The 67,472-nt window shown below is 34.8% G+C and overlaps 5 protein-coding genes across 17 annotated transcripts; 4 read left to right on the forward strand and 1 right to left on the reverse strand.

The window, feature by feature from the left end:
* Positions 1 to 6,408: 6,408 nt before the first annotated feature.
* Positions 6,409 to 8,350, reverse strand: LOC107958770 (threonine synthase 1, chloroplastic). The gene has a single exon (XM_016894624.2). The coding sequence runs from the start codon at positions 8,236 to 8,238 to the stop codon at positions 6,634 to 6,636; it is 1,605 nt and encodes a 534-aa protein (XP_016750113.1). The 5' UTR covers positions 8,239 to 8,350; the 3' UTR covers positions 6,409 to 6,633.
* A 7,590-nt stretch (positions 8,351 to 15,940) lies between these two features.
* Positions 15,941 to 29,999, forward strand: LOC107958771 (myosin-17). 4 transcript variants are annotated; one of them, XM_016894629.2, is made up of 39 exons: positions 15,941 to 16,384; positions 17,548 to 17,676; positions 18,052 to 18,195; positions 18,328 to 18,473; positions 18,579 to 18,735; positions 18,870 to 18,928; positions 19,197 to 19,356; positions 19,479 to 19,628; positions 19,717 to 19,853; positions 19,944 to 20,090; positions 20,167 to 20,268; positions 20,355 to 20,412; positions 20,496 to 20,597; positions 20,750 to 20,787; positions 21,000 to 21,126; positions 21,214 to 21,384; positions 21,928 to 22,059; positions 22,169 to 22,278; positions 22,642 to 22,702; positions 23,581 to 23,758; positions 23,957 to 24,162; positions 24,800 to 24,919; positions 25,013 to 25,111; positions 25,229 to 25,450; positions 25,907 to 26,046; positions 26,484 to 26,601; positions 26,705 to 26,755; positions 26,858 to 26,938; positions 27,099 to 27,269; positions 27,468 to 27,623; positions 27,724 to 27,930; positions 28,173 to 28,310; positions 28,399 to 28,469; positions 28,571 to 28,670; positions 28,753 to 28,809; positions 28,903 to 28,959; positions 29,052 to 29,132; positions 29,244 to 29,326; positions 29,424 to 29,999. In XM_016894629.2, exons 1-39 carry the CDS (start codon positions 16,382 to 16,384, stop codon positions 29,545 to 29,547), a joined length of 4,593 nt encoding a protein of 1,530 aa, XP_016750118.2. In that variant the 5' UTR covers positions 15,941 to 16,381; the 3' UTR covers positions 29,548 to 29,999. The 4 variants fall into 4 exon arrangements, 3 of the variants coding, with proteins under 3 accessions (XP_016750118.2, XP_016750117.2, XP_016750114.2); XM_016894628.2 differs by lacking the exon at positions 15,941 to 16,384 and adding an exon at positions 16,940 to 17,097 and having other exon boundaries at positions 26,705 to 26,746; XM_016894625.2 differs by lacking the exon at positions 15,941 to 16,384 and adding an exon at positions 16,943 to 17,097.
* A 1,341-nt stretch (positions 30,000 to 31,340) lies between these two features.
* LOC107958773 (protein PLASTID MOVEMENT IMPAIRED 1-RELATED 1) lies at positions 31,341 to 36,051 on the forward strand. 2 transcript variants are annotated; one of them, XM_016894631.2, is made up of 4 exons: positions 31,341 to 31,735; positions 31,937 to 32,022; positions 32,180 to 34,401; positions 34,495 to 36,051. In XM_016894631.2, the coding sequence occupies exons 3-4, from the start codon at positions 32,180 to 32,182 to the stop codon at positions 35,648 to 35,650; spliced, it is 3,378 nt and encodes a 1,125-aa protein (XP_016750120.2). In that variant the 5' UTR covers positions 31,341 to 31,735; positions 31,937 to 32,022; the 3' UTR covers positions 35,651 to 36,051. The 2 variants fall into 2 exon arrangements, with proteins under 2 accessions (XP_016750120.2, XP_016750121.2); XM_016894632.2 differs by lacking the exon at positions 31,937 to 32,022.
* Positions 36,052 to 36,908: 857 nt separating this feature from the next.
* LOC107958774 (protein Brevis radix-like 4) lies at positions 36,909 to 41,835 on the forward strand. 9 transcript variants are annotated; one of them, XM_016894638.2, is made up of 7 exons: positions 36,909 to 37,215; positions 37,289 to 37,427; positions 37,565 to 37,730; positions 37,849 to 38,222; positions 40,032 to 40,167; positions 40,266 to 40,663; positions 41,413 to 41,835. In XM_016894638.2, exons 3-7 carry the CDS (start codon positions 37,605 to 37,607, stop codon positions 41,489 to 41,491), a joined length of 1,113 nt encoding a protein of 370 aa, XP_016750127.2. In that variant the 5' UTR covers positions 36,909 to 37,215; positions 37,289 to 37,427; positions 37,565 to 37,604; the 3' UTR covers positions 41,492 to 41,835. The 9 variants fall into 9 exon arrangements, with proteins under 9 accessions (XP_016750127.2, XP_016750125.2, XP_016750124.2 ...); XM_016894636.2 differs by having other exon boundaries at positions 37,289 to 37,422; XM_016894635.2 differs by having other exon boundaries at positions 37,294 to 37,427.
* Positions 41,836 to 42,464: 629 nt separating this feature from the next.
* LOC107958776 (uncharacterized) lies at positions 42,465 to 43,311 on the forward strand. Its single transcript, XM_016894641.2, has one exon. It carries the CDS (start codon positions 42,845 to 42,847, stop codon positions 43,214 to 43,216), a length of 372 nt encoding a protein of 123 aa, XP_016750130.2. The 5' UTR covers positions 42,465 to 42,844; the 3' UTR covers positions 43,217 to 43,311.
* The last annotated feature ends 24,161 nt before the right edge of the window (positions 43,312 to 67,472 follow it).

The raw sequence follows: 67,472 nt of genomic DNA on the forward strand, positions 1-67,472 counted from the left end.
AGATTAAGGACTAAATCGAATAATTTGCAAAACTTACATTCTAGAAGTTTTTAGTATGAAATTGCTTTGGAATATTAATGAGGAGGTCTTAAATAGCAATTTGACCAATTTCTAAGTCTATGGACAAAAATTGGACATGGATGGAATTTTTGGAAAGTTTAGTAGTAAGGGCATTTTGGTCATTTAGTTATTAAAATGAATTAAAAACAAAATTAAAAGCCAATTTTTGTCCATCTTCTTCATTAGGCCGAAATTTCAAGGGTTCTCCATAGCTAGGGTTTGTTTCAAGCTTTCAAGCTCCATAGTAGGTGATTCCAAGCCCCGTTTTTAATGATCTTTACGTTTTTGGAGTCCCGATAACTTGATTAAGCTTATTCTAGCAATAATTCAACCTAGGATTCATATTTGGAAAAATACCCATAGGTGAAATTTGTGTATTTTGGTGTTTTATGATAGAATATGAGGTTTTAAATTATGTTAGACAACTTGTGCTACTTGGTTTTAACTGAAAACGAGTAAAATGGCTTAATTGGTAAAAATACCTAATAGTCATAAGTACATGTTAGAGTGTGAATTTGATGTTTCCATAGAAGGGAAAAATGATCAGCATGTCATAAAACATAAGAATAAGGGATGAAGTTTAATTTACGAGCCTTGGGGCAAAAGTGCAAATATGTGAAAGTTTAGGGGCAAAATTGTAATTTTGCCAAATTTTGGGTCAAGGACTGTTTTAATAAATGTGAGTATTAAATAAGCTAAAATTTTTATTATAGATCAAGAAGAACAAAATCCGGAGTTAGACCAGGGAAAGAAAAAGATAGTGGACTAAGTCGATATAGTTGATCGTATTTTGTTTCGAGGTAAGTTTGCAGTAAATATGTAATGGCGTAAATTCAATGTTATCGGAACAATGGTTTCGTAACCATAGATCCGATTTAAAGAGAAATTTATTTCAATATTTTTGCTTGAAAATTTATATGATAGGAAAATTGTATGAAAATATTGATAGGAAAATTTTATCGATTTAGTGATTAGTTAGAAAAAGAAATTATTGAAGAAATTAGGTAAAATAAGGTATCGGGACCTCTATCTCGTAAAACCGAGTCGAAAATAATTTTATAAATATTTATGAAATGTTATTAATGTGGTATTAAAATTTCGTTAGGAAATTTTAATGTTTGGGTAGTCAATTAAATGAAAAGGACTGAATTGTAATAGGTGTAAAAGTTGCTAGAGTGATTAAATAGCTTATTAGTCTAATGAGAAAGGATTTAAAAGGCAATTAGACCCAAAAGTTATTTGGGCTGGACGGCAAGGGTATGAAATCAGCAGAAAAATTGATAAATTAAGGGTAAAATTGGAATATTGCAAAATTAACTAAATAAAACTAGGACTAAATAGGAAATATCTAGATTTCTCTTCATTTCTCTTCAATTCCAGCAGCTAAAAACGCCATAGGAGGGTTCTCTAAGCTGGTATTTCATAATTTTTGCACCAAGTGAGTTAATCCTTGCCTTTTTCTTGTAATTTTTGTGTTTCTAAGACTTTTACAACTAGATCCTACTATTAAATTCATTAGTTTTTGATTTCATGGATGAAATTGAAAGTCACCATGGTTGAGTGCTGTAAGTTTATGATGAAATAGAATGAAATTAAAGCTTTAATTTGTTTATGAGATGATTTTATTAGGCAATTTCAATGGAAATTGATTTTTGGGACCTAATTGTGAAAATGTTTGGAATTAAAGTCTGTTGCTGAAATTCTGATTCCTAAAGGTTGTAAACTAGTTTAAGGTGATAGAATAAAATGTTAATTTAGAAAAATCAGCTCAATTGAGAGGCTAATTGAGTAGGGACGAAATTATCATTTATTAAAAGTTTAAGGGAAAAATGGTAATAAACAGCTTGCACTAAAACAGTTTGGACAGCAGCAGTAGACTAACTTTGAAAAATCACCAAAAATTGTAGGAATCGAATTAGAAGATGAACAAAATATGAAATTAAAGCTTATTGAGTCTAGTTTCTGAAAGAAGAAATATTGTAAGCAATGGATTTGTAAAATTTGAGATATAATGAATTTTGTGAGACAATGTCAGAATGAATTCGGGTTCCCCTGTTCTGACTTTGAAAAATTATAAAAAATTGAATAAAAATAATTAGGGACTTAAATTTATATGTCTATAATTCTGAATGAGTATATTTTTAATAGAAACAAACAAGAACATCATTTGAATTCTGTATAAAGAGATAATTTATTTTTAGTGAAGAAGGGTCAGAACTGTTAGACAACAGAACATGGGTGACTTTGAAGAATAAACTGTACTGATTGGCTAAACCAAAAATTCTGAAAATTTTATGGTAAAAATATATATGAGTCTAGTTTCAGGGAAAATTAACGGATCTTAATTTGGAGTTCCGTAGCTCAAGTTATAAATAATTTAGTGACTATGACTCAAGTAGACAGCTTTGAATAAACTATAAATAATAGTTGAATTATAGAGAATGTTGCATATGAACATGAAATGTATTAAATTGATAATTAAATTTATTTATTTAGATCCAGAAGATTCAAATACGAAGCTAGATCGAGGAAAGGAAAAAGTTCGGGATTAATAGATTTTTACTGTTTACAAACAAGTATCAAGGTAAGTTCGTGTAACTTGAATTATATTCTTAAATGCTTGAAATGCATGTTTTTATATGAATATGATTTGAATGTTCATTATATGGAAATTTATGAAACATTGATATATTTGATAAAATGGGAAGAAATCACATTTGAATGAAAGGAAAATTCGATGGATCTCTGAAAAGGAATTGACGGTAAAAAGGATCTAGCCCGGACGGGTGATCCTATCCTGATATAGCCCTCCCGAAGAATATGTGTAAAATGGATTTAGCCCGGACGGGTAATCCGAATTAGGGTCTGAATTTAGCCTGGACTGGTAATTCAGATCCAAGCTCATTAGAGTAATTGTCGTTGCAGGGGATTTAGCCTGGACTGGTAATCCCGACAATACTCTATGAGTTTATATTGCAGGGGATTTAGCCTGGACTGGTAATCCCGCTGCAAGGTTGAGGTTCGCGGGAGTGTGCTCTCTGAAATGGAAATGTGCGCACATGAATATGAATTGACAGACTCGGAATTGTACACTAAAAGTGTACCTTTGAAAATCCATCGAAAATTCCAAGAAATTCAACGGGATAAATATGGAAAAAAATAACAAGGAAATGGAAATCATGGTATTGAAGAGCTCATCAATCATGGTATATATTATTGGTACATGGAAATTATTGTACTAACTTGAATGTTGAGTTTGTGCATATTAGGGTAATAATCCATTGAATGGATATATGGATGTTTATTGTATTGTATTGAAAATATTAGGTAAGTATAATTCTTGTTACATGAGCTTACTAAGCACAAAGTGCTTACCCCGTTTCCTTTTTCCCTGTTTTGTAGTGTTAAGAGCTCGGAGGTTGGATTTGGTCGGAGACACATCACACTGTCAACCTCAGGATTTCGGTATATAAAGAAACTTTATTTTGGAAATCAATGGCATGTATAAGCTAACAAAGTAAATGTTAACGTGAAATGAATGTAAAGTTAGCCATTAGTATGGTTAACAAACCTGGTTATAGATATGTGATGACGTTATCTTATATAAATGCATGAATCTATCATGAAAATATGTTGAATTGATTTGGTTGATGTGGATTGGTCTCGATTTAATATTACAGGGAAGGTTAGATATTTATAAAAGGGCTATATTGAATAAAAAAAATTAATTCATAAACTCCGGTAATGCCTCGTACCCTATTACGGCAATGAATACGGGTAGGGGTATTACAAAATAAATGCAATATTCTATTATTTTATGTTAATTTTGTTAATTTCCAGCATGTGTATATTTATTTTATGAAATTATTCAAAGAAGACTCAAGCATGAATTGACAGAGAAGTAATTTCAGAAAGTCCCGGTTGAACCTTAGAAATGTGTAGGATACAAATGTCATGACATTAGGGTTTAAGGATACCATGTAAGACCATGCCAAGGCATGGCAACTGGTAAGGTTTCTAAGGCAAGGAAATCATGTAAGACCATGTCAAGACATGGCATTTACTATAAGGCAAAGGTCCCATGTAAGACCATGCCAAGGCATGGCATTGGTGAGTTCATAAGGCAAGGCTACCATGTAAGACAATGTCAAGATATGGCAATGGTAAGTTTCAAAAGGATACCACGTAAGACCATGACAAGTCATGGCAATGGTAAGGTACCCGCGTATCCTTAGTATTCCAAGTGGTTCAACGGGAAAATTTAAAGAGAATATCAAGGTAAGGTAAGGTAAGACGAGTTATACTAAAAAGGTAAGACAAGTTCATGCTAGAAGAGCAAAGGTAAAGTACATAATGTTCATGTATGCTTGATAAGGAAAAAGGTAAGTAAAATGTATTAATAAATTTGATTAAGTAAGTAAGTATTTAAGTAAGTGAGTAAGTGAAGAAGTTTTAAATATGTCTATGACAATTAATGAAGTTGCATTAAGTAGTATCATGCCAAGTAGTAAAAAAGTTCTTATGAATGTTGTTATTTATTTGCATGCAAACTTACTAAGCTTAATGCTTACCCCCTTTATTTTCCTTCTTTTTATAGTTTTGTCAAGCTAACTCGGGGATCGTAAAGTACGTCAGAGGTCCGGGCACACTATCACAAGGATTATTTTGGTATAGTTAGACGTTTCATTTTGAGTATGGCATGTATAGCATCGTAGCCATTTTGTGTGTATTATCTTATGATATGGCTAATAAATGGTATGTAAATGCTTGATAATGATTAGCTGTTGGAATGGCTAATTAAGGACATGTTTGGTGTTATGTATGCCTAAATGCTAGTTATTCCATGGAAATCATGAAAAATGTGAAATTAGCACAAATCAGAATCAGACAGTAGCAGTGACGTGAATTTGAAAAATCACTAAAAATAATAGAAATGGAATTAAATGATGAATAAGTTATGAAATCAAAGATTATTATGTCTATTTTCAAATGGAAGAAACAAAATAGGTAAATGAGATATATTTTATGAGATATTTAAATTTTTGTGAAACAGGGCCAGAGCGATTTCTAGATTCCCTGTTCTGACTTTGGAAATTCACCAAAAATTGTGCAAAGATAATTAGAAGTCATTATTTACATGTACAGATTCCTTATTGAGTCTAGTTTTATGAGAAATAAACTTCATAGTAATTGGAACTCTATATAGGGAGATATTTGATTCGTAATACACAGATGTCAGAGCAGTCAAACCCTGAAACAGGGGAGACTTTAACTAATAAACTGTACCAGTTGGCCCGACCAAAAATTCTAGAAAAAAATTAGTTGATAGATATATGAGTCTAGTTTCAGGGAAAATTTACGGAATTGGATTTCGAGTTTCGTAACTCAAGATATGAATTTTTAAGCCACTGTGACGCAGATTGCCAGCTTCTCTGAAAGTTTTAAAAATAAATTGTTTGAAATGTTTAAATAATGAATTAAGTCCGTTAACACCTCGTGTTCGACTCCGGCGACGGTCTCAGGTACGAGGCGTTACATTACTTATGATTAAAAAAAAAAACCTGGTTCAGCATAAAACGATGGTTTGCGAAGTATTGGTGCAAAGTCATTATGAAACCAGTGGGCTTAAAATCCATGGAAAACACCCGCGAGGAGTCTAATAAAAGCAGGCTGGTAGTTAATGGTTTCCGGTTACTTAATTCCATTGATTTTTAATTATATGAACTGTACTGTACTGCTAGGAAAAGCATGACAGTTACACGCCATCATTGTAAGCTAGAACCGGCAGCATTTCAGGTCATCGCTATTGCAACAGGCTCAATTGACACGAATGTAAGATTATGGATTTTAAGTAACAGAAGCTATAGAGACAATGAGCAATTACAGAGATCAATTGTCGACAGCATTCCGAGTAGATTATATCACTGCATCGTCATTTCAGATGTTTATGGCTTGTTCAGCTATAAGTTTTACTATCCATGGCTGTTTCTCTGCTATGGATTCCCCGCGTTGAACTGAAAAAGCTTTGCTCATTCTGAATTCTAATTCAATTTGGGAATATTCCAAATTGAAATCCAAATTGAACCAACTTCTATGGATGTTTACATCTAAGTATCTATTCATTGATATATGCATCATGGAAGCTAGGCTAACCATTATTGGAAAGATTCTTTTGATAATGAATGATCATTTTCATTTCCACAAATTGAAAAAAGAAAAAGAACAGTAAAACTACAAGCACTTACAATCCATAACTCCGCATAGATACAAACTTTGGGATGTGAACGCAGAGCGTAGATAGGCATATTCTCGAGACACAATCATCTATCTAGCTCATAATCCGACTGGTAAATGGCACATATACAAACCTTTTATTGAACAAGAAATTGATGCAACAGTAATATAAATCTCATACAAGTTTAGATTATTAACGTGGCTGACAGATGATTTCTAAACTAGGGCAATCTAGATCGAGATTCGTATACCACAAAATGAAAAAGCAAGGCAACACTAAAATTAAAACCAAAGCATAAATCTCAGAGTACAAACTGCTAAACTTACAAAATGCAGCACCTAGTGCTTTGGGGCTTTATCTCCCAAATACTTCATCAGCACATCCATAACAGAACCAAAATCCGCCTTCACTTGCATCGGTGGGTTAGCAAACTGGCAAGCCATATCCGGAATCTCCTTCGAGTGGTAGTCAACCTTGGACTGTGTAAACTTCAATCCATGAGCTGTACTAACCACAACAGTTCTGTCTCCAGCTCCGATAACCCCACTCTTCCTAAGCTTCATTAAAGCAGTTAATGCGACTCCAGTATGAGGGCAAATGAACATTCCTGTAGAATCCGCCTGTGCCATTGCATCCATTAACTCCTCCTCAGTCGCTTCCTCCACAATCCCATTTGAATTTTTCAAAGCATACACGGCTCTATCAATAGAAACAGGGTCACCAATTTGAATAGCTGAGGCAAATGTAGTATTTGCCTTGACTGCCTTGAACTCATTCCACTCAGATTTATAATACAGATAAAGTGGATTGGCATTGGCTGCTTGGGCACAAACCAATCTAGGTATCCTATCAACAAGCCCTAGTTCTTGACACATTTTAAACCCTTTGTAAAAAGCATAAATATTACCCAAATTACCACCAGGAACAATAACCCAATCTGGAACTTCCCAATCAAACTGCTGTAAAATCTCAATCGCAGCCGTTTTCTGCCCTTCGAGTCTTAAACTGTTCAATGAATTGGCAAGGTAAATTGGTAGCTCGGCGGTAACTTCCCGGATTAACTTCATGCAACCGTCGAAATCGGTGTCAATGCTCAAAACGAACGCGCCGTTCGCAATTGGTTGAACTAATTGTGCAATGGAGATCTTATTCGCAGGTAAAAAGACAATGGAAGGAATACCCGCGGCAGCGCAATAAGCGGATAAGGCAGCTGATGTGTCACCAGTGGAAGCGCAGCCGACTCCAACGACGGGTCGTTTCAGTTTTCGGAGTCGATTAACTTGACTGACCAAAACAGTCATACCCAGATCCTTGAAACTGCCAGTGTGGCTGATTCCACAGTGTTTAACCCACAAATCGTTCATCCCCAAAAACTGTTTTCCAAACCGTTCCGCCCAGAACAGATTGGAGTTCCCTTCGAAAGCCGAAACGATGTCATCGGGATCAATCTCGGGTAAAACCCATTCCTTTTTGGACCAAACTCCAGACCCATACGGCCACGTTGTTTTCCCCACCCGGGAATCGAATAACTCCCTCCAATACGCGCCGTCGAACTTCTTCAAAGCCTCCATGTCGTGTTGAACGTCAAGCAAACCACCGGAACGACTCCGGTAAACGATCTCGTCGAGGGAGTAGGACTCGGTGCAGTCGGGACCGGCGTTGAACGGAACATATTTGGCGGAGAGGGTGTTCTTGGCGGTGGAGCGGTGGCGTCGAGCCTCGTCACGGATATTCTCATCAGCAAGGCGACGGTTCTTTTGGGGTGAAGGGGTGTTGTTATTGGAGGAACTAGTGGTTGAAGAAGGATCGAATGTGGAGGAGGAGGAGCATGAGATGACGATAGGGGCGGGGCGATTGAACTTGGGGTGGTTCCGATGGTGCAGCAACGGGAAGTTGGATTTGGAGGCGAGAGAGGAGTGGAACAAAGAACAAGAGTAAACCATTATTGTTTGAGAAGGAAGGCGGCGGGTGGTGGAAATGGAAATTAGGGAGCGGAAACTGGAGAGAAATAGTTTTGTAGGGCCCTGAAGGGGATTGATTCCATGGTTTTCGCCAGACCTTTCTAGCCGTTCGATTTTTGGCTTATTAAATATTTAATCAATTATTTGTCTTCTTCTCTGAAATGTTATTACAATCATTTTGTTTTGGTTAATGTTAAGATTTGCTATTTTTTCTCCGTATTTTAATTCGGAAATAGTTCTAAATTTCTTGGACGTTACAATTTGGAATTTTTATTTTATTCTTTCTTCCATTTCGGTAGCCACAATATTTCAATTTTGAATCTTTTTTTCTCTTTTTCTCGTAAAAATATGTTTATTTGACCTTTCTCTTTCAAATTTTATTTTTTTAATTATAAATTTTATTTTTTTAATTACAAGAGGAGAGTAAAATTTTAATAGCAATGCGATTAACACAATTTGAATCTAAATAATACCTGCAACGGTGAATACCTTATTCATTAGGCCAACACATGTGGTTCTTAACGAATTTAATTTAACTCTATGCTTATTAGCAATGAAATTTTAAGAAGATCAAATGAATGTGTTGGTCTAGAAAATAGTTAGTCCGGAAAATACTTTGAACGAATTAAATCAAGAATTGATTAAATTAAATTTTTTATTTTTTAATATTTTTTAAAATAAATCTATCACACCGATGAATTAATGACCTGAACGATCAACTACCGATCCAGTTCTATTTATTGTCAATTCAAACTATTTATTTATTTTTGTTAAAATATTATTCGTATAAATTTTAATCATTGGAAAAATATTTTTAATTAACTGAAAATTAATATTTTTAATAATTTTATTTTTTTAATTATGTTTTATAACCCAAAATATAAACTAATTGATAAAATATTTCAATAAAACAATGTTGAAAATAATAAGGAAACTTAACAAATAATAAAATTAAACTTACTTTGTTATTTGCTAACAATTCATACAAGCAAGTGGTTAAAAAAATTGTATTGGACATTGAGGCTTAGACTACGAATTGGGTTGAAACTCAATTAAATTATCAAATTGATTTAATTTGATTAATCGGTCGGTTAATAATCTAGTTTAGTTAGAGTTTAATTAAAAAAATTTTAAATTGTAGTTAACGGTTAATTTAGTCCGAAATTAGGTAATTAACCGAATTAATTGAACTTAATAAATAATAATATATATTATATGTATTAGACTATTACTAGTTCAGTTAATTTGGTTAATCTGGTCAAATGAACATTAAAAATTTATTTTTTTTGATATGTTTTATTCTTTAACTCAATATATGAATTAATAATGTATTAATGATTATGAATTGTATTAATTTCGTAGTCAATGTGGTACCGAAAATCTCAGCTAAGAAAGGACAGGACAAAGTCAACGGGAGTTAGCTCGAAAATTACGGTTTGTATTTCTATAATCCGAACTTAGTTATTATTTGTTATATTTATATACATATGGCAATTGTTAGTGTTAGAATTATGATGTTTTACAATTAGAATGGATTGATTTTGGTATGCGATGAATTTATTGAATTTATATTGATTGAAATTATTTTGATTGAATTTATATTGATTGAATTATATAATATATATGACTTATGTAGAAATTTGAATATTTAATGAATGTTATATTGAAAAATATATTGATTGGAAATATAAGGAAATTGATATGAATATATGAGATTGTGACATTTGAATATTTGGTATTGAAAAGTAAATTGAATTGTATTGAATTATGAATTAATGTGCATAATTGAAATATATTTGTTGAATTGAATGAAATTGTATGAATTGTGAAAATGGGTAAATATGTGTAATTATCGGAATGAGATATTGATGAAAGAATTATTAAATTGAGAAAGTGAATGAAATACCCTATTAACTAGTCGGGCTGAGTCGGATATAATTGGCATGCCATAAGATCTGGAAGTGTACGGGATTTGCCGGCTTTATCGATCAAGCACTTTATGTGTCGTATTTCAGGCACCTCGTGTGTCGTATCAGGCACCTCGTGTGTTGTTTTAGGCACTTTATGTGTCGTATACTGATCAGATACTATGTACCGTTTTAGGCACAATGTGCCGTACTGGAGTGTTTTGGTTGGAATCCGTGTATCTGTCAAAGTTCGGGTTTGTTAATAGGGGTAAATAAGTGAAAGATAAATTGAATAAATTTGATTGATCAAGCTATTGAAATGAAACGAGAAATTGAATTGAGAATTGAAAATTTAGATATGAAATTGAAAATATGAACCAAAGGTTCATGAAATGATTGGAGTTCGAATTGATGATATATGATGCCACTTGATGAATTGAAATGTGATTTGAGATATATGAATCGTATGTATATACTGAAAGTTATCAGGGATAGTAAGTTGATATGATATAAATGAAATTGACTGTTATTGAAATGAATTAAAATGGAATATGATTGATAAGTGTATAGTTGAATATAGTTTAATGATATTGAATTGTGAGTAAATTAAGGAAAGCTATACCGAGTAGTAAGTGAAAGAACGGAGTAAATAATAATGGATTTAGTTAAGAATTGAACAATTATGTTATTGTGTTTATTATATGATTTGTATAAAATTTATATGGTAAGTAGTTGAAATTTATCTATGAATAAATAATTGAATAATTGTAATTGTTATTATGATCTTAAGTATTTGTTATATTATTAATTGTTCGGATTATAGAAATACCACTGAGTATACCATACTCAGCGTACGGTTTGTTTCCGTGCGCAGGTTAAGTAAAGATAGTACGTTGAATCAGCATCCCAAGACGATCCCGAATTCATTAAGGTAAAGTATGTTGAGTATTGATAATGACATGTACCCAGAATGTTTAATGAGAGTCATTTAGGTTGTAAAAGTATTGATGAAATGAGTAAATTATGGTTGGTAACGGTATGTAGTATGAATTTTGAAATTTACTAAAAATTCGTAGTGATTCTAAATTAGTCCCGAATTGAATTTACTGTTCATATTGGACCGCGAGGGCCTATTAAAGGGACGACATCTTAAAACTAGGATGTGTGTGAATATTTATTTTAATTAATGACCGAAATTGGACTGTACTGACTGGTAATGTCTCGTAACCCTGTTTCGGTGACGGTATAGGGTTAGGGGACGTTACATTGTTATATAAATGAGTATTTAATGTTGATATATATTTTATATAAAAATTAGATTGAAATAATTTTCATTTTAAACTTTAGTCAATAAAGACACGTAACAAATAATTAGCGTGTCAAATGACAATTTATTAACCAGGTCACATTGGAATGCTTTTCTTAATTGCAACTTTAAATTGCTATATATATATATATATATAAAGGTTGTGATTAGTCTTATTCAAGAATCGAGTTGCTTATTTAAGTTTAAAGGCCTGCTCGAAATATGAGAAGGGTCATTCAAAAATATATGTTTAGATAATAAAATTTTGTTTAAAATATGGGTCGAAATTGGACTCTACCATTCAATGCATGTTCAAACCTATTCTATACTATTGTATTATGTATTTTTATTTTATTTCTAAATTTATATCACATAAAAATTAATATTAAACATTAATCTAAGTTATTTGTGTCTATAATATTAATTGAAAATAACATGTAAAATTATTAAATATTAGATTCAAATGATATAAATTTTTTAAAAGTAAAAATAAATATGGATCAACTTAAAACTCACTCGAGTTTATATAAGGAAAAAAATTAAGGAAAAGCAAGAACACGAAAAAAGATTATATTCAAAAGGAAAGTTATATGATTTAAATTAAAATTGTGAAGAGTCGAAATGGGTGTGGATTTAAGTTCATTGATGCACAATAAATAAATATTTTTTAGACGAGAGAATATTATTTTTATGAAAAAATTCAAAATTTCATTTTAAAATACTATAAAAAGTAAATTTAAGAAACAAACTCCAATTTAGGACGTTGTTAGTACCACAAGCCTGATATTATTTTGGACCTTTCCTAATATGTAAATCGGTAAATATGTATGTAAGGGTGATTTCGTCATTTAAACAAGGGCAAACAACGCATGTAGTCACACTACTATAAGTGTTTTTCATTTTGGACACTCAAAATAAAAAAATTATAACTTGAGCACTCACGTTACATGTTTCAATCATTTTGGTCATTCTCGTTAAAATTATAAATAGCAAGATGACATGACAGTTAAAAAAATTGACACAGTAACAAATTTAGCCCACAAATTTTACATATTATATCAATTTAATCATAATTTTTAAAAATTAATCCTTAAATTTTACAAATAATTTTAATTTAATCATAATTCTAAAAACTATTAATATTAATATTAGTATTAAATAAAATAAAAATGCCCCCTCAATGAAGATGATGACACATTTCTTTAATAGCTTTAAAAGTAGGCAGAGACAATCCCAAGGACTTAAAATAACTCAATGTTCATTATCTCACTTCTTCATTTTCTCCTATCTCTTCCTTATTTCCTTTTGTTGTTCTTTTTCTTCATCGTTTCTCCCTTTCTCTTGTTTGTCATCATCTTCATTGACCGGGGGAGATTTTTATTTTATTTAATATTAATATTAATATTAATATTAAATTTATTATTATATATTTTTGAAAATATTTATGCATTTTTTATATATTTTTAAAATTTTTTAGAATTAGGATCAAATTGTAACCATTTAAACGTTTAGAGAGTTAATTTTTTTAAATTATGACTAAATTGATATAATATGTAAAATTGAGTGCTAAATTTATATTATACTAAATTTTTAATTGCCATGCCATCTTGCCGTTTATAATTTTAATAGAAATGGCCAAAATAATTGTATTATAAAACGTAAGTGATTAAATTATAAATATTTTATTTTTGAGTGCTTAAAATAAATTATTTTATAATTAAATGACTATTTGTATAATTTATTTTTTTAAGCAAAAATGATTTTGTTGTATTCAACGTACAAAGTGCCAGCCAAATTCTCTGTCGCATATGGATTCTTTTTGAGCTATTCCCATCCAAGCCATCCAATTCTCACTTAAGTCCACATCGCCCCTTCATTAAGTATTAGTATTCTTTTTATGATTAAGAGTGTAAAAAATTCTCAAACTTAAAAAAAAAAGGTAAGTCTTTATTTTTTTATTCAATTGGGTATTTGAATTATTAAAATGCATAAAAAGACCTTTAATTTAAAAATAATAATAATAAAGTTTTTTTTCACTAAATTAAGTACTTAAACTATTAAAATACATCAAAAGGTCATTTAACTATTAAAGTTAATTACTCCTAATTTTTTTCAGTTAAAGCCACCCGTGTGACGTGACATGTGGTAAAAAAATTATAAAAAATAAAAATTAGAAAAAATATTTAAATTTTACTAAAAATTAGGGAAAAAATATAAAAGAAATATAAAAAATTGTAAAAAATATATAAAAAGACATCAAAAAGACCTTTTAACTGTTGATCATTAAAGTTAACAACTCTCAATTTTTTTTCAGTTAAAATCATAACATGTCGCAACAAAACGTGGCATATAAAGAAAAATGATAATAAATAAAAATAAATAAAAGTTATAAAAATTTTATAAAATGATTCTTTTGGTACAATAATTAATATATATTTTTTACAAATTTTATATTTCTTTATATTTTTATAATTCTCTTACGACTTTATAAAATATTACAATTTTACATTTTATGATCCTTATAAAATTTCGTATTTTTTTCTAATTTTTTAAATAATATTATACTTTTATTAGAATTTAATAATTTTTACAACTTTTTATTATTTTTTATTTTTTATATTTTTTACCACATGTCACGATATGTTTGTGACACGGGGTGACTTTAATTGAAAAAATTAATGACACTTTACTTTAATAGTCCCTAGGAATAGCAAATAAAATTAGCAGTTTCCTTTAAAGGAAAATTAATGGCAACAAAGTATTGGGTGGTGGAAGAAATGATAAGGCGGCTGGAAGCAAAGAGCAAAGGAGCCAGAAGAGAAATGATGGAAACAAGGGTGGGAAGGAGGGGAAAGACGGGTTAAAGATCAAGATGATGAACACTAGTGGGTAATAAAGGTAGTAAAAAAAAATGATGATGTCAATTGTCATTAGAAATTTAATATTTTAGTGACTAAAATAAAAATATTCTATAATAAAGATAATAAAATTACAATAAATGTTTTTACTAAAATGTGAACATCCTAAAATTTAAGTGACCAATTAAATAATTTATTTAAAAACTTATACAATTTACATATTATAAATACACAATGCTCAGTTACCAAATTTTATATTCCAATGACATGAAAATTATGAAAAATTATAAGTTGCGAGTATATCAAAATAAATAATAAATTAAATCTATAAGACACTTAAAAAGAGAAAATTTATTGCTTTTAACCATATATAAAATGCAAAATGACAAATCTACTTGATATTTTCCTTTTTCTTTATGATAAAAAATTGTCTCTTAAATTTGCTTCACGTGACTTTTATATCACAATACTCAATACATTCATTGATATAGATCTAAACATCCATTTTAATGTAGTCCTAACAACTGAGTTGCCATGTGAAAAAAAAAACCTGATTTAGATAGGGATTGTATTATATAAATTTACAGTTCAGATTGATTAACTTTGGAATTTCTGCCAATTATTTTTTTAATTTAATTATAATAATATAAAATATTTTTAATAAATCAATAAATTATTATTTTGAAAGACATTTTAAAGTTTTAAATGGATATAGTAAGGTTTTTGAAATTAATTTCCTTTAATATAAGATGTGTTTGATAAATGATTGGAAATGAGAATTTTTAAATATTTAATATTTTAAAAATATTTAATAATTATTTTAAATTTGTACTTAATAAAAATTTCAATAAAAAATATTAAATAAAATAAGTAGATAAGTAACCACTTATCATTTAATGTAGAAAATATTAAATTCATGTTATTTTATTAAAAAATTAAAGTAAATTATGCTTTTAAAAAATATATTCAAATTACACGTCTAAAACTATTTAAAAATTATAAAATATTATATTAATAATATTAAAAATAAAATAAAAATAATATTTTAAAAATAAATATTTATTTTTATCAAACAATATAAATATATTTAATACTTCTATTTAATTATTGTTTGGATAAAATATCGATACTTTTCTAATCTATCAAATACACATAATTAGCATAAAGTCATTGAAGAGTTTAGTCTAATCTTATTTAAGGTGGGAAGTATCTTATAATCTTGCGGCACTGTATAAAATTATAGCCACACTCTTTAAAGTATTCTATTTAGTTTTGTTTACATTTTGTTTAAATAAATCTTTAAAGTATTTTTTAGTTAAATAAGCTCTATTTAACTACAATATAATAAAACTTTTTATTTAAACGAGGTATAATTTTTTTAATATATTAATTAATACAAAAAGGAAAAAAAAATCAAAATATTAGAATTAAATGCGACGATGATTTTCAGTTAACCCCAACCTTTCTTTTATATTTGAAAATGACTAGCCACCTTCGCTTAGTTGGGACTTAATTTATGGCAAAATACCGTAAATAATAACAAGTATAAGACTTAAAACATTAACCAAAATCGAATAAAAAAACACTTTGTTTAGTGTAAAAACTTTCACAAATGTCGGTTTTAGAGCCGAATACCCACTATTTTTGCCATGGTGGCGATCGCGAATGTCCAACTTGACCTTCTTCGCCACCTACTGTCTTTGGACCCCCGATGACCAGTAAAAAAAAAAAAAACTTTATGCTTTTTTGCCTTTGTATATAAAACCACATCGACATTTTTATTTGCTTCCATTTTTTTTAATAAAAATTGGTCTGTGAAAAAAGTGGGAAAAGAGAGCAGAAATCTTGAAAAAAATTGTTTTCTTCTTGTTATCGTCTTCTTGTGAATTCAACTGCCATCTTTCTGTTATTCTTCTTTTTAATTATATTTTTGCTATTAAAACTCTTCAGCTACCAGTCGGTTTTGCGGTCCGATCTGACTCGCCGAGTCTGGTTATCATCGACTCGGTTTTTTCTCGAATGAGTTGATAGGAGGAAGATCGCTGCATATCGTCATGGTACTCGATTGCTTTGACTGTTTTACTTTCTTTTTGGCTGAGTTGAATCGGTTGAACGTGGCATCTTGCTAATTGTTTCCTACTTTACTCTTTTTTTGAGTTATTCTATTTAGTTTCACTTATATTTAATATATCTTATAGTTTTGCAATCTTATAAATATTGGTAGGAAATTCTTTGATGTATTCCTTGCTATTTCTTCTTCGTTTTTTCATGTTATATTGGAAAATGATGAATGGCTCTTGAATTATATATTACCAATATTCAAATGTATCAGTTTCTAAGATTAGAAAATTTGAATGTTTAAGCTGACTTAAAAATCGAAATGCAGTCAAGATGCAAAGCTAGGTTTGATTGGTGTTATTGTGTTTTATTTTTGCAAGTGAGTTTTATTTAAATGAAGTTTATGGTTAGGATTATTTTATTGGATCAGTCTATGAGGATATAAGTGTAATTTAGTTTCTATATGTTTAGGATCATAAGATTTGAAATCCTTTTTGTTACCAATTATTATTAATTTCTCAATCGATGTCTAACTATTAATAAAATACTGGAGATATTAAGTTGGCAGTATCAAATGAATAACTTTTAGTCTTGGGTTTTGGATGGTGAAAATTGGTGGTAGTTATTTGAATCATAATTAGACTTAAGTCGGCAGTTGAAATGGAGGTTGAGGTTGCCATGCTGAGGTGATGCCACTATGCCAGTTAGTTTGGTGAGTGGCATTGACTGTCAATTTATGATTCCTTTGGATTTTGAATATTCATGTTATGCTGCAAATTTGGTTCTCGATGAGGATTTATGTTCTTACGAACAAAGTTTAAGCGGTAGTGCTTGATAGAGTGTCATGCCATTGTTATGAAATTCACACAGAATCTAAGAAATATTTCTTTGTTATAAGCTTTTCTTTACTTCATTTACAAAAAAAATAGCACTATTTTACTCCTTGTCAAACACTTAGGTTTCATTCTTGCTCATCTTAAACTGATTATGATATGTAATGTTCACTACTTTGACATACTGCTTATTTCAGGAAACCAAAAATAATTCATTCTTCATCTTTGTCATGACCTATTCTTTTTTGCATAATTGTTTCAGACAGTCAGTACTGTTTGTGTTTCTATTTTTTTTTTTTTGCGTGGCTAATACTTTCATATACTCGCAGGCTGCTCCAGTTAACATTATTGTAGGTTCTCATGTATGGGTTGAAGATCCTGCACTTGCATGGGTTGATGGAGAAGTTTTTAAAATCAGTGGTGAAGAAGTTCATGTCCACACAACAAATGGAAAAACTGTGAGTTTATCTTATTGTTGTTATGTATATCTGTAGTGTGCCACATAATTATTTGAAAAAAAATAAAAATTGTATTAGATGTCAATATGTTTGTGATTATTAACTCTACTATTTCAATCCTACTACATAACATACAAGTTCTAAAGGCAGACACGGCCGTATCAAGCAACTTCTATCTTAGCCATTGGTCTGCAGAATCTGTTTGTATTTAGTTTGAGACGTGCATCCAGAGTTCATTTAGTTATTTCAGAGTGAACTTTGATATTTAAAGCTACTAGATTCTCTGCTATTTTTTCTTATATTTTCTAGTCTGTTTTTAGATGGATTCTACTTTTAGTCTCTTACTATTCTTACTGACCAAAGAACTGATGGCAGGCTGTGGCAAATATCTCAAAGGTATTTCCAAAAGATACTGAGGCACCTCCCGGAGGTGTCGATGACATGACGAAGCTTTCATATTTGCATGAACCTGGAGTGCTGCATAACTTGGCCATGAGATATGAACTTAATGAAATCTATGTAAGATATTTTTTGTTCTCTCTTTTCTATTGGCATGCTGAAGTAGATTTTGAGCAAAGATAATTGTCAATTTGATTTCAAAGCCATCATAGTCTTGCATGCTGAACTGCAGTTCTTTTCTACTTTCCTCAGACATACACTGGAAATATCCTGATTGCTATAAATCCATTCCAAAGGTTGCCGCACCTCTATGATACTCACATGATGGAACAATATAAAGGCGCTGGATTTGGCGAGCTGAGTCCTCATGTTTTTGCTGTTGCAGATGTTGCATATAAGTAAATTCCCTCTTTTCTACATCAGATGTTTCCAAGTAATAAATACCCTCTGTTCTACAACAGATGTTTCTGAGTAATTCTCTCACTGATTTATGGTTTAAATAGGGCAATGATGAATGAGGGAAAAAGCAACTCAATTCTCGTTAGTGGAGAAAGTGGTGCTGGTAAGACTGAGACTACAAAGATGCTCATGCGATACCTTGCATACCTTGGTGGTCGATCTGGAGTTGAAGGGCGGACTGTTGAACAACAAGTTCTAGAAGTAAGAAAATCTTAAACCTAACAACCTTCTTGGCTTCCTTGTTATTTGCTTAAATTCGTCATTCTTGTGTAGTTTCTGCTGTGGTTACCAAACATCCACCTGACTTGTTACATATGGATGTTTAACATTTGCAGTCTAATCCTGTTCTTGAAGCTTTTGGAAATGCAAAAACTGTTAGAAACAACAACTCAAGGTGAGTGTCTGTAGGATTTGAAAATTACAACCTTCTTCATACATGATAGTCTATTCCACTCCCCATTTATAATATCAAATATAGGGTCTACGGAGTTTTTCAAAGATGGATTAAAGGTCAGTTCATGTTTTAGCCATTGCAGCTGGTTGGTCTATTTTAATACAACATGATGGCTTTTCCAATCAATTGTTTGATTTATCATTTATATGAATTAGTTTTTTGTGTTTATCTGAGTTTTCTTTCCTGTTGGTCTGTTGGTTCTATGTAGTCGCTTTGGTAAATTTGTTGAGATTCAATTTGATAAGAATGGGAGGATTTCTGGGGCCGCTGTTCGTACATATTTGCTGGAACGGTCTCGAGTTTGTCAAATTTCAAATCCTGAAAGAAATTATCACTGCTTTTACCTTCTTTGTGCAGCACCTCCTGAGGTACTGATCTTTGAACTTATAATGAATATATCTGTTTTTGGCATCAACCTTAATGTGCATTTAGACTTGTCTATGATGCTAATGATTAGCAATTATTGGTTATGTTTTCTGACAATTTTCAGGTTAGAGAAAAGTTTAAATTGGGAGACCCTAAATCTTTCCATTACCTCAATCAATCGAGTTGCTATGCATTGGATGGGGTAGATGATGCTCAGGAGTACCTCACAACTATAAGGGCCATGGATATAGTTGGAATCAGTGAAGAAGAGCAGGTCAGTCTTCTTTTCCATTAGTTTGAATTTGAAAATATAGTGAAGTTGCAGTTGCATTCATAATTTTCACCATGAATGATTCTTTCAGGAGGCAATTTTTTGTGTTGTGGCTGCCATTTTACATCTTGGAAATATTGAATTTGCAAAGGGAGCTGATGTTGACTCTTCAGTTATCAAGGATGAGAAATCTAGGTTCCATCTTAATATGACAGCTGAACTGCTCAAGTATATGATCTATTCCTCATCTTGTTGAATGTATTTCTTTATTGTATTATTTCTTTAATCAGTATGTCTCATAAACAATGTATATAACAGGTGTGATATCAAGAGCTTGGAAAATGCATTAATAAAGCGTGTGATGGTTACCCCAGAAGAAATTATTACAAGAACTCTGGATCCAGTTGCTGCAGTTGGTAGCAGGGATGCATTATCTAAAACAATCTATTCTCGCTTGTTTGATTGGTAAAGGAACTTCATTTCTGCTTTATATTCGACCATGTGCATGAATTTCTAAAACATTTTTCTTCGTTTCCATCAGGCTTGTGGATAAGATCAACTTTTCAATTGGACAAGATCCAAACTCTAAGCAATTGATTGGAGTACTTGATATTTATGGGTTTGAGAGCTTTAAGCTTAATAGGTAAAACATTTTCCTTTTAAGTACAATAAAATAAAGCGCTTGCTATTGTAGCTAACAAGGTTTCCTTTATTTTCTTTTATCCACAGTTTTGAACAGTTTTGCATCAATTTTACTAATGAAAAACTGCAGCAGCATTTCAATCAGGTTTGTGACTTTTATATAGTTATTTTCCCCTTCTTCGGATGCTAACTTGAGCATGCTTATTCTGAAAAATTTTGTTTTTGCAGCATGTTTTTAAAATGGAACAGGAGGAATACACAAAAGAAGAAATTAATTGGAGCTACATAGAATTTGTTGATAACCAGGATGTTTTGGATTTGATAGAGAAGGTCTGAAATTGTTGCTTGCTTATCTCTTCTTCATTCATATGGGCTAATCTTTTGAAGGATATGATATGTTTTGTTTCTTCATAAGTATCCTTCTCCGTCTTGTCATGTGTCATGTTGCATAATTACAATCACTTGGTTCTATCTTTCTGCAGAAACCTGGAGGAATAATTGCGCTACTTGATGAAGCTTGGTATGCTTCTATTATTTTTCTTTATTTGATATTTATTTTTTTTGTATTAAGGGACCCAAGTAGCTATAGTTGCTGTGTAGCTTATAGTGCTTCTGTGCACGTGCATATGATGCTTATTTAGCGAAGAAGAGATTACTTTCTGTATCAGTCACCATCCTGTACACTGTTGTTACTTTCGGTTAATTTCATGTTTACTTGACTGCTTCATGCAGTATGTTTCCTAAATCCACACATGAAACATTTGCTCAGAAGTTGTTCCAGACATTCAAAAACAACAAGCGCTTTATCAAACCGAAACTATCTCGTACTAGTTTTACAATTTCTCACTATGCTGGAGAGGTAACTTGTTTCGCCTTACAAGTTATATATCTCCAAGTTTCTGTGACTGACATTAACTTAACTGAATGTTTGTTGTCCTCTCCATAGGTAACTTATCTGGCTGATTTGTTCCTTGACAAGAACAAAGATTATGTAGTGGCTGAACATCAAGATCTCTTGACAGCCTCAAAATGCTCCTTTGTGGCTAGTTTGTTTCCTCCTCCTGCTGAGGAGTCCTCAAAATCATCCAAATTTTCATCCATTGGATCACGCTTTAAGGTATTATTGGTCCATTTATCAATTCTATTTTGAGTTGCACCTCGTGAAAAGTGAAGCTTTCAAAATGTTTCAAACCTACTTAAATAAAGGGATTAGAAATGCTCAGGCATTTAATTTAGAATATGGTCTCTATAACCCAGGTTTTGGGTGTCAGCATAGAGTACCTGTTCCTAGTCAGAAAACTAATAATAGGACCACGAGAAATAGAATTCTAAGTTCATCAGTATGGTTTATATAGACGTCAGACTTTTGACCTAGTGTTTCTTTTTGTTTCTTGGATGAAGTTCTTTTTTTTTTTTTGTGTGTGTCTGTGTGTGTATGCACGTTTTTTTTTGGAAAGGGGGGGGGGTAATCCACTCATTCTAATAATACAATTATTATGCACCTATTTTGGTGGGTTGATGGTATTAACATGAATGATTTCTAGATACAGATGACATGGTTGATAGATTCTTCTTCATTTGCAGTTGCAACTACTAACTTATTAACTTGGAATTTTATATAATTTCCTCTGCAAAGTAAATATATATTTTTAAATTGCAGCTACAACTTCAATCTTTGATGGAGACGTTGAATTCAACAGAGCCTCACTATATTAGATGTGTGAAGCCAAACAATGTCCTCAAGCCTGCTATTTTTGAGAATGCCAATATAATTCAGCAATTAAGATGTGGTGTGAGTATAATTTAGCAGTTTAATAATTCTATTTGTTTTGCTCCAAATTATCAAATCTGGTCCTTTTGGTGGTTGTTACGAAGTTATTTGTGTCTTTTCTTTCTTGTAGGGTGTTCTTGAGGCAATTAGGATCAGCTGCGCAGGATATCCAACAAGAAGAACATTTTATGAGTTTCTTCATCGTTTTGGTGTTCTTGCTCCAGAAATTTTGGCAGGGAAGTAAGTTGTATAGCACAGAGATGGACATTTTCATCCAATGGATGCTATCCTTGATAATGTATAAGATGAAAAGAATGCATCACAGTTTTGCTAATGTAACATTACATGATAGACCAACTAAGATCTTTCTATTTAATATTTCTCATGAAGTGGGTGGTATAGAACTTCAAGTTGTGCTTTTGAACTTTTTGAGCCAAAGACTTGTACAATTGTACTGTAATTTCCCCCCCTCCCTTTATGTTATATTGATTGATGTTGAAATTAATGTAATGCATCTTTTGTCTACTTTAATTTTTCCCTACTATTGCATATGGTTTTACTTGATGATTTTACCATTTATTTTTTCTTTCTTTGCATGTGCAGTCATGATGACAAGGTTGCATGTCAAATGATCCTTGACAAGATGGGATTGAAAGGTTATCAGGTAACTGAAACACAACCTTACAGTTTTTATTATGGTCATAACATTTAGGAAGTAAAATGGGATGAGAGGATTAAGGGGAGGTCCTGTCCATCATAGAAATATAATTTCACTTTGTCCTAGCTCCATTGACAAGGGCTAGATGTTCTCACTTCCCAGTCTTTGCTTCAACAGGTTGTTGTTAGATCTGTGAGAAATGGAGAATAGCTAGAGGATTATTGATTTTCAAGTACCGTAATCTCTTGAGCATGCCTCTAACTGATAATTAATACATGTGATGTATTTCTCATGCGACACCTTTTTTCTGGTTAGCACAGGCTCTTAGCACCACTGAGTTCATGGCAGTAGGAATCAAGAGATGATTTATAATGAAAATATCTGCTTGTATCTTTGAATCTTACTCGTAAACTGGGTCAGTAATGGCTGATTTGTCCTTAACATGTTCCATGCAAAATAGGGCTGGAATATGTGAAATCCTTGATTAATTGCAGTTTACTCTAAGTAGTATGACCACAGAAAAAAAGGCTCCATGTTCGGCCTTGATTTGGCTTTAAAGACTACCTCACCCAGTTGTTATAGCCTTCCATCTCTATATCTAAAGTACCTAATTTGGTTGGATTGATCACTGTTTCTTTCCATTTTCATCATGAATGCTGCTGATTTGAGTGTTTTGATGAGTGAATGTACCTTTGGTGAATTATTGTCAACTGCTATCTAGCACTTTTAGCTCTGTCAGAGGTGTAGCCATCTCTCTCTAATGTCCACTGTGATTAAAGACCTTGAGGGATCATCCATGCAAAACATACACAAAAATTAGTGTGCATTCACCGGTGGGTTTGTAATTTTGCGCATTACTCTGTTTAACATGATTGGCATGGCAGATAGGTAAGACCAAAGTTTTCCTTAGAGCTGGTCAGATGGCTGAGTTAGATGCCAGAAGGGCAGAAGTGCTTGGAAATGCAGCCAGAACCATTCAAAGACAGATTCGGACATATATTGCATGGAAGGAATTCATTGCACTACGGAAAGCTGCAATTATGTTGCAGTCACATTGGCGAGGTATCTTTTTAGTGTCATTTGAAGTTCAAAAAGCACTGTGTGAAGCTGATGATATTCACTCTTCAGAAGTAGAAAGTGTAGAAGTATTTTTTGAAATGCAATCGTGGTTCAGATTCTCTTAGTTTTGACATTTCAGCATGCTGAAATGCATATCTGGTTTATGTCATGACCTGTTTGTTTTTATTTTTCGCTGTATAGGTATACTAGCCTGCAAGCTATATGAGCAGTTGAGAAGGGGAGCAGCTGCTTTGAAGATTCAAAAGAACTTTAGGCGGCACATTGCCAGGGAATCCTATTTAACAGTAAGGCAGTCCGCAACCACATTGCAGACTGGCTTAAGGGCAATGACTGCTCGGAATGAATTCAGATTCAGAAAGCAAACTAAGGCTGCAATTATCATTCAGGTTCCGCTATAACTACTTAATCATGTTATCTTAGGCCTTGTTTGATGGACTATTGAAAAAATTAAATCTATTGAAAATTAATATTTTCAATGATTTAATTTTTTATACATGTTTGATAATCCAAAATAAAAACAACCTGATAGAATTTTTTCTCTGAAAAAGTGTGGAAAATAATAAATAGATAAGACCTACTTATCACTTAATGGAGAATCTTTTCAATTAATTCAATTTTATTTTATTTATTTTAATATTATATTATCCTATAAAAACTTTATGTTTAAAATTTGGTTTTTGTTTAGAGTAAAGTGAAATGTTTAAAAATTAAGGATAAAATGTAGAATATAATTTTTTTTGTAATTTAAAATCTATATTTATAAAACAACCTAATTGTATTTCGTAATTAATTTTAAGTAATAAACAATTTTATAACTTAAATTCAGTACTTAAATTTTCCATATTTAATTTCTCAACACTTATTTTTTCAGCACTTAATTTTTCAGTTTATCAAACAACACCTTAATCTTTATAAAATTAATGTGATTTTTGGATGAAAGTTGCATCTTTTTGTGAAGCAATGAAGTTGTGGAACTCAAACTGGAGAACTAAATATTTACTTAATACTTTTCTTAACATTCAGGCTGCTTTCCGTTGCCATGTTGCATACTCTTATTATAAGAGTCTCCAGAAAGCTGCATTAACTACTCAATGTGGTTGGAGGAGAAGGGTTGCTAGGAGAGAGCTCAGAAAGCTCAAGATGGTTTGATCACTTTTTTTCTGTGCAACTTTGCTCAAAAAAGCTTTAATGCACTTTGCATTTAAACACACTAATCAGTGCTTTAAATTTATTTAGGCTGCCCGAGAAACAGGGGCACTCAAAGAAGCAAAAGACAAGCTGGAAAAACGTGTAGAAGAACTTACATGGCGTTTGCAGCTTGAGAAACGTTTGAGGGTAATTTATGCCATTTTTATGTTCTATCATACATTATTGTTTTTTTACAATTTTCTGTAAAACGTCATCATTATCTGTTTTAACCAGTAAAACCTTTACTTTTTGATTTAATGACAGACTGATTTAGAAGAGGAGAAGGCACAAGAAATTGCCAAGTTGCGTGATGCTTTGCATGCAGTGGAAATTCAAGTGGAAGAAGCAAATGCTAGAGTCATAACAGAGCAAGAGGCTGCTCGGAAAGCTATTGAGGAAGCTCCTCCAGTTATTAAGGAGACTCCTGTTATTGTTGAGGACACAGAAAAGGTTAATTCCTTGGCTGCTGAAGTAGAGAATTTAAAGGTAAGAATTCTAACCTTCGCAATTGTGGTCGGTGTATGTCTATTTCCCTCCTATGAGATTCTTTACAAATATATATATATATCTATCTAGAATATATGCTCTCAATGAATCTCAACTGTAGCAACATATGCTGACATGTTTAGTTGCTGCCAGCGGCTACAACTTCATTTTGTTAGGGTGTAAAATTGAAAACCAGATGAAATTGCCAATCAAGACTGAGAATAGATGAATCAATTTATGTCAATGAATCTATGAAGTTACAGGATAAATGTCAGTTAACGATTACAATAAATCAGAAATTATTTACAGTTTTTTTCCCCCTTGTGTTTAATGTGAATCGACTTCTGCCTGCAAAAGATATTGGCAAACAACTAGCTTAAACATTGTTGGCTATGCTGGAGTCTTTAGAAACTTTAACTATGACAGCAAGGATGAAATGTTCATTTGTCATTGTAGGCTTCGTTGCTATCTGAAACAAAGGCAGCAGAAGAGGCTCGTAATGCTTGTACAGATGCTGAAACCAGAAATGCAGAGCTGGTGAAGAAACTTGAAGAGTCTGAGCGAAAAGTGGACCAACTTCAGGAATCAGTGCAGAGGTCTGTGTAAAAAAGAAAGTTGTTTGAATACGAACTAGCTTTACTTTGTATCTGTTGAGCATCCAACCTAGAACCAGCTGGCAATTACAAGGCAGGCCCAACTTTAATATAAGACCATAGGGAACTAGTACTTAACAGATGTGGGATAACACCACTTAACAGTATCAAAATGTGAAAAGAAAAACAAAGGAGGTAGAAATGGGACCCAATCGCAATAATCTCAGAGCCGATAAATTGCAAAAGTAGTTCTCCTTTTTCTATCCTGTCTGGTTTTCGGTTATCATAATACACTAATGTATCTGCCACACATATATTACTTCACTTAATGGTTCAGTTTGCAAACACCCTTCCTTGCCTTTTTCCCCCTTCTATGTCTAATTGAAACTTCTTGATTCAATATTGTTCAACCTATTAAAGTTGATTTGTTCTATGCTCAGGCTGGAAGAGAAGCTTGCCAATTCGGAATCTGAGATTCAAGTACTTCGCCAGCAGTCACTGGCAATGTCTCCAACCGGGAAATCTTTGACTGCAAGACAAAGAGCAATGATTCTTCCTGTACAAATTAGATATTATTAGTTCATTACGCATTCTCATTTTGTAAACTTTAATGTACAATCTTAGAGAAATATATTCTGACTATTTGTTAACTAATTTGCAGAGGACACCGGAGAATGGAAATGTTCTAAACGGAGAAACAAAGGTCCCATCGGTAGTGAACTTCATTATTTGTGATAATGGGAACTTAAAATTTGTAAGATAGATGATCTTCTAGATTTTATATTATATTGCTTACTGCTCAATTTCTTCTCAGGATACAACTCTTGCCTTATCAAATGTACGTGAGCCTGAATCTGAGGAAAAGCCTCAGAAATACCTCAATGAAAAGCAGCAGGTTAGTGGCCGTTGAAATTCATGAAACTTTTGATGAACTCATTCTAATATCTTATCTGAAACTTAATTTTGAATATGATATTAATTTTGAATATGATATTCCTATTCATATGGATGTAGCGGTTTTGATTATTGCTTCTAATCTGCCTTTTGTGTTTCAGGAGAATCAGGACCTACTGATCAAGTGTATATCACAAAATCTGGGATTTTCCGGGAGCAAGCCGATTGCTGCTTGTGTTGTATACAAATGTCTTCTTCACTGGAGGTCATTTGAAGTTGAAAGAACAACTGTTTTTGACCGCATCATTCAAACAATAGCTTCTGCAATAGAGGTAAGCTATAATTTGGCTTTTAAAGTTTTGTGCATTATTAGCCAATAAATTTTCATCAGCTCTGAAAAGTGCATTCTCAAGGCTGATAGGATTAGATTGGAACCAACTGCAAGTCACCACTAACTTGTCTTTATATCATTTCTGGATGAAAAGATGAAAAGAATATCATTAATGTAAGCTATGTCTGCCTTACTGAAGGTCCAGGACAATAATGATGTCTTAGCCTATTGGTTATCTAATTCATCGACATTGTTACTGCTGCTCCAACACACACTTAAAGCAAGTGGAGCTGCCAGTTTGACACCACAAAGACGAAGAGCAACATCAGCTTCACTCTTTGGGAGGATGTCTCAAGTAAGCAACTATTATCTTGCTGAAATAATTATCCTAGCCTTTCCATATATTAAATTAATTATCTTTTCCTGTTTTTCTTTTCTTTTAATATGAATACTAGGGTCTACGGGCATCTCCCCAAAGTGCTGGACTTTCATTTCTCAGTGGTCGTGGGCTTGGTAGATTAGATGACTTACGGCAAGTTGAGGCCAAGTATCCTGCATTACTGTTTAAGCAGCAGCTTACTGCCTTCCTTGAGAAGATATATGGAATGATAAGAGACAATCTGAAGAAAGAGATCTCTCCATTGCTTGGCTTGTGTATTCAGGTTATTGCTAAGTTATCTCTTTTTCAGTCTAACGCTTTTTGTTCCCTTTTCACTTTTGAAAATGAAAATGAGAATGACAATTTTCTTTTTGGGAGAAGAGGGGGAGATGTGTGGTTGTGGGGGTTATGCAACATGGGGTCTCACTGCTATGTTGTTTATGGTTATCTCGTGACTAAGGATGCAAATAAGTATGAATAAATACACTGCAGCACCTTTAATTGCATATTTTCAATACATTGCAGGTTCCTAGGACATCACGGGCAAGTTTGGTGAAGGGGCGTTCTCAATCAAATGCTGTTGCTCAGCAAGCTTTAATTGCTCATTGGCAAAGCATTGTGAAAAGCTTGGATCACTATTTGAAGATAATGAAATCTAACCACGTGAGATCTCAATCTTTGCTTGCAATTAAAAAATATATATAATCTTTCCTCTCAGGATTTTACAAGTCTCACTTTTCTGGTCATACAGGTACCTCCCTTCCTCGTCCGTAAAGTATTCACTCAAATTTTCTCATTCATCAACGTTCAGCTATTCAATAGGTGTGAATATATATGCACATTTGTTTTACTTGATTATATGACAAAGTAAAGATTGTGTTCACTTCCCATGATTAGCATTTGTCTTACACATACATATGCAGTCTTCTTTTGAGACGTGAGTGCTGCTCATTCAGTAATGGGGAGTATGTGAAAGCTGGTCTGGCTGAATTAGAGCAGTGGTGCAGTGAGGCAACTGAGGAAGTAAGCTATATATATGGAACCATTTGTGATTGTTATAACCTGCCATTTTTTCTTGTTACTTGACTTGAATTCTTGTAAACAGTATGCAGGTTCGGCATGGGATGAACTGAAACACATAAGACAGGCTGTTGGATTCCTGGTTAGATTCTTCTTATAGCATTTCTTGTCCAGTAACTGCTCCGAATCATTAATCTCAAATGACTAACTGATGGACCATTTCTTTGCAACTCAGGTTATTCATCAAAAACCCAAAAAGTCCTTGAATGAAATAACTAAAGAACTTTGCCCGGTAAATGACACTCTCATTCAAGATTCCTCACCTCTTAAACATTTTCCTCCTTTAAACCTTCCATCATTTTTTTTTTGTTGCTGCTGTTTCAGGTACTTAGCATTCAACAGTTATACAGAATCAGCACAATGTATTGGGATGACAAATATGGCACACATAGCGTGTCATCGGATGTGAGTTCAAGATACTACATAAGAAACGTGTTTATTTTGCCCCTTTTTGGAGCTTTGGAAATTTCTACTTTCTAGACTTCTAATTTTATAGATAAACTTGCAATTGTGCAGGTCATTGCAAAAATGAGAGTTATGATGACCGAGGACTCGAACAATGCTGTTAGTAGTTCTTTCCTATTAGACGATGACTCAAGGTAGTTTTTCCCTTTTCGTTTAGAAGAGTACTTAAAGCCCATTTTGTCTTCACCAAATATATTATGTTTTCTATATTTAAAACTCATGTCAATGCAGCATCCCATTTACGGTGGATGACATCTCCAAGTCCTTACAACAAGTGGACATAACTGATATTGATCCCCCGTCACTAATTCGAGAAAACTCTGGTTTTGGGTTCTTACTTCCACGTTCGGAGTGATAAATACAGTGCACTCTATCCTGTAGGTATCAATTCTCTGAAACCACTGTGCTAGTCTTGTGCATATAACTACATTATCTCTTATCTCCATGTGTATACTATCTTCTTCTTCTTTTTTTATCCTCCCAGGCTGGTGGTTTTAAATGTTTGGGTCACATGATTTTTTCCATGTTAAGAAAAAGAACATAGGGTATTTATTAAGAATAGGGTTGGTCTTCTGCCCACAACGGGCGTTTTGCTTTCCCTTTTTCATTTTTTTACCGTCTTTTTGGGGCAAGGGGCTCCTTTTGCAATTTTTTTATTTTTTTGGGTTGAGCTTGTGGTTTTTTCCTTTTTTGCTTCGAGTGTAATTAACTGCCAACAGTTTCATTCTATAGGTCATGATTTGGTGTATGAGTTAGTGTTGTAAATTCGATTTTCATTTAGTAGTGAATGAATCTATCTAACTTTTACTTCCGTCTTTGTACTGCTGTATTTCAAATTGTTTTAAGCTGCCAAACCAGAAGAGCAAAAGGTAAAAACATCATTAGTTCAGATACTGTCAGCACTATGTAGGTATCTCTGGAAGAAACTGTTTCTTTTTTAACTAATTAGTTTATGCATGAAGAATGGGCTAACCATAATCAATTAGTGGTACTCCAATAGATAATTATCCATTTCTATACTGAGCCTATATGCATTAAAAGTATAATCAAACTTAACGTAGAAGTTGCATCATGTTGTAATTAATGCCATTGAAAATTAAAGCTTTTTAAATCTTGCATTGAAAATTAAAAATCAAGGCTTAAAGGCATCTAGATTTGGTTGGTTGGTTGGTACTGATTCCATAATTTTTCTGTTGGTCCCCTATTCTCAACTACTACATCACATCTGATAGTTGCAGTTTACAGCTGCATAAACATGGCATGTGAATAGAATTATTTGTTTGTTTTGAATCGTCATTTTACTTGAACATGAATAAATTAAAGATATTTAAAATCTGCTTTTACGCGTGACGTGGAGGTTTTCAAAAAATTAAAAAATTCTGAAGGTTCAGTCACGTGATTTTCGGAGGGAAAGGGCATATACCAAAGAATTTTTAGAATTTTCGAGTAATGCGGGGAAGGTAAGTATAGAGGGGAATTCAAATTTTCTATATTCTCAATTTTCAAATTATCTTCACCAGAATATCATGCAATTAATTCCTACATATTCTAAGCAAGGGCACTATGGACTACAGATAATTTTAATATTTTTAGTCAATAGTGCACTATTCAAATATAATTGAATTTTTTTTAAAGAATTTATGACAACATAAAATTATGATTATTTAATATTTTATTTCATGGGTATTCGAGTATTGGGTTTAACGTAAGAAAGGCTAATAAAGGAAAGTCCTTGAGTTGCTTAATCATGTTAAGTAAGGAATTTATGCCGTGGCGAAATTGCATATTGTCAATGGGACAGCTAAGCCTAAGCTTTAAGCCAGCCAGCCGGCGACTACAAAATTCAAAATTCCAACAATGAAAGGAACTTTTTTATATTGGTATGACCAAACCATGTATTTTTCATTAATTACGTTTCTGCCTACACTTTTTTTTCTCCTTACCTCAATCCAAACTCCACCCTCTTACATTTTTTTTTCTCTTTACTCGATCAATTGGTACAGAAAATATCACTGAATGAATTTCCTTGTGTTCTAAAATTATGATTGATTGTTTTATTAGATTATTAGCTTAGTAACTTCATGCAAGTCCGTAACCAAGTGAAACCTTTTCAATGACATCTACTTAAAACAGTAACTGAAATGCATAAACTTTATAATAATTAGTATAATTATTGATACCAAATCTTCCCAGAGCTTCATATTTATTGCGATTTAAGGTTTTCATTTTCCTGTGATCTTATTTTAACATCATGGTTGAGCGGTGAACAACGACAAAGAGGGGGTAAAATGCAAAAAATGGAAAATAAACAGCCGTGGAAGCAAATTTCAGACAAAGATGAGACCCGCAGACGGTAAATACATGCAAAATAACTATGAATAAAATATAATCTGTAATATGAAATATGTAGCCTTTTCGTAGTTTGATTTGAAATTTTGGACTAAGAAAAAGGCAGCGACAATTCAAAGACGAAAGGGGCCAGCCAGTAAGTGGTCCGTCGAGACAAACGCGGCTGAACAGTCTCAGGCACTTGAACTCTTCGTGTAAGATTTCTTTCTTGTTTGCTTGTCTATTTGTTTGTTTTTAATTGATTACAGAATTCTTAACTCGGTTCTTGTAAGATTTCGAATTCTCCGCCCGGTTCTATTTCAGCTTCTATGTTTTTGTGGTTTCCTTTTCTTTTTCAAAATTTTCCGCTGAATTTTTTTTGTTGAATGGAGAGAACTTTTTTAAATTTTGGATAGGCAAAGGCCAAAGAGAATCTATGTATAGAACTGGCTAAAACAAGGCTTCTGATCGGGAACTTTTGGTCGCTGGAAAGATCAATTTGGTAATTTGATTTAATTTAATTTCGGAGTTTTTACTTGATTCATTTGGTTATTCTATGTTTTCTTAGATTTGGTTTGCGTAATGATTCTTTTCTTTTTTTTACAAAGGGAGTCTCTTTTTATTGCTTAATCTAATTATTTTATTTTGATGTAAAATAGATGATGTTGTCCAAAGTTGAAGCTAAGAAGAATGGTGAAGATTCTGGTAATAGGAAGTTGTTGAATGAAATTGAAGCTATTAGCAAGGCTTTGTATTTGGACAAGAACCCTCCAAGGACTTCGTTTTCTGCTTTGAATACATGGTCAAAACCAGCTGGGAAAACATACTATCCCGAACCAAAATCAAAGCTTAAGAATAGTAATGAGGACCCATCTCGTAAAGACAGGAAATCCATTTGGAATTGGAAGCCTTTGAAGGCATTCTCAAATGTTAGAAACCGTAGGTTCGCTTGTTGTTTCTCACTTCAAGTACACTCCATTGAAGGTTTGCCGTCTAGTTTTAATGATTTTAGTCTATGTGTGCACTGGAAGAGGCGGGATGGGGGGCTAATGACTCGTCCTGCTAAGGTTCTTGATGGAACTGCTGAATTTGAAGAGAAGCTGACACATACATGTTCAGTACAAGGTAGTCGAAGTGGACCTCATCATTCAGCCAAGTATGAGGCCAAGCATTTCTTGCTCTATGCTTCTGTGTTTGGAACACCAGACCTTGATTTGGGGAAGCATCGACTTGACCTTACACGGCTGCTTCCACTTACATTGGAGGAATTGGAGGAAGAGAAGAGCTCAGGGAAGTGGACAACAAGTTTTAAGTTATCAGGGAAAGCCAAGGGTGCTACAATGAATGTTAGTCTTGGGTATATGATCATTGCGGATGATCGTGTGCCACTAGGAAATAGTCAATACAGCTCCAATTTGTCACATATGAAGAGTACGGGAAAATCATTTACTAAGTTTGCTAATGGAGATCAGAAGGGCACAATGAGGCGTGTTGAGAGTCTTCCCAGTTTTGTTAATTTTGGGTCCTTTGGCTCATCTCTTCTTGCTGAGGAGGTAAAAGATCTTCATGAAGTTTTGCCAGTGTCAAAGTCAGAGCTCGATGATACAAAAAGGGTAGATCAGAAATTTGATGACGACAAGGCAGATGCTTCATCTGCTTCTAAGCCAGGACCTGATGTGTTAGCTGAACAGCTTGAGCCCATCAAACCTCCATCTTACTTTGGACCTGAATCAAGTAAGGAGAATATTGAAAAGGAAACTGAAGATAATGACTTCTCTATTGTGGAAAAGGGGATAGAGTTATCTTCAGAAAAGCAGGCTCTATTGACAATGGAAAGCCCTGAAGATGTTGAAAGTAATCCCGGTATGGGAGTAAATCACGAAAAATGCTCTCATCTTCATTCCTCGAATGAGGCAAGTAGTAGTAATCAAAGTGACGGGCGTGTGGTGCAAGACTGCAATTCCAAAGAGGATGACCAGTGCTCAAAAGAAACATTGATGAGAGAATTGGAGTTAGCTTTAGATGGCATTACAAACTTGGAGGCGGCATTAGATTCTCCTGATCCTGAAGACTACTTGGAGAATAAAGCTAATTATAAAACAAATAGGAAGGCAAAGTCACTTAGCTTGGATGAAGTTACGGAGTCCGTGGCAAATGACTTCTTGAATATGCTGGGTATTGATCATAGTCCATTTGGCTCGAGTTCTGACATTGAGCCGGAGTCTCCAAGGGAGCGTTTACTTAGGGAGTTTGAGAAAGATGCTCTAGCCAGTGGTTTTTTGTTATTTGATTTTGACATGGCCGAGGAAGAGGACTTCGACACTTCAACTACATCTGGTTGGGGGAACTTGACTGATGATCTGTCATCTCTTATTTTAGATGGTGAGCAAGAGCGGCAGGTGGCAACTAATCAGAGCAGCAAAACGAGGGCTAAAGTGTTGGAAGACCTGGAGACAGAAGCTTTAATGCATGAGTGGGGATTGAATGAGGAAGCTTTTCATCATTCTCCGCCTGGCACTTCTGGTGGATTTGGGAGTCCAGTTCATTTTCCTCCTGAAGAGCCACTTGAATTGCCTCCTCTTGGAGAAGGTTTAGGTCCATTTCTTCAGACAAAGAATGGAGGTTTTTTGCGGTCTATGGATCCCTCACTTTTCAGCAACGCTAAAAATGGTGGGAACCTTATCATGCAGGTTTCTAGTCCTGTTGTGGTACCTGCTGAAATGGGTTCTGGTATAATGGATATACTTCAGAGACTGGCCTCGGTTGGTATTGAAAAGCTCTCTATGCAGGCAAGTAAGTTGATGCCTTTGGTGGACATAACTGGCAAGAATATGGAACAAGTAGCATGGGAAAATGCCCTTACTTTGGAGGGACCAGAGAGGTTTGTGGCTCCATATTTCTTTCTTAAACTTTTTTTTTTTTTGCTAAATCATCCCATGTACTGATATTGTATGTTATTGCTTCTTCTATCCAGGCAGTGTTTGTTGCAGAATGGGTTTGAGGTTGGGCAAGATCTGTCTAGTGGGCAAAAGGAAGTTAAAAGAAGATCACCTCTACTCAGCTCTAACAAATGTAGTTCGACCTCCGTCAACGAGATGGGCTCAGATTATGTATCCCTTGAAGATCTTGCTCCATTGGCAATGAATAAGATTGAAGCACTCTCCATGGAAGGCTTGAGAATTCAATCTGGCATGTCAGATGAGGATGCACCTGCAAACATCAGTGCGCAGTCAATTGGGGAAATTTCGGCCCTTCAAGGCAAGGGGTTTGGTGTTAGTGGGTCTCTTGGTCTGGATGGAACCGGTGGGTTGCAATTGTTGGATATAAAAAACAATGGTGATGATGTTGATGGATTAATGGGTTTGTCTCTAACTCTTGATGAATGGATGAGACTTGATTCCGGTGAACTCAATGATGATGAAGATCAAATAAGTGAGCGGACTTCTAGAATCCTTGCTGCTCATCATGCTATATCATTGGACTTGATTCGCAGAGGGTCAAAAGGAGAGAAAAGGCGGGTTAAAAAGTGTGGTTTGTTAGGAAATAACTTTACGGTGGCATTGATGGTGCAACTTCGTGATCCTTTAAGAAACTATGAGCCAGTCGGTACACCCATGCTTGCACTTATTCAGGTGGAGAGAGTATTTGTGCCACCAAAGCCAAAGATATATACTACAGTGTCAGCTTCTAGGAATGACAATCAAGAGGATGATGACTCAGACTCTGCGGTGAACGAGGTGAATGAGGAGGAGATAAAAGAAGAAAAAGCTCCACAAGAGGAAGAGATTCCTCAATTCAGAATCACAGAAGTCCATGTTGCAGGCTTGAAGACTGAACCTGGCAAGAAGAAACTTTGGGGTACCAAGACCCAACAACAGTCCGGTTCCCGTTGGTTGCTTGCCAATGGAATGGGAAAGAGCAATAAACATCCATTGTTGAAGTCCTACTCCAAGACTGCTCCCAAAACTTCAACCCCTTCAACAGCAAAGGTTCAACCAGGTGACACTCTGTGGAGCATCTCGTCTCGTATTCATGGTACCGGAGCCAAATGGAAAGAATTGGCAGCCCTTAATCCCCATATTCGAAATCCCAATGTTATATTCCCCAATGAAACCATCAGGTTGAAATGAGATGCACATGCATTGGAATCTTGTTGAAAGGGTTAAGCTCCTAAATTAGATGACATGACTGATGGAGAACCACATTATACAGATTTGAGATCAAACAAGGTTGATGGGTTCCGCCTGTGGAGATCCTCTTGTGTTTATGTTGAATGTGTTCGTTCATGCAAATTCAAGTCAAAAGCAAAAGGTGTGGTTACATTTCTCGTTTGGGTCTTGTAAATTATATGTTTCCAATGATCATAAGTGCTTGATGTAATTTATGTCTCACTTAATGCAATTGTGTTTTGCAAAAGACGGCCAAGTAAGGAAATTTTGTGGCATAAATTCTGTCGCGTTGGCCAGGCCTTGTTTCTTTTAACTTTATTTAATCTTACCGTGTGGCCTTCTTTGCTGCGGCTTCGGTTGTAGGTCAAATCCATATTAGAGAATTTATCTTTTACTCAAAAAATCATTAACTTAATTCCTACATTTGTATTATTAAAAATTGACTTGACTAACAAAATAATTAAATAGTGATACGTGGTTATTATGTGTATCTTATTTTGATGCATAAAGATTATTTTTTAATAGCAAAAGTTACTGAAATTTTTAATGAAAAGGTTAATTTTGCTTTTTGATTTAACTTAAAAATACTAAGGTTTTTTTTTTACTCTTTGATTTAACTTATAATGATTAATTTTTTATTTTTTTCAATAGAAATAAAATACAATCTGACTTGATTATACTTTTATCAACTTTCGTCTCAAATCCATACCACTTAGCTTTCAATATCTCTTATAGTAAGTAGTTTACGAAAAATCATCTCTTATAGAACTGAAAGATTATATAAACGGCCAAAACTACCCTTATTAAAAACAAATGCTCATTTTTTTAGTCTTTGATTTCGTACAATGAGAATTCTCAACACGGGCTTTTTGGGTATTAACGAAAATTCTTAGCATACATTGATGTTAAATCAAATGCATGATTTATGCACAAAAGTACTAAACTCTCATTAGCAGTAAAAGATCTATTTCTTCACAGCATGAGATGATGGCAAAGTTATGTTTGGATCTGCTTTTGAAGTGAAGGAACAGTTTATACCTAAGCCCTACTGTCTCCCGATAAGGCCAATTTTGTGTACCAGAGGTTATTGGGGCTTCAAAGACTGGGACTAAGCCCATCAATCAACCCAAAGCCGAAAAGGTAAAGCACAGCAGAAAAGAGGATCAAACAGACACCAATCAATTCATCAAGAAGAGTATAAAAATGGAAAACATGAAGCGAGCCCAGACAATTACTACCAAAAACCAATCTCTCTTTCCCTCTCTCGATCTCGATCCCCTCTTCTTCACTTCTTCTAGTTCCATTACATGTAATATATACAGCAAAACCCGGCCAATTTCACATGGCATTGCAATGTCGATGAACACTATCCCATTATAACGATTCCAGAGCCGTCCTCTCAAAACCTCATTTGCTTTTGCTTCCTCTTTTGCCTTACCCAAGAAAAGAAAAAAAGCAGCCTCTCTCTCTAACAGAACCGAAAAAGCAAACTAAAGGCAACTACTCGCCTCCGATGAGATTGAGAGGTGGTTTTAGTTTTTATTCTTTGCTGCATTTTATGTCTTCTTTCCTTTTATTATTGTTTTTATATTGGGTCAGTGCAGAGAATCTCTGATCGCTTTAATTCTAACGTCGAATTAAATAGCTCCTTACCCCCTTGACCGAGTCTCGTAACTCGAGTTCACTCAAACTCCAACTACTCATCTTCAGATTTCTGAGTACATTAGATTTCAGTACGGTAAACTTGACACTCATTTACTACTAATTATTATTAATGTATTTATTTTACTCTGTTCATAGTTTGATTACAAAGTTCTGACAAATTGTAAATGTAGTTATTTAATGTTATTTATTTGCTTTTTGTTCCTTTCACAGAAGACTTCTGGTTTTTTTCCTGAGAATTTCATAAACAACAATGCTGACGTGCATAGCTCGGTCCAAGCAAGCTGGTGATGACTCACTGGCTCAACCAGAGGAAATCGACTCGTCCAATAATCCGAACACTAAGCACAACCAAGCCATGAAATCCCTCACATCTCAGGTAAATTCACTGTTAATTTCACGGTGTCAAGCAAGATTTTCGAGCTCTTTGGTCTTTGTTTTGGCTTTGATGAGACGCGTTTCCCTTTTTTTCGTTTTTTTGCGTCCGGGTGTTCTAGTTGAAGGACATGGCACTGAAAGCGTCGGGGGCGTACAAGCACTGCAACCCCTGCACAGCACAGACTCGGTTAAAGAATCCTGGCGGTTCCGAAGCCGACTCGGATCGTTACAAGTGGTCGTATCGTAGGACAGGGAGTTCGAACTCGGCGACGCAGAGGACTTGGGGAAAGGAGATGGAAGCGAGGTTGAAAGGTATATCGAGTTCAAGCGGAGAAGCGACGCCGAACTCGATGAGCGGACGCCGTGTCGAATCGATCGTGTTCGTCGAAGAAAATGAACCTAAAGAGTGGGTAGCTCAGGTGGAGCCGGGTGTACTTATCACCTTCGTTTCACTTCCTCATGGCGGCAACGATCTCAAGCGTATACGGTTCAGGTGCGCCTTTCAATTTTTCGCAGTTTCTGATTTATCTTCAACCGTTAGATCTTTATTTATCATTTACATAAAATTTTAATTTAAAGGAGTTGGCTTTAATTGTTCTTTTTAGAATTAAATAAATAAAGATTTGGCCAAAGAAAAAGACAATTAAATGGAATTTCTTTAGTAAAAGGAAAGGTATTGCTTTTAAAATTTGTTGATTTTCAGTTCACGAATTTTTATGCTTGAATTTAGACAGCTGTGAAATAAAAATATATATTTTGAGGGATTCCTTTATTCAATATTACATTAGCTACTATTTCTTTTTGTCGGTGTCTTACATGTTTTTCTTTTTACAATTTAATGTCCCAAATTCATTATTTTTAATTGTTTTTCTAATTAGGTTTAAGAAAAATAAAAATATTTTTAATTTAAAATTAGGAAATAATTGGGAACTCTAATAATAATAAGTATTGGATGTAATGCTTTATGATTTTAGGCGATAGACGTAATCACAAATACCAAGGATAATTTAACATAAAAAAAACTTGAGATAAATATTATTGAAATTTTAACTTAAATTATTTTCTACATTTTTTATATTTTTGTTTGTTTTAACTTGGCATCCAAACATTGGGCTGGCAACCTGGGCAAGAAAATGAAGAATTTTAGTTTGAGGGAGGGGACCTACAAAGAAACAGTAGGCTTCACTCACGCCTAATGAAAAGCAATCATCTGATAAAAGTCTAAAAGAAAGAACTCAAATTGTGCCTTAATTATCACATCACTGGTGGGTGGGACATTACAGGATTGATTGTGTTGGGATTGGGAAGCTTTTTCACTGTGCCTTGTCTTCTTGTCGGGGAAGCCTCTTCCTTCCCTTCTTTTCTTTCTTTTTTTCATTTTGAATAAAAAATACCCCCTTTCATACAGAGCCATTTCTTGTCATATTTGCCTACTATTATTAGCTAGGGACTGCCCACATCATTATCCACTCCAAAACTACATTCAAGACAAAAATTTAACCCTTTTCTATGCTTATCTTTTACCAACAAAAAAACAATACACGTCATCATGTTTGGGATGAAAACACACATTTAAAATCTGTTGGACGACTCTTTTGATAATATTTTTGTATCTATTGTAGAAATTTTATTTCAGTTGGTTTCTTAATTGACTGTATTTTCCACTGCCATTTTTCATGTTCATATGATTATAAATAGTTTAATGGTTGATAAAGCTCCTGATTGGTTCTAGACTCCTGATGCTTTTTTTCTTTTTTGGAAGATTAGTGTTCTTACTACTTTAAACACAATGATTACACTTAGAAAAAATTTAATATTCCCCTTACCTAAGGTTGGTTGACCTTTTCTTTTATGATTCAAAGAATGGGAAATGTTTAGTCAAAAGTTGCTTATGAGACGAATCTAGTGGCCCAATATTATAATTAAAACTTTCCATCCACATAGAAAAGCATAATAATGCAATGATACTGTTCATGGTTGGATTTTCAAGTTATTGACCTGTGAAAAAAAGAATTAAAGGTAGTAATAGGATGTTATAGAGTAGTATCTTTTACAACGAACGTTGAGGGCAGCCACAAATATTGAATATAGAGCATAAAATAGATATAAATGTTTTTTTCTAAAATAAAAAAAAAACTGTGCTTGACATCCCTAATGCATGTTTGCTGTTACTGTTTTTTCTTAGACCAGTCATTTTATTTTTTAGTTACATGCTCAAATGAAGAACTAATTTCTCATTTCGGGTATGCTAATCTCATGAACATCAAGAATGCTAAAATGTAGTTTATTTTCTTTTGGGCAGCCGGGAAATGTTTAACAAATGGCAAGCTCAAAGATGGTGGTCTGAGAACTATGACAGGATCAAGGAACTTTACAATGTTCAGAGGTTAAACCGCAATGCATTTGCACTACCCACACCACCTATATCCGAAGATGAGGCAAGTTCTTAGGCTGTTGCCTGTTTAACAAAGTTTGGATGAATCAACCTTTAATTTTTTTCGATGTTAATAATGACGGTTCTTTTGATTCATTCCAGAGCTCAAAAATAGAATCAGCAGAAGCAAGCCCTGTAACACCGCCATTGACTAGAGAACGATTACCTCGTAACTTATATCGTCCAACAGGGATGAGTGTGGGCTACTCATCCTCAGATTCACTTGATCAACATCCAATGCAGGCTCGGAATTATTGTGATTCCGGTGTTACCTCAACTCCAAAACTTTCCAGTATTAGTGGTGCCAAGACAGAGATATCATCAATGGATGCCTCTATGAGGAGTAGTTCATCAAGAGAGGCTGATCGCTCCGGTGAGCTGTCTATTAGCAATGCCAGTGACCTTGAGACTGAATGGGTTGAACAAGATGAGCCAGGGGTTTACATTACTATCAAAGCCTTGCCAGGGGGTAAAAGGGAGCTTAAGCGAGTTAGATTCAGGTATGGTTTTATGACATTCTTCTTCAACTTCACTAAAATTGATGAACAAATGTGCTTGCATGAATCTGTTAGCCTAAATCAAATTTAGATTAGTTCGTATGCTCTCATTGCTAGTTTGCATCATAGTTTTGATGTATCCCATGTGATGATTTCTTTTTATTTGATGGCTTTTCTTGCATTTTAAGGACCATGATAGGGTTGAATCTTGAATGTGATGTAACTTGCAATCTCCTCCTCAGTGACTAAACAGACTGTCTCTGTTTTAGAGATCGTTACCAAAATCTGCTATCTATGGAGGCCAAAGCTAGTGATCTATTTTATGCATTGTCGTCACTAGGAAAAATATTTCTATTTGATTGAATTAAATGAGAAATGTTGCATATGCTGCACCATCTTTTCTCCCCCAAAAACAGTTAAAAGGCTGATTAGAAATGCTCCAAAAAAGCCATATTTTTCTCCATTGATAGGCTGATGGGTCCAACACAAGTCAATTCTATGATTGAGGTCCACCTTAGAAAAACAACTATGATATGATATGAATTACTGATAGTCAGGAACAGATTTATGAGCTGGAAATCTTTGTATTTTGACAGCATCATTACTGCTTCACTTATTCTGCTTTCACCAATGATTTTACTCCAATCCCATCCCATGCGGAGCCAAATCTACCATGAACTTTTTATTTTTTATTTTTACTGAGGAAATGTATTCGTCTTTCATTTCAATCACTTTATGGTTACATGATGCAGCCGAGAAAGATTCGGGGAGATGCATGCTAGATTGTGGTGGGAAGAGAACCGAGCCAGGATCCATGAACAGTACTTATAAATGAGCTAAACAAAGAAGGAAGGTAGCCATGTTCTGGGGCTATTTTTATGGGGGGTGAGTATTTTCATATTTCTTCTGCCATACTTGTACAATCCCTTTTACAGAGATCTAAGCCAGGTGTTTCTGCCTACTATGCACCTCTGTGTTCTTATTTGAGCATCTAAGCTTTCCCAGCTTCCTAGTAGCTTAGAAATGTCATGGTGGGATTTTATATTAATATTAATAGTTTATTTAAAAAAAAAAACTGGTGGTTGATCATAAAGAGCATCAACTGTGTATTTGGGTGGTGGTAAAGAAAAATCAATATCAATGAGAGAATGTGTTTCCTCGTTTCTTCTTTGATACTTGATGATCTGTCTGCTTACATGAAATTTAAGGCACTTAAAAAAGCATCAGTATCAAAACTACACAAATTTCAGGGACTACGCCCTAAATTTTCCTATTGTTTAATCTAGAGATAACATAGTGGAAAGTGCTCAATTGAGTTCCTAATTGTGTTCCTCACCCTAAGATCGAGGAGTTAAGCCCTAACAATCTCATCCCTCCCCCAATTTATAATGTACCCAAAAAAAATGTGTTGCTACTCACCCCTACCCTTAGTTGGGTAAAACAGCAGCTTCAGCGATTCATCAATCTTTGTTTGTTGGATTTAATTTTTCATCTTCTAATTCTGCTATTGTAATTTAAACACGGCATTGGCCCAATAAAATCGTATCTAAAGAACTTGTCAACGGCCCATTGAATTGAGTCCAAATGACTACCAACCACAAAAGTGAGTTAGATTTCCAATAAACTTGTGCATGGTTTTCATGATTAGTTTGAATAAAACCATTTAAATAATTCAATCTTAGAATTCTTGTGTTCGGCTTTGTCAAGGGCCGTTCATCCATATCTTCAGGGAATAAGTGAACAAGTGATATGACTCTCTTTCAACCTAATGTGTGCGTGTATGTCTTTACAGTTTGTTTAAGTATTAACTCCTTAATTTTATTCCAATTATTACTAAAACATTTTTAATATTTAATATATGTACCAAATAATAAAAACAACTTTTTAAATTTGAATAAACAAAAGAATTCCCCTTGGGAATACCCCACCTTACGCACAACAGTTATGTCACTGAGTGGCCAACCGTGAACTTAAATTCTGTCCCCAAATTTCAGAGTTGATGAGGCATTGGACCAATAAAAGATTACCTTATCCATGATTTCTACTTTAAAAAACCGCCACGTAGGATAGAGATAAAGATGACAAGGCAATTCCCCTCCCTCCATTTCCCTTCATACTAAAAACACTCACAGAAGAAGTTGCAGCGTTGCAGCTTTTCAACTCAGAGTGAGAAGAGAGAAACCAATGGCTTCCACTTCAGCAGTTTCAATGGCTCTGCCACTAACTCGTGCTACCCAAAACAGGGTGCCTGCCTCTGAAGCTTTCTTTAAGCCATTGCCACGCAAGCCATCGGGGGCAATCCCAACTACAACATCCAATGGAAGGCTTCAAGTCAAGGCTGCTGCTTCTTCACTCAAGGACAAGGCAGTCACAGGATTGACAGCAGCTGCAATCACTGCATCCATGGTGATCCCTGAGGTAGCTCAAGCTGCTGATGGAGTTTCCCCTTCTCTCAAGAACTTTTTGCTTAGCATTGTGGCTGGTGGTGTTGTGCTTGTTGCCATTGTTGGAGCTGTAATTGGTGTGTCCAACTTCGACCCTGTCAAGCGGACCTGAATCATATAAGCTCTCAGATGCTACTATGCTATGAATTTTTTTTTTCAACCTGTGTGTCTGTTTAATATTTCCTGTAATGAATTGTCTTTGGCTAATACCCTATGATTTCCTATAAACTTCTACTCTTCTCAACACAATTGCGGCGAATACACATCATCTAGGGATGGACTGCTTGGGCACAAAGTCTTGCAGATCGATAAATGTAATGGTAAACGAGTATTCAGCCTCCATGGCAAATCCAGGCAATACAAGCTACTCATACCATTTTCAATCTGAAAAGCACTGATAAAATTGCAAGTGAAAGATTGCCTGCACAGTGCGCCCTACAATCCAGGCTTCTTACATTTGCTCAGCTTAAGTCACTTCAACTTTAATGTGAATATTTTATGCCTCGTATTAAGAATATGCAGATTTATATCATCTCTACAAACATTTGATCAACAGGCATCCCAAATTTTGAATCATTAAATAAGCGATAATGCCGTGAATAGTAACATGGAACCACAGCTCCACCTCCTAAAATCATTAATTTGGCTCAATTTTCCATTTACTTAACCCACCAATTTAACAAATTATTAAGGGTTTGAAATTTTCACGCTTCAGGTATTTCACCAAACCAATCTTTGGAACACCATGATATATTAAAATATTGTGGAAGATAAATATGTAACTATATACGGTCCAAATTCCTTTTGTTGACATGTGGGGTATCCACCATCTTTTCTTTTTTTACATTTTATTAAAATGTTAAATTTTAATTTTGATCTCTTTAATATACATAAATTTTATATTTAATTTATATATTTTAATTTCTAATATAATTTTATCTTTATAGTTTTATAATGTTATTAATTAGTTCAAATAGTTATTATTATTAACTTTTCAATTAAAATATTATGTGGTTAAAACATATATTTAGTAAAGAGATTAAATTCTTAAAAATAAAAGTAAATGAGTTAAATTCTAAATGTATAAAGGGTAGAGACTTAGAGTCATAATTATTTGAACCGAATCGACTGCCTGAACCGAGAGCTAACGGATATATCAGTCCCAAGAGAGGCATCAAACCAATTGTTCCATGAATCGATATGAGCCACTGAAAAATCGATTAAACTAATTCTTTATTTTTAAATATATATATTTTTTAATTTTTTAATTATTTAATCAAACTGTACAAAAAATAAACACCTTGCTAATGTGTATATATATATATATTTTTTTGGTGAAAGAAAATGAATTACATCAATTACAATAGCCATCCATTGTCTTTTTCTTCTTGTAATAAGACACTTAGTTCCTTTGGAGCCTCATTAAGGATTTGAAGATTTATTTTTCAGCTCAAGCTGAGTTTAGCAAGACAATCCGCAGCCAAGTTTTGAGATCTTGGAATGTGTCTAATCTTCCAATTTCCTTCTGTCTTCATGATGCGCTGAGTCTTTTGGAGTACTGCAATTCCAGACTCCTCTAAACTCAAGTCACTCAAAATTTGCGCAACTTCGAGATTATTGGTTTGAATAATAACTCGTCTGTATCCTTTAGCAAGCAAGATAAGGATTCCATCAAGAATAGACTAAACTTCAGCCTCGAAAGGGGAGCAGACTCTTCAAAAAACGGGTGTAACCCAGTATCCAAGTTCCATCTCTATTTCTAATCACCCCCCAAAAGCAACGTGTCCTGATCCTCTATCTACGGCCCCATCAATGGAAAGAACGATCCATGTATAATTCGAGTTGTCAACAAAAGTCGGCCTAAGCTCACTCCTTTTACTGCTACATATATTGGATTCATACTAACGAGCAACTAGAGACTTTGATCACTTCAGTAGCAACCCATGAAATATTCTGAAAAATGAAAAGATTTCTATTCTTCCATATGTGCCACGCAATTAGTCCAAATAAAGACGACCAAGTGAGGCCACTATCCTGCATTCTTTCATGACAACAAAGATTAAGTACTAACCAATTTGAAAAGGAGATAGAGAAAAACCTTTGTTTAAGATGTTGTGGAAGAACAAGCAACCACACATCCTTCACGGAAGGGCAGTCACAAAGAACATGAGCCAGGTCCTCAACCTCACAACCGCATACGGAACAAGAACTATTATGCCCCATACCTCTTCTTACACGCTCTGCATTAGTAAGGAGTCTATTCTTGAAAGCCAACTAGAGAAAGACCCTTACCCTTTGTGGTCCAGAATGTTTCCAAATAAGTTTCCAATATTCTTATTTAGAATTCCATGTGTCCTCTTTAATTGTCCAATAAGCACTACGGACCGAGAAATGACCAGAAGAGGACCGAGCCCATATCACCTTATCTTGACCTAAATTCGGGTGAGAGGGAGGGAGACTTGTAATCCTACAAATAACGTCTTCCGAGAGCCAGACAAGGAGTAAATCCAAATTCCAACTTCCATTTGGATTGACAAAATCCTTAACACATCAATCCAAGTCGAGGTTAGAAAAAGATGGAATTTTTGAGATTAAAGAACCCATACCTGGAATCCAAGGATCTTTCCAGCAGCGTGCAGAAGCACCATCTTCAATGGACCAGATTAAATTATCTCGGAGTATAGGCCAAATTTTAGAAAAAGATCTCCATAGGTATGAACACTGATTTCTGCTAATGGAGTCTGGAAGATGATCTTTCCAACCATACTTGGACCGAAGAGCACGAACCCAAAGCGCATTCCTTTTAGAGGCAAGGCTAAACCCAATCTTCATCAGAAATGAGGTATTCTGATCACACAAATGTCGAAAACCTAAACCACCCTGAGCCCGAGGCTAACATATAGAGTCCCATCCCACTAAGGACATTTTAGTGTGCCCTTCAGTGCCTCCCCAAATAAAACTCCTGACCAATTTCTCAATCTCAAAGCAAACACCTTTCGGGATCATCAAGGATTGCATAAAGTAGTTTGGTATGGATAAGAGCACTGACTGAGCCAAGGTAATCCTCCCCGAAATAGATAAATTCCTCGCATCCCAATTCTGTAGTTTTAGTCTTACTTCTCAACAATAAAGCTCAATGTATTGCTAGTTATCCTTTCATGAAGGAGGGGTACTCCAAAATAAATGCCAAGTTTTTGAACTTCCTAAAATCTGAACATTCGAAAGATTTGACTGCGAATACCTCCTTCAGTAGACTTGGAAAAAAAGATATTACTCTTCCTACCACTTATTCTATGTCCCGAACTATCACAGAATTGCTCAAGAATAGAGTCCAAAAATCTAGCTTGTTCCATTTGCGCTTTACAAAAGATCACCAAGTCGTCAGCAAAAAATAAATGCGAGATCTCTAGACCGGTGTGGGATAACCGAATAGATTTCCACAAGCCACTATTCCTGTTAGCTCGAATGCTATGACCCAAGCCCTCCATACAAAGAACGAAGAGATAGGGTGATAACGGGCATCCTTGGCAAATTCCTCTACACGGTTTAAACTTTCGAGTAGGCACTCCGTTCCAGAGAATTTGCAAAAAAGAGGATGTTATGGTTGACATGATGACATTTCGTAAAAAAATAGGAATCTTAACCGCAATCAAAGCTTCATGAATATAATCCCAACTCACTATATCGTAAGATTTCTCCAGGTCCAACTTAATGGCCATCCAATTTCTCCCCAACCGTTTGCTACATATAGAATGAATAACTTCCTGTACGAGAATAATATTATCTGAAATGCTCCTACCCACAATAAAACCCGCTTGTTCTTGAGATATCAACTTGGGAAAAATCTCCTTAAAACGGTTAGCGATTACTTTCATTATCAACTTATAAAGGACTGAACACAAACTGATAGGTCGGAACTGAGTGAAATCTTCAGGGCTATCTTTTTGGGGAATAAGAACAAGCAAAGTGTTGTTGAGCTCTTATTCAATCGGACATCCAGCAAAGACATCTTTAGCCCAAATGCACACATCTTCTCCAAGGGTATCCCACTAACTTTGGAAAAAATGAGTGTGAAACCCATCACTACCAGATGCTTTCAAAGGCGCCATGTCAAATAACGCTTTTTTAATCTCCTCATTCGTGACAGCCTTTTCCAAAAACTTAATCTCTGTAAAAGTGAGGTTAGGGAAATCAAAATTCGGTCTACTACTCAAAAAAGGAGAGGACTCACCATAAAGCTGTTCGAAAAATTCAACCGCCTTTGATTGTAAAACATCTTGGTCAGAACACCAATCCCCATTATCCAAACGTAGACAAGTAATACGATTGAATTTTCTTCTCAGTATCGTGCGACTGTGATAAAACTTTGTGTTACGATCCCCCAGTTGAAGCCAATCGCAACGAGTTTTTTGCCTCCACAACAGATCCTCATGCTCCAACACATTTTCTAACTCATCACGAATATCCATCTCTTTTTTAGCTAAATGACTAGAGGGGAAATGTTCAAATGCCTTTTGGATGTTGCACAGTTCTCTCTTGAGAAGCCGTTTATGAGTGCCCAAAAAACCATACACATTCTTGTTCCAAATTTTAACAAAAGAAGTGAACTCACTCAAAGAAACAGCCATATTACCTGATAAATTCCACTTTTCTTTAACAAAGTTGGGAAAAGTGTTATGCAACGTCCACCCAGCAAGAAATCTAAACAGTCTTCCACTATCCACCTTAAACTCAAGATTAGTAGATAATAAAAGAGGTCGGTGATCGGACTTAATACGGGTAAAGCCCGGTCCAATCTAACAAAAGTATTTCCCTTTTGCCAAGTGAAGGGAGGCCCACAAAATCCTATGTCCTGCAATTCACAAGAGTCAAATTTTCCAAAAGAAACACATCGCTTACCAATAGTGTAAGGGCTCTTCTTATCCTCAGGAGACAAGATGGCATTGAAATCTCCCATAATTAGCCAAGGAATAGGCTGGGTTGGGGAGAAAGCTTTTAATCCTTCCCATAGAGATATTCGCTTCGATCTATCTGGACTTCCATACACAAAAAATATGAGAAACTATTTATTAGGAATAAAATTATCAACACCTAAAGAAATAAATTGCGGGTGATTTTTAATAATACGAATTCGAAGCGAATCCTTCCAAAGCACTAAAATACCCCCTGAAAAACCAACAGAATCCACCCAGTGAGAAAAATTAAACCCTAATTGTTCAATAATAAAATTAGCTTTTTGACCGCTCACTCTAGGTTCCACCAAACAAACTATATCAGGATTGTGTTCAACTTTATATTCCCGAAAGGCCCGAATAAATTTCCTGTTAACATACCCTTGACAATTCCATAAGAAAATTTTGAGATTTAAATCCATTAAAAAAAGAAAAGTAAGAAGCACAAATAAAATTCCAAAAATAATTTCAAAATAAACAAACTGCATAAAAGAAACAAAAGTCTCTTACTGTTCGGGGTTACTTACACCCCCAAGGTTATTATCAGCTTTGGTGAATGCTCCAAAATCCAAGTTTTCTTTCAAGAAAATTGCAATATTTTCAGCAAGCTGTTCCATGGATGTTTTTAACGATACTTTCTGAGAGCCTGAGTTTTTAAACCGGGTGTTACTGCCGTGAAGAGTTTTGCTATGCTTGTTGAGGTTATATGTTCTTTTAATTTTGCCTTTTTTTCCAAAGTCAGTAGCCTCCTCCTAGGGCAAAATCGAAAGAAAGTTTGTATGAGATGCACTTCTCCGGTGGGTTTCACTTTTATTTTCTAAAAATGTAACCACCGAATGTTTATCGGAGTCCAGATTCCCTACAGCCACCGTCACCACTTTGGGCTCATTTCCTTTCAAATTTCTAATAGGAGGGAGAGGGATCGAAGTTTCGCCTAGGTCTTTGTGCGAATTACTGTCGATAGAAGTGCTGAAAGCAGCTTCCACAGCAATAGGCCGCCCGTCGATTTCAGTAACAGCAAGGTAAGTCTGGGCTATTCCCTCCCGTCTGATCTGCTCTAACTGCTCTCGGGCCGTAGAAACACTCAGGTCCAAATCCGTGTTGGGTTCTTTTGAAATTTGTAAATAGGTATTTTGAACCGGGCTCGGTCTCAAAACAAGCCCAGTATTATTTTTATTACTCAGCCCAGGGTTCATACTAGAACCCACTCCCAGAGACTTGTTTGATTTGGCCTTGGCTGCCATTAAATTAGATTGACCATTGGGATTAGCCTCGGATTTATGACCCTGATTATTTTCATTAATGATCTCTTTCCCTTTAGAGTTTCGAACAGCACTAATGTCTCCCTCATTATTTTCTTTCATAAAATTGCTATTATTATGCCCAGTAATGCAGGAACCTTCCTTATCTTTCCCATAAAATCTGGCAGTCTTCTGGCCGTTATCCCTTGCTCTCCGTCTTAATTTCCTACAATCATCCATGGCCCGTAACTCTCGTCTTTCTTCTCCGATTCTTCTCTAGCTGATTTTGAATTTTCCGAACTCACCTCCGGCGACTTATTACCCTTCTCAGTCGATGACTCAACATTTCTAAAAGGACACATATTATCTACATGGCCATATCTCCCACAATTAAAGCAGATGGTTGATAATGACTCGTACTCCACCTTCTGCGTTCGGCCATTGATCAGAACTTGAGGAACCAGAGGTTTGTCCAGATTGACGTAAACTACCATTCTAGCAAAGCGACCCGGTGACCTACTATCTGTGTTCATGTCTAGTTTAACCACTTTCCCGACTAACTCTGTAACACCTCCTAACCCCAAACCGTTACCGGAACGAGGTTATGAGGCATTACCGGACATATCAGACAACTTACTAATAATTTACAATTAATATAACTTTTATGGTATAATATAATAATTGAGTCCCTATCTTGAACTCTCAAAGTTCAAGCACGTGTTAAAAGTAGAACGGAACTTGTTCGAATATTCTAAATTTTTTTTTTATAAAAATTTTGGTCTGCTTATTTTTACCTAAAACCTTCTGCAAATTCAAACTAAAACAACCAGCACCAATTTTTCACATTCATATAACTAATATTTATATCATTAACATAATTTCAACTTAATAACTATCATAGCATCATTCAAAATTGATTAAAAACTTCATTCATTTAACAACTTAATGTTCATGTATCAAAATATCATATACTTTTCTTACCATTTCATTTAACCATCTAAATCTTATAATTCAACCTTCACTACCCAAAGTAATATGCATATTCAAGTGACTATATAACACCTATGTACATGCCACCTTTACCCAAAAGAAAAATATACATCACCAAATTTGTGTTGGAGTCGGGAATGTTCTGGATGCTGAACCGGGACACTTGACTTCTACTAACCTGCGCACGGAAACAACCGTACGCTGAGTATGGATATACTCAGTGATATTACCATAATTCAAATTATATCAACAATAGTAAAAACATAAATATTAAAATACCTAACAATTAATGTCATATGTACTAATTCATAAATCAATGTATTTTCTCAAACTTAAATTTATATCACTTATGAATATACATTTCATACTTTTCTCTTATTATCACAATTCCAATTTCAATTCGTAATTCAATTTATTTTTCTCGTTTCAATGCCTCAAATTCACATTTCAATTTTTCACCATATTAACGTAACTCGGACTTTGGCGGATACACGGATCCAACCAAACACACCAATATGGCACCCAGTGCCTCATCGGATAGTTCGAAGTAATAGTTGACACCCAGTGTCTCATCGGCCTAGCCGAAGTAAAGTTGGTACCCAGTACCTCATCGAATCTATCCGAAGAAATATAGTGACACCCAGTGTCTCATCGACTCGAGGTCGAAGTATCCCTCAACACTTCCAATCCTATGGCATGCCAACTATATCCGACTCAGCCCGACTAGCTAATAGGGTATTCAGTTCACTTTCTCAATCCTATATCACTTTCAATTCACAATTCAAATCACCAATCATTTTTCAATCAATACGCTTTTCAAATAATTACATCTTCCATAATTCACTTATTCAATTCAATTTGATTCAATTTGCATCACTTTCATTTTCACTCAATATTCATATCAATTTCACATACTTACCTCAAGTCTTACTTACCATACATAACAATAAAAAAATTCAGCAATCAATAATAATTAAAATTCGAATTATAGTAATACACACCGTAATTCTCCCGTTTTAGTACTCGATGACTTTCTCCTTTCCTTTCGATGCTGATGCTTCAGGTTCTTTGTTGGCTACGAAAATAATAATTTATAATCATCAATACAACATGATTCAATTTAATTCATGAGCCTAAACATGCAAATTTAACCATTTTTAATGTATATATACAATTTCACCATTAAGCTGTCTACTTGAGTCATTGTTACTAAATTATTTATATCTTGAGCTACGAAACTCCAAATTAATATCCGTAAATTTTCCTTAAAACTAGACTCATATATTTTCTAATCATAAAATTTCCAGAATTTTTGGTCTAGCCATTTAATACAGTTTATTCGTTAAATACTCCCCTGTTATTTCATTTGACAGTTCTGACCTCTCTCTACTAAAACTAAATTATCTCATTGTACAGAACTCGAATAAGGTTCTTGTTTATTTATTTTGAAACTAGGTTCATTAAGGAGTTCACATATATAAATTACACTCCATAATAATTTTTGTAAAATTTTTAATGATTTTCCAAAGTTAAAACAGGGCATCTCGAAATCACCCCAAACCAGTATTACAAAATTTCAAATATCTCTTGATTCATCAATTAATTGCTTACACTGTTTCTACTATAAGAAACTAGACTCAATAAGTTTTAATTTCATATTTTGTTCATCCTCTAGTTCAATTTATAAAATTTTTAGTGAATTTTCAAAGTCAGACCATTGCTACTTCCCAAAACTGTTTTGATGAAAAATGTTAATAACCAAATTTATAACACCAATTCACACCTTATTCCTATTCAAATTTCATTTAAACTCAAATTTAACTATTAAATTTTCAACATATTTTCTTAATTCCGAGTTTTCATCAATCTAGTCCCTAAAACACAAAACTTATAGCTTACTTTGCAATTCAATCCTTATATCTATTCTAACTTGAATTTCGTTCAATTAAACCCCTATTTCATCATTTTATTCAACATGAACTTTGTTTAAAAACCTAAGAACTTCCAAACTAACAACTTAATTTCATCAAAAACTTGTTTTAAGACTTCTAAAATATCAAAATTATGAGAAAAGGACTTGATTGAGCTTACCAATTAACTCCAAGCTTCATAAACCTTATTTCCCCTTTTCTTTCTTCTTTCCTTTCTTTCTCCCATGTTCTTCTCTGTTTCGTTTGCTTTCATTCTGTTTCTTTTAACTTATTTGTTTCTTTTATATATAATAATAATATAATATAATATACTTAATTATTAAATAAATATATATTTTTTAATCAAAAAAATCTTTGATATTTTCCACGTTAAACCGCCTCAGCTATAGGAAATGGTTTAATTTCCTCTTAAGTCCTTCTAATTTTTCTTTAATCTATAATTAAACTTTTACTCTTATTCAATTTAATCCTTTTTACTAATTACTCTAAATTAAGCTAAATTTACTAAATTAAACCTAATTAAACACACTACTAGACTCATAAATATTTTTAATAATTATTTTTGAACTTATTTCACTAAGACGGAGGCCCGATAACACACTTTTCTGGTGCCCACGGATTTTGGGTTGTTACATTTCCTCCCCCCTTAAAAAAATTTCGTCCTCGAAATTTTACCTGAAAATAAGTGAGGATACTGCGATCTCATAGTTTCCTCTGGCTCCCACGTTGCTTCTTCTACACTATGGCTTCTCCACAGTACTTTTACCAGAGGGACTCGTTTGTTTCTTAATTCTTTCACTTCTCGAGCTAGTATTTGAACTGGTTCCTCTTCATATGACAGATCTGGTCTAATATCAATGTTTTCAGTAGAGATAATATGAGATGGATCCGATCGATACCTTCGTAACATGGAAACATGAAAAACATCATGAATTTGTTGTAATTCCGGAGGTAAAGCTAATCGGTAAGCAACTGGTCCAACTCTCTCTATAACTTCATATGGTCCGATAAACCGAGGACTCAACTTTCCTTTTCGGCCAAATCTTAATACTTTCTTCCAAGGAGAAACTTTGAGAAACACTTTATCTCCAACTGAATATTCAATGTCCCGACGTTTCAGATCAGCATAAGATTTTTGTCTGTCAAAAGCTGCTTTTAATCTCTGTTGAATCTTCTTGACTGTTTCTTCTGTTTCACGAATCAATTCCGGCCCAATTATTTTTCTTTCATTCAACTCCATCTAACATACTGGTGATCTACATTTTCGACCATATAACACTTCATACGGAGCCATCTGAATACTAGATTGGAAACTATTATTATAGACAAACTCAGCTAGTGGCAAATATCGCTCCCAACCTGCTTCAAACTCAATAATACAAGCTCGAAGCATATCTTCTAGTACCTGAATTACCCGTTCGGACTGTCCGTCAGTTTGGGGATGAAAAGCTGTACTGAAACTAAGTCTAGTACCCAACGACTCATGTAACTGTCTCCAAAATCTCGATGTGAACCGAGGATCTCAATCTGAAATTATTGATATCGGAATGCCATGTAGTCTAACAATTTCTCGAATATACACGTCTGCAAGCTTCTGCAACGACCAATCAGTCCTGACTGCTATAAAATGTGCTGACTTGGTAAGTCTATCAACTATCACCCAAATAGCATTCTTTTTGCTTGTTGACAACGGTAATCCCGTAATAAAATCCATCGTGATACGATCCCATTTCCATTCAGGAATATTAATAAGCTGAAGCAATCCAGTAGGAACCTGATGTTCTGCCTTTACCCGTTGACAAGTCAAACATTTACTTACAAATTCTACTATGTCTCTTTTCATCCCTGGCCACCAGTATAATTCTCTTAAATCTCGATACATTTTCGTGCCTCCGGGGTGCATAGCAAATGAACTATCATGAGCTTCTCGTAGAATCAACTTTTTAAGCTCAGAAGTATTTGGAATACAAATCCGATTTTGAAACCTCAAGCATCCACAATCATCAATACTAAAATTTTCTGCTGTGCCATTCTGTACCATCTCTCTTTTCTTCAATAATTTGTTATCCTCCAACTGAGCTGATCTAATCTGATCAAACATTACCGGTTTTACTCTCAATTCGGCCAAAAGACTCCCATCCTCACTGATACTAAGCCGTGCAAACATTGCTCTTAATTCAATTACAGCTTTTCTGCTTAATGCATCAGAAGCTGCTAACTCAAGATCATAATCACGTGATTATGTCTACTGAAAACAATCATAATCTTTCAGAAGCTCTATCCAACGCCTTTGTCTCAAATTCAATTCCTTCTGAGAAAGAAGATACTTCAAACTCTTATGATCAGTATAGATGCAACATTTTTCACCATAAAGATAATGTCTCCAAATCTTCAATGCAAAAATCACAGCTGCTAACTCAAGATCATGAGTGGGATAATTCCTTTCATGTGGTTTCAATTGACGAGATGCATAGGCTATTACCTTCCCATCCTGCATCAATACACAACCCAAGCCATTCAAAGAAGCATCACTATACACTACAAAATCTTTACCCGATTCTGGCAATGTCAAAATTGGTGCCTTGGTTAACATTCGCTTCAATGTTTCAAAACTTTTCTGACACTGATCATCCCAAATAAAAGGAATATTCTTCTGCAGCAACTTGGTCATCGGCAAAGCTATCTTTGAAAATCCATTTACAAATCTTCTGTAATACCCAGCTTGTAACAGCCCGATTTTGGGCCTAGTCGGAATAGTGGTTTCGGGACCACAAATCCGACGAGGGAAAATATGGTTATTATTATATTTTTATGGTCTACAATTTCACGGAAAATTTTCGTAAAAATTTCGTTCGAAAATTTCGACGTTTGGGCACTCAATTTAGTCAAAAGGACTAAATTGTAAATAGTGCAAAAGTTGAGTTCTATATGTAGAAGTATCTAATTGATATGAAATTTTAAATTGGAGGTCTTTATGTGGTAATTAGACCATTAGTTAGTTGATGGACAAAAATAGACATAAGAAATGAGAGAAATAGATTTTTTTTAAGTGGGGGCATATTAGTCATTTGGTAATAAAAAAATAAAATGGGAAAAAGATGACAAAAATCATCATCTTCCTCATTAGTTGCTGCCGAAATTTGAAGGAAGCCATAGCTAAGGTTTCTTTGCTTTCTCAAGCTCATAATCAAGAAAGACGTGAAGATTATCTCAAACGAGGAAAAGAAAAGATAGTGGAGTGAAGTGCAAAATTACGATATTTTGCACCGAGGTAAGTAAACACGTGACTTGATGTATTATTTTGACATTAATTGATATATGTTGAGATTTATTTGGAATTAAAATAAATGTTTGACCATATCCTAAAAATGTTGTTAAATCGGGAAAGGTGGTAAAGGGTTGCAATATATGATTTATGGGTTGAACACTCGGAATAAGCCGAAGTATGTTGTACATAAAGGGGTTGCTGTGTGCTGATTCCCCGATTCATTGGTGGTGCTATGTGCGATATCCACCGTATCTTTGAAATGTGAAAGGGGGTTGCTATGTGCTGATTCCCCCGAGGGGTTGCTAAGTGCTGATTCCCCGGTTCATTGGTGGTGCTAAGTGCGATATCCACCGTATCTCTGAAATAAAAAGGGGGTTGCTATGTGCTGATTCCCCCAAGGGGTTGCTAAGTGCTGATTCCCCGATTAAGTGGTGGTGCTAAGTGCGAGATCCACCTGTTGCAGGCCCATTTACTCGGTGGCCCACTACCCATTACAAGCCCAAATGACATTACAGGCCCAATAAGCCCAACTGGCCCCAAAACCCAGTCAGACTAGGGCAGAAACCCTAGCCCCCTGTTGTGCCGCACCTGCTCCTGGCCGCCTCACCTGCCCTCTGTTCACACCCACTTGCCCTGCCACAACTACCACCGCCGCACCGTCCCATCACCCTGTTCTCACCATCAATTGCCTGCAACAAGGAAGCAAACAGGAAGCAAGCAAAAACAGTAGCAAAAATAGGCTATAAAAGCCATTCAAAGAATGTAACAAGGGGGGGCTTCTTTTTTTTTCTTTCTTTCTTTTGATTTTTCCTTTTGTAATAGAGACCAAAAAATAAATAAAAAACAAAAAAATCTTAAGGTGATTCTTTTTCTTTTCGCATCTTTTCCTTTTTTAGATCTGTTCTTTTTACATTTATACATATATATACACATATTTATATAAAGAATAGTTTATATTTGCGCAAAAATAAAAAAGAATAAAATTTTTACCTTTTTTGAATTTTTCGGCCACCGCGTGCGGTGGCCGGCGGTGGCCGGAGCAGCGCCGACACGACGGACGGTGCGACGGACGGCGACCGAAGCTCGCCGGACTCTGGGCTACCCCCAGAGGTCTCCCCTCCCCTCTCTCCTCTTTTTTTTTCCTCAGCAGCACAAAATGATTTTTTTCGCAAAAAGGGGGTATTTATACCCCCCTGAAACGGCGCCGTTTCGGCAAAGGGGGTCCGCGCGTCGACCCGCGACCCGACCCGCTCCGACCCGGAGGATCCGCGTGTTTTTGCGGAGGGGCTAATTTCGCATTTAGCCCCTCCGCACTTTTAATTATTTTTAATTTAACCCTTGTCATTTTATAAATTTGCCCACTGATTTTTCAGGATTTCAATTTAGTCCCAAGAAAACGGCATCGTTTTACAGGCGAGGGAAAATTTCCCTTTTGGCCCCTAAAACTTTCGCGCGTTTTGCAAATCGATCCTTCTTTGTTTTATTTGCATTTTTTTTGCCCTAAATTTAAAGTTTTTTATTCAAATAGATCCTAGTTTTAATTGCTAATTAATTATAATCTTTGATGTGACATGCTTGTATATTTATTCAAATTTGATAATTATTTTATTATTATTATTTTTACTAATTAATACTTATGCATATTTATTATATATATTATTATGTTCCCAATTCTTATATATATATATATCTATTTATGCATATTTTAAATATATTCATCATATATTTATTTTAACCTTAATATATTATGTACTTATTATATACCTGTCTAATATTCTTATATTACATACTTTATTTATTTTTATGAGCCTACATATTATATACTAATACATATACGTATACTTATTTACTTATTATTTATTTTCTATTGTATATATATTTATGCCTATATGTACTTGCATTTATATGTACATTCTCACCCTAAAATATATTTCATACTCTAATACATTTCTCTTTTTATATACCCATATATATTTGTTTTATTTTATTATATTATACACGTATTTACATATATTTTATAAATATTTAAAACCTTCATACCATTACGTTTATATACTTGTATGCATTTTAACCTCCGCGTATCCTTTTATATTTCCCGCATGTATTTATTCGTAAATTCAAATAGTCACTATTATTATCGACTGTTTCACCTTTATTTGCCAATTTGTTATTCAACATTCGTAAACCCGATTTTCATATTAAGATATCGAGAAATCGTACCCTAACTTACGGGGTTTTGATTTCTTCGATAATTCTTAATTACGCGAACCCTTTTTCAACAAAGTTTTAAAAATAGTCTCGGGGATTAACAAAAGATCATGTTCTAACTTACGGGATGTGATCGTTCTCCTAAACCCGAGATAATCAAATACTTTTCAAATTGTGACGTCCGTTCACGTATTGAAAGCCCGAGATATTGCGTCCTAACTTACGGAGTGTAATTCTTTCTTTCGACGTAGAACGGATCCTTTGCCTTCTTGTGATTTAAATTATAGTTTAATGTATTCGGTTTAGTAAAAGGGGTTGTGTTCTAACTCACGGGACGCGATCTTTTCCCTAATCCCGATAACATCAAATATCTTTGAAAATAGACCAGTTTTGGCATTCATTCATCGTAAAATTGAAATATTGTGTCCTAACTTACGGGATATGGTTTTCTTTCTCGATTTGCGTGAAATATGCCCCATTTTTTCTTAAAATTTTTAACGCATAGCAAAAGGATCGTATCTTCAAAAGTTTTCAATGTTCGACACTAAGACATCAGGTAATCGGCTAGGTACCAATTTTGGGTGTTACGGGGGTGCTAATCCTTCCCCGTACGTAACCGACTCCCGAACCCGTTTTCTAAATTTCGCAGACCAAAATTGTTGTTTTAATAAAATCCACTCGTTTATTAAAAGCAACTACTTTTCAAGGTGATCCAATCACACCTTAATAAAAGATTGGTGGCGACTCCCGTTTTCATTTTCAAAATCCAAGTCGACCCCGTTTTCATCAAAAAAATGGTGTCAACACCACCAATAACGGTTAACATTCCGAGTGCTCAACGAAAAAGTGTGGAAGGTGAATATTGCCATATGGTGGAAATTTTTATGGGGCAAATATTGAGTTGGATACTAAATCGATCCATGTATGAGATGGGAGAAAATATCAAAAACGAAAAAAGGAACGATTTAGTTATAAACTGTGTTGAACAACAGCAGATGGGTAACTTTGAAAAAATCACCATAAATGGTGGAAAATGAATGGGAAGCTGAATAATATATGAAATTGAAGCTGAATGTGTCTATTTTCATATGAAATAAATAGAATAAGCAAAAGAGTTGTATTTTTGGAGATATCTGAATTTTACTGAAACAGGGCTGGATTGATTTCGGGATCCCCTGTTCTATCTTTGGAAAATCACCAAAAATTGTACAAAAATAATTATGGTGTGAAATTTATATTCCTGGATTCCTTATTGACTCTATTTTTAATAGAAACAAGCGAAACCATTTTTAAAATTTTGTACAGGGAGTTAAGTGAATTTTTTTGAGGAAGGGTCAGAACCGTTGGGCAGTGAAACAGGGGAAGTTTTAATGAATAAACTGTACTAATTGGCTGGGTAAAAAATTCTTAAATTTTTATGGTGAAATGGTATATGAGTCTAGTTTCAGGGAAAATTTACGAAACTCAATTTGGAGCCCTGTAGCTCCGGATAAAAATAAATTAGCGACTATGACGCAGAAAAACAGTTTGCTGGAAATTGCCTAAACAATGAAGTTATTCATGAATAAGTTTATATTTTGGTGTAGTTATGTGAGTAATTACTTATTTATCATGTGTTTACTTACTAAGCTATATGCTTACTCGATTTTATTTTTCCCTTGATTATAGTGACTTCCGACAACTCGGAAATTTGGAACGAAGTCAGACAATCATCCACACTATCCTTCACACTTGGGGTATTTTGCTACTATCGTTCCGGAAAATTATGGCATGTATAGACGACCTATGAAATATGGAATCATCATGTAAATATATGTTATGGTTTGATTTAAAATGTGGTGTTCATTAATAGTTAAATTGTGAGTATTATTATAAATGAGTTTGGTTGATATATATATATTGGATTGTGATTTAAATTTGCAGGAGGTTTAAGCAAAATTAAGCAGAAATGCTGTCGAAATTTTTTTTAAAAAACTTAGTAATACCTCATACTCTGTTCCGAGCCGGAATACGAGTAAGGGGTGTTACATTTTAGTGGTATCAGAGCTACGGTTTAGTCGGTTCTCGGACCAATAAAATATGTGTGAAAGTCAGTCTATACATGCCATCAATATATTGTGATAGTGTGATGATTTCTGACAATTTAAAATTTTGTTTTATATAGTAAATGGATCCTAATCGAAGTATGGCAGATGATGTTGAAAGTAACACGCCGGTTCCCGCATAAGGGACCGCGCATGAAGAGAGTAGACATGAGACACATGGATAGGATGAGGCTCGAGAAGCCTTCCTCCGAATGATGAGTGATTGGTATACAGAATATGTCCGTGTAAATCCGAATGTTCCACCTCCTCCACCCCCTCCTATTCCTCCGCCGGTCCCCGTAGCTCCACGAAGTGCTGAATTGGTGAGATCAAGTAAACCACCCGTTGATAGAATTCGAAAGCATGGGGCTGAAGATTTCAGGGCCAATGTTGATGATGATCCGGAAAAAGCCGAGTTTTGGCTTGAAAATACTATCCAGGTATTTGATGAATTATCTTGTACTCCTGAGGAATGTTTGAAATGTGCTGTGTCTTTATTGAAGGATTCGGCATACCGTTGGTGGAAAACATTAATAACGGTGGTTCCAAAAGAAAGAGTTACTTGGGACTTCTTTCAGGAAGAATTCAGAAAGAAATATGTAAGCCAACGGTTTATTGATCAGAAGCGCAAAGAGTTTCTCGGATTGAAACAGGGCCGAATGTCAGTAGCAGAATATGAACGGGAGTTTGTCCGGCTTAGTAAATATGCCCAGGAATGTGTGCCTACGGAGGCTATTATGTGTAAAAGATTTGAAGAGGGGCGAAATGAAGACATCAGATTACATGTTGGAATTTTAGAGTTAAAAGAATTTGTGGTATTAGTTGATCGTGATTGCAAAGCTGAAGAGCTGAGTAGAGAAAAGAGAAGGGCAGAGATGGAAGCTCGAGATGTAAGGAAGAGGTCAATGGGCAGAACATTTCAATCTCACCCGAAGAAGTTTAAAGGGATGGATCCACGACCAACCGGTTCAGTTGGGTATTCACGCAGAGACCGAGGGAGGTCATATTCCGGAACTACAACTCGAGCTACCTCAGTGGCAAGTGTGGGTAATGTAGGAAACACCAGACCTGAATGTCAACAGTGTGGCAGGCGACATACTGGTGAGTGTTGGGGATTTAAACGAGCTTGTTTCAGATGTGGTTCCCAAGAGCATTATGTAAAAGACTGCCCTGAGAGAATAGAAGAAGAAAGATTACAAAGAGCTGGATCGGGTGATGTTGTCAGTAGAGGCAGACCACCGAGAAATGTGGGAAGCAAAGCCAGTGGTAAGAGTGTGATAAAAGATGCAGCTGGAGGATCAGAAACTAGAGCGCCTGCCAGGACTTATGCTATACGCGCTCGAGAGGATGCCTCATCTCCCGATGTGATTACTGGTACATTTTCTCTTCATGATATTGATGTTATTGCTTTGATTGATCCCGGCTCTACTCATTCATATATATGCATGAATTTGGTGTCTAGTAAGAAATTGTCTGTTGAAAACACTGAATTTGTAGTTAAAGTATCAAATCCTTTAGGCAAATATGTCTTAGTCGATAAGGTTTGCAAGAATTGTCCCCTGATGATTCAAGGTCACTGTTTCCCGGCTAATTTGATGTTGTTACCATTTGATGAGTTTGATGTTATTTTGGGGATGGATTGGTTGATATTGCATGATGCCAAGGTAAATTGTAGACAGAAAATTCTTGAATTAAATTGTGAAAACGGTGAAATTCTCCGGGTTGAAACAAAGGAGCCGAATAAGTTGCCTATGGTGATTTCGCACATGTCTGCTCAGAAATACTTGAGAAAGGGATGTGAAGTTTATCTTGCTTATGTGCTGAACACGGATATTACTGGGTCGAAGCTTGAATCAGTGCCGGTAGTTTGTGAATTTCCAGATGTATTTCCAGAGGAATTGCCTGGGTTACCTCCGATTAGAGAAGTTGAGTTTTCTATTGATCTGTTACCTGGTACTGCACCGATTTCTATTGCACCGTATCGAATGGCTCCGACTGAGTTGAAGGAATTAAAAGCTCAGTTACAAGAGTTGACAGATAAAGGATTTGTGAGACCGAGTTTTTCTCCTTGGGGTGCTCCTGTGTTATTTGTGAAAAAAAAGGACGGCTCTATGAGACTTTGTATTGACTATCGTTAGCTCAACAAGGTGACTATAAAAAACAAGTATCCTTTGCCGAGAATTGATGATTTATTTGATCAATTAAAAGGGGCAACAGTGTTTTCTAAGATTGATTTGAGGTCTGGTTACTATCAGTTAAGAGTTAAAGAGTCTGATGTGCCGAAAACCGCCTTTAGAACAAGGTATGGACACTATGAATTTCTGGTAATGCCTTTTGGGTTAACAAATGCTCCAGCTATTTTTATGGACTTGATGAACCAAATTTTTCGGCCGTACTTGGATAAGTTCGTGGTGGTGTTCATAGATGATATTTTAATCTATTCTCGGGATGAATCTGAGCATGCAGAACATTTAAGAACTGTGTTGCAGATTCTGAGAGAAAAGAAATTATATGCTAAATTCAGTAAAAGTGAGTTTTGGCTTCGTGAGGTTGGATTCTTGGGACATATAGTTTCAAGTGAAGGTATTCGGGTTGATCCAAGCAAAATTTCAGCAATTGTTGATTGGGAGCCACCAAAGAATGTGACAGAAGTTAGAAGCTTTCTGGGCTTAGCTGGGTATTACAGACGCTTTGTCAAGGGATTTTCGATGATTGCTTCTCCTATGACTAAGTTACTGCAGAAGAATGTCAAGTTTGAATGGACCAATAAATGTCAACAGAGTTTTGAAAAGTTGAAGGCATTATTGACTGAGGCGCCAGTGTTGGTGCAACCTGAGTCCGGGAAGGAGTTTGTAATTTACAGTGATGCATCGTTGAATGGTCTTGGGGGTGTGTTAATGCAAGAGGGCAAAGTAATAGCTTATGCTTCGAGACAATTGAAACCGCATGAGAAGAATTATCCGACGCATGATTTAGAATTGGCTGCCATTGTTTTTGCTTTAAAAATTTGGCGTCATTATTTGTATGGTGAAAAGTGCCGAATCTTCACTGATCATAAGAGTTTGAAGTATTTGATGAGCCAAAAAGATTTGAATTTGCGGCAACGAAGATGGCTCGAGCTAATCAAAGACTATGAGCTAGTGATTGATTATCACCCCGGGAAAGCTAATGTGGTTGCTGATGCCTTGAGCAGAAAATCTTTATTTGCTTTGAGAGCTATGGGTACGATGTTAACTTTATCTGATGATGGCTCAATGTTGGTTGAATTGAGAGCTAGACCATTATTTCTTCAGCAAATTCGGGAATCTCAAAAGAATGACAGTAAATTGCAAGCCAAGAGAGCTCAGTGTGAAGCAGGTGTTGACTCAGATTTTCCAATTTGGTTCAGATGATTGCTTGATGTTCCGGGATAGAGTATGTGTACCAAGAAATGATGAGTTAATTCAGACCATTTTATGTGAGGCACATAGTGGTGACTTGTCAGTTCATCCGGGTAGTGTGAAAATGTATAATGATTTGAAGAAGTTGTATTGGTGGCCAGGCATGAAAAAGGATATCTCGGAATTTGTATCAAAGTGTTTAATCTGTCAACAAGTGAAGGCTGAGCATCAAGTACCATCGGGTTTACTTCAACCGATAACGATTCCAGAGTGGAAGTGGGATAGTATTACGATGGATTTTGTGACAGGATTGCCTTTAACTCCAAAGAAGAAAGATGCTATTTGGGTAATTGTTGATAGATTGACAAAGTCGGCTCATTTTATTCCGATACGCATTGATTACTCACTTGACAGGTTGGCAGAATTATATGTTGCTGAAATAGTGAGATTACATGGGGTGCCTAAATCTATTATATCGGATAGAGATCCGAGATTTACTTCGAGGTTTTGGATAAAGTTGCAGGAAGCCTTGGGTACAAAATTGAATTTCAGTACTGCGTTTCATCCGCAAACTGACGGGCAATCGGAAAGAGTGATTCAAATTCTTGAAGATATGCTTCGGTGTTGTATTTTAGAATTGAAAGGCAGTTGGGAGAAATATCTACCATTGGTTGAATTTGCTTATAACAATAGCTATCAGTCAAGTATACGAATGGCACCGTATGAAGCATTATATGGGCGTAAGTGTAGAACTCCTTTATATTGGACTGAGCTCGGTGAGAACCGGATTCATGGAGTCGACTTGGTGAAAGAAACTGAAGAAAAGGTGAAAATAATTCGTGACTGTTTAAAGGCTGCCTCAGATCGGCAAAAGTCGTATGCAGATTTAAAGAGAAAAGAAATTGAGTTTCAAGTAGGTGATAAGGTGTTCTTGAAGGTGTCTCCATGGAAGAAGATTCTGAGATTTGGTCGTAAAGGCAAACTAAGTCCACGATTTATTGGACCATATGAAGTTACCGAGAGAGTTGGCCCTGTAGCATATCGGTTAGCTTTACCACCGGAGTTGGAAAAGATACATAATGTGTTTCATGTGTCGATGTTGCGACGTTACCGTTCGGATCCTTCACATATAGTTTCCCCTACAGAGATTGAGGTCAGACCAGATATGACTTATGAGGAAGAACCAATAAAGATTTTGGCTCGGGAAGTCAAGCAGTTAAGGAATAAAAGTGTATCCTTAGTAAAAGTACTGTGGCAAAAACATGGGATGGAGGAAGCTACGTGGGAACCGGAGGAAATTATGAGGAAACAGTACCCAAATCTCTTTTCCGGTAAGATTTTCGGGGACGAAAATCCTTAAGGGGGGAGAGTTGTAACAGCCCGATTTTGGGCCTAGTCGGAATAGTGGTTTCGGGACCACAAATCCGACGAGGGAAAATATGGTTATTATTATATTTTTATGGTCTACAATTTCACGGAAAATTTTCGTAAAAATTTCGTTCGAAAATTTCGACGTTTGGGCACTCAATTTAGTCAAAAGGACTAAATTGTAAATAGTGCAAAAGTTGAGTTCTATATGTAGAAGTATCTAATTGATATGAAATTTTAAATTGGAGGTCTTTATGTGGTAATTAGACCATTAGTTAGTTGATGGACAAAATAGACATAAGAAATGAGAGAAATAGATTTTTTTTAAGTGGGGGCATATTAGTCATTTGGTAATAAAAAAAATAAAATGGGAAAAAGATGACAAAAATCATCATCTTCCTCATTAGTTGCTGCCGAAATTTGAAGGAAGCCATAGCTAAGGTTTCTTTGCTTTCTCAAGCTCATAATCAAGAAAGACGTGAAGATTATCTCAAACGAGGAAAAGAAAAGATAGTGGAGTGAAGTGCAAAATTACGATATTTTGCACCGAGGTAAGTAAACACGTGACTTGATGTATTATTTTGACATTAATTGATATATGTTGAGATTTATTTGGAATTAAAATAAATGTTTGGCCATATCCTAAAAATGTTGTTAAATCGGGAAAGGTGGTAAAGGGTTGCAATATATGATTTATGGGTTGAACACTCGGAATAAGCCGAAGTATGTTGTACATAAAGGGGTTGCTGTGTGCTGATTCCCCGATTCATTGGTGGTGCTATGTGTGATATCCACCGTATCTTTGAAATGTGAAAGGGGGTTGCTATGTGCTGATTCCCCCGAGGGGTTGCTAAGTGCTGATTCCCCGGTTCATTGGTGGTGCTAAGTGCGATATCCACCGTATCTCTGAAATAAAAAGGGGGTTGCTATGTGCTGATTCCCCCAAGGGGTTGCTAAGTGCTGATTCCCCGATTAAGTGGTGGTGCTAAGTGCGAGATCCACCAATAACGGTTAACATTCCGAGTGCTCAACGAAAAAGTGTGGAAGGTGAATATTGCCATATGGTGGAAATTTTTATGGGGCAAATATTGAGTTGGATACTAAATCGATCCATGTATGAGATGGGAGAAAATATCAAAAACGAAAAAAGGAACGATTTAGTTATAAACTGTGTTGAACAACAGCAGATGGGTAACTTTGAAAAAATCACCATAAATGGTGGAAAATGAATGGGAAGCTGAATAATATATGAAATTGAAGCTGAATGTGTCTATTTTCATATGAAATAAATAGAATAAGCAAAAGAGTTGTATTTTTGGAGATATCTGAATTTTACTGAAACAGGGCTGGATTGATTTCGGGATCCCCTGTTCTATCTTTGGAAAATCACCAAAAATTGTACAAAAATAATTATGGTGTGAAATTTATATTCCTGGATTCCTTATTGACTCTATTTTTAATAGAAACAAGCGAAACCATTTTTAAAATTTTGTACAGGGAGTTAAGTGAATTTTTTTGAGGAAGGGTCAGAACCGTTGGGCAGTGAAACAGGGGAAGTTTTAATGAATAAACTGTACTAATTGGCTGGGTAAAAAATTCTTAAATTTTTATGGTGAAATGGTATATGAGTCTAGTTTCAGGGAAAATTTACGAAACTCAATTTGGAGCCCTGTAGCTCCGGATAAAAATAAATTAGCGACTATGACGCAGAAAAACAGTTTGCTGGAAATTGCCTAAACAATGAAGTTATTCATGAATAAGTTTATATTTTGGTGTAGTTATGTGAGTAATTACTTATTTATCATGTGTTTACTTACTAAGCTATATGCTTACTCGATTTTATTTTTCCCTTGATTATAGTGACTTCCGACAACTCGGAAATTTGGAACGAAGTCAGACAATCATCCACACTATCCTTCACACTTGGGGTATTTTGCTACTATCGTTCCGGAAAATTATGGCATGTATAGACGACCTATGAAATATGGAATCATCATGTAAATATATGTTATGGTTTGATTTAAAATGTGGTGTTCATTAATAGTTAAATTGTGAGTATTATTATAAATGAGTTTGGTTGATATATATATATTGGATTGTGATTTAAATTTGCAGGAGGTTTAAGCAAAATTAAGCAGAAATGCTGTCGAAATTTTTTTTAAAAAACTTAGTAATACCTCATACTCTGTTCCGAGCCGGAATACGAGTAAGGGGTGTTACACAGCTAAACCAAGAAAACTACGTACTTCAGATACATTCCTCGGTGCATTCCATTGAACAATTGCTTCAATCTTTTTCGGATCAACTCGGATTCCATCTGCAGATACTACATGTCCTAGAAATACCACTTCTGATAACCAGAACTCGCATTTACTGAGCTTTCCATATAGCTGTTTCTCTCGTAAAGTCTGTAGCACAATCCTTAGATGCCGATCATGTTCTGACTCTGACTTTGAATAAACCAATATATCATCAATAAAAACCACCACAAATTGATCTAAATATGGTTGAAAGATACGATTCATGAGATCCATAAAAGCAGCTGGGGCATTTGTTAACCCAAATGGCATTACCAAAAACTCATAATGGCCATACCTCGTACGGAAAGCTGTCTTCGGTACATCACTTTCTTTTACCTTTAGTTGATAATACACGGATCTCAAATCAATTTTTGAAAATACTGAAGCTCCCTTAAGCTGATCAAACAAATCATCTATACGAGGCAACGGATACCGGTTCTTGATCGTCACTTTATTCAACTGTCGATAATCAATGCATAACCGCATAGAACCATCTTTCTTTTTAACAAACAACATTGGAGCTCCCCAGGGTGAAATGCTTGGTCTAATAAATCCACGATCTAGTAAATCTTGTAACTGCACCTTCAACTCTTTCAACTCAGTGGGCGACATTCGATACGGAGGTATAGAAATTGGTGTTGTACCT

This window comes from Gossypium hirsutum, chromosome A05 (assembly GCF_007990345.1).
Source record: "Gossypium hirsutum isolate 1008001.06 chromosome A05, Gossypium_hirsutum_v2.1, whole genome shotgun sequence".
NCBI classification, from domain to species: Eukaryota; Viridiplantae; Streptophyta; class Magnoliopsida; order Malvales; family Malvaceae; genus Gossypium; species Gossypium hirsutum.

Excerpts from the sequence above, each read along its gene's own strand:
- LOC107958770 (XM_016894624.2), bottom strand. The coding sequence starts at position 8,238 with ATGGTTTACTCTTGTTCTTTGTTCCACTCCTCTCTCGCCTCCAAATCC.
- LOC107958771 (XM_016894625.2), top strand. Across the intron at positions 18,196-18,327 it reads ATGAACTTAATGAAATCTAT|ACATACACTGGAAATATCCT; the intron begins GTAAGATATTTT and ends TACTTTCCTCAG. Across the intron at positions 18,929-19,196 it reads GTTAGAAACAACAACTCAAG|TCGCTTTGGTAAATTTGTTG; the intron begins GTGAGTGTCTGT and ends GGTTCTATGTAG.
- LOC107958773 (XM_016894631.2), top strand. The coding sequence starts at position 32,180 with ATGATGTTGTCCAAAGTTGAAGCTAAGAAGAATGGTGAAGATTCTGGT. Across the intron at positions 34,402-34,494 it reads ACTTTGGAGGGACCAGAGAG|GCAGTGTTTGTTGCAGAATG; the intron begins GTTTGTGGCTCC and ends TCTTCTATCCAG.
- LOC107958774 (XM_016894633.2), top strand. The coding sequence starts at position 37,605 with ATGCTGACGTGCATAGCTCGGTCCAAGCAAGCTGGTGATGACTCACTG. Across the intron at positions 38,223-40,031 it reads CTCAAGCGTATACGGTTCAG|CCGGGAAATGTTTAACAAAT; the intron begins GTGCGCCTTTCA and ends TCTTTTGGGCAG. Across the intron at positions 40,664-41,412 it reads CTTAAGCGAGTTAGATTCAG|CCGAGAAAGATTCGGGGAGA; the intron begins GTATGGTTTTAT and ends TACATGATGCAG.
- LOC107958776 (XM_016894641.2), top strand. The coding sequence starts at position 42,845 with ATGGCTTCCACTTCAGCAGTTTCAATGGCTCTGCCACTAACTCGTGCT.